Source organism: Cricetulus griseus, chromosome 6, assembly GCF_003668045.3.
Source record: "Cricetulus griseus strain 17A/GY chromosome 6, alternate assembly CriGri-PICRH-1.0, whole genome shotgun sequence".
Lineage (NCBI taxonomy): Eukaryota > Metazoa > Chordata > Mammalia > Rodentia > Cricetidae > Cricetulus > Cricetulus griseus.
The window spans coordinates 34,734,738-34,806,172 of record NC_048599.1 but is presented as its reverse complement, the minus strand read 5'-3'; the positions used below and the strand labels follow the sequence as shown (position 1 = coordinate 34,806,172).

The 71,435-nt window shown below is 43.9% G+C and overlaps 2 protein-coding genes and 1 non-coding gene across 5 annotated transcripts; 1 reads left to right on the top strand and 2 right to left on the bottom strand.

Moving 5' to 3' along the window:
- Positions 1 to 32,958: 32,958 nt before the first annotated feature.
- Positions 32,959 to 50,072, bottom strand: Snx5 (sorting nexin 5). Its single transcript, XM_027421628.2, has 14 exons — positions 49,931 to 50,072; positions 49,614 to 49,696; positions 42,470 to 42,574; positions 41,626 to 41,736; positions 40,452 to 40,573; positions 39,649 to 39,772; positions 38,891 to 38,986; positions 37,513 to 37,618; positions 37,353 to 37,428; positions 36,358 to 36,397; positions 36,177 to 36,263; positions 35,089 to 35,248; positions 34,077 to 34,162; positions 32,959 to 33,147 (listed from the first exon to the last, which is right to left on the bottom strand). Exons 2-14 carry the CDS (start codon positions 49,662 to 49,664, stop codon positions 33,097 to 33,099), a joined length of 1,215 nt encoding a protein of 404 aa, XP_027277429.1. The 5' UTR covers positions 49,665 to 49,696; positions 49,931 to 50,072; the 3' UTR covers positions 32,959 to 33,096.
- On the bottom strand, positions 46,115 to 46,352 carry LOC113836437. The gene has a single exon (XR_003486642.1). It is a non-coding gene; the product is annotated as a small nucleolar RNA SNORD17 (small nucleolar RNA).
- Positions 50,038 to 59,918, top strand: Mgme1 (mitochondrial genome maintenance exonuclease 1). 3 transcript variants are annotated; one of them, XM_027421630.2, is made up of 5 exons: positions 50,038 to 50,167; positions 50,982 to 51,547; positions 56,261 to 56,477; positions 58,577 to 58,709; positions 59,036 to 59,918. In XM_027421630.2, the coding sequence occupies exons 2-5, from the start codon at positions 51,043 to 51,045 to the stop codon at positions 59,195 to 59,197; spliced, it is 1,017 nt and encodes a 338-aa protein (XP_027277431.1). In that variant the 5' UTR covers positions 50,038 to 50,167; positions 50,982 to 51,042; the 3' UTR covers positions 59,198 to 59,918. The 3 variants fall into 3 exon arrangements, with proteins under 3 accessions (XP_027277431.1, XP_027277430.1, XP_027277432.1); XM_027421629.2 differs by having other exon boundaries at positions 50,163 to 50,300; XM_027421631.2 differs by lacking the exon at positions 50,038 to 50,167 and adding an exon at positions 50,319 to 50,579.
- The last annotated feature ends 11,517 nt before the right edge of the window (positions 59,919 to 71,435 follow it).

Below are 71,435 nucleotides of genomic sequence, written 5' to 3'. Positions count from 1 at the left end.
ATAAGAAATAGGGATTTATTTAAGTTGTAAGAGCTAGTTAGTAACAAGCCTAAGCTATTAGCTGGCCATTTATAATCAATAATCAGTCTCTGAGTGGTCGTTTGGGAATCGGCTTGCAGAACAGCTCATCGAGGTCTCAACAAAAAACTCTGCCTATATCCGCCTCTTTGATGAGCTTGCACTGGGTTCCTGCCTTGGGCCTAACCATGTGCAAGATTCTGGGAGGAGAGCGGCCATAAGCTTCAGGGAGGGGTAGATTCATAGAGAGCCCTTTCCACTCTCATCACACTCCGCATAAACCTGAGCCCCTTCTTAACTCCTTGGATAGTGAGATGCTATTTCACCAACGCCTTCATTAAAAGGTCTCAGATGCACAATAGGAAAAAGGTAACGAATTAAATGGGCACTTAGCACAAAGGCCAACAAGTTTATGAAAAGATGGTTACAGCCAGATGCAAACAATGCAAAGTGTCTAGTTTGACCAGATACGGCTAAAATTAAACCTCTGCAAACACTTGGACCCATGGGCATGTGGAGCAAGCAACTCATAAGCTGCCGTGGGAACAGACATTGGAGTAAGGATGCTGAAGAACCTTTTGGCAGATGCTTCTAAAATTAATCATGTGTTGACCACGTGACTAGGTGGTTCTACTCCTGGGTATATACTGAACGGACCAGCTTCCCTTTCGGCAGCCATAACAGCCGAACACGTGCTTGCCATAAACCTGCCTTGGTCACTTAGAGGTCAGATGCCTGTCTCGTGACAAGGAACCAATCGGAAGTTAGCTGGTGGCGCTATGCTTTACGACCCTGGGTGTGCTTTACGGACAAGCGCACAGCAATGACTTAGAGAGCATAGCAACCACCCTGGGAGGCCTATGGGCCATAACAACCAGTTGACCAATCAACACAGGGCAAGCCCTCCAAGCCTGGAGGCACACCAATCGTGAGCCTGTGCGTACCCCTAGACACTCCCCTTATGCTGCCCTATAAAGATCTGTGCGCAGTGGCTTCAAACTGTCTTTTCTAGCCATCCGCCATGGCGGGTGGGTGAAAGACCCGAGCTAACATGGGGTTAGCTCATTAAATTACAATAAAACCTCGTGCAGTTTGCAGCAAGCTCTCGAACCCTCCTGGTGATTGGGGTGACCGAGAACGTGGCCTGGGACCCCGGATACTTGAGTTTTCCGGGGGTCTAACAATACCTTAGAAGAAACGAGTGCTTGTGTGTGTCAAAATACATGTGCAAAGACTACATCTCAGCCACGTGTATAATAGCCAAAACTCAGTAGAAGTCAAACAGTAGTTCATAGAGGAATGTAGAAGTGTATTCTGGTTTGCAGCACAATAAAAAATCAATGAACTTATATGATGCTTGATAGTATAAATAAACCTATTTATTTGTTTGTTTGGTTTCTTGGTTTCTCTGGGTTTCTCTGTCTGATAGTCCTGGCTGTCCTGGAACAAACTTTGTAGACCCAGCTGGCCTCAAATTCACTGAGATCTGCCTGCCTCTGAAAGAATAAATCTTAAAAACACAATGTTAAGCAAAAGAAATGAGACACAGAGAGAAGGGGCTTGGCTTAGAGATAAAGTACTTACCTAGAATGCCTGTGAGCCTGAATTTGACACTCAGCAGTGCAAACAAAACTAAAAGGAAAGAGGAGGGAGGGAGACAAAGGCAGGGGGTACAAAAGAACATTTATCCAGGGCTAATTTATCTTAGGTTCAAGAACAGGCAAGCTGGGTGTGGTACTACCTTCAATCCTAGTACTTTAGAGGCAAAGGCAGGCAGATCTCTGTGAGTTCAAGGCCAGCCAGAGCTACATAGTAAAACCATGTCTTAAAAAAGTTGTCTTAATTTAAAAATATAGAAAGATGAGGGAAGACAAGCACCTGGTAGGAAGTGGGTTTGATTAGGGAAGGGTCTGAGACCAGAAGAAGAGTAACGTTCTGTACCTGATCCTGGGAGTGACGTGGGTGTAAGAATAGGTAAGTCGGGGCTGGAGAGATGGCTCAGAGGTTAAGAGCACTGACTGCTCTTCCAGAGGTCCTGAGTTCAATTCCCAGCAACCACATGGTGGCTCACAACCATCCGTTATGAGATCTGGTGCCCTCTTCTGGTGTGCAGATATACATGGAAGCAGAATGTTGTATACATAACAAATAAATAAAATCTTAAAAAAAAAAGAATAGGTAAGTCATTGAGCTAATGTTATGACTTTTTGTTGTTTGTTTTTGTTTGGGTTTTTTTTGGGGGGGGGGGTTCAAGACAGGGATTCTCTGTATTGTTTTGGAGCCTGTCCTGGAACTCGATCTGTAGACCAGGCCTCGAACTCACAGAGATCTGCCTGCCTAAGCCTCCTGAGTGCTGGGATTAAAGGTGTGCGCCACCAACATCCAGCTTTTTAAAAAGCCTGCTCCACAGAAGGGAATCTATGCCTGATACTGTAACCCTGGTAGAAAAACAAAAACAACAACCTCATGCTTCAGCAAGTTATATGCTCTGGAGAAGGGAACCTACTGCTGTTCTGCTAAATGGGCACATTGTCACTCTGCCTTCTAAATGTGTATGCTTATACCCATAGCACTGCTCTCAACCTTGGCAGTTAAACAGAGACTCATAACTGGTCAAGTGCTGAGAACAAGTGACTGTCGAGTGCTCAGCCCTAAATGGAACATCTGTACAGATCCCTCCTTCTAGGGCTCAGAAACATGGAGGAAGAGAAGACAGAAACAGTGTAAGAGCTGGAGGATGGGAGGAGTGCTGTGAAATCCTGTCTTCATACATGACATGGTCATTGCACTTATGAACTCACTGCACAAGACCTATGCAAGATCAAGCCAACAAGATCAGTCAGCATTCCAGAAGGCAGCACTGATGGGACTCAGTGAGTTAGAGAGGGGCGGGGCATGAAGGTTGGAGGAAAATGTGTAGGAGGCATGCCCGGGGGCATTAGAAGAGCATCTGGGGGTGAGCATGATCGAGATATACTGTATATGGGGGCTGGTGGGGAGTGGGGGAGGAGGGGAGGGAGAGGGAGAAGGGATTGACATGTGAAGCAGGCTTGTTTCTAATTTGAACTAATAAAAGATAATTTCTTGGGAAAAAAGATATACTGTATATATGTTCAAAATCGTTAAAAAAAAACTAAATAAAAGATATTTTTTGAGAGCAAAACTAATCAATGCTTCATGTTGTAGCCTGTAAGTACAGTCACCTGGGAATTACAGCATCATTTTGTTATAGCTTCTTGCTCACATTCCCAAGGCTCTCAACAGCAGCTTTGTGAGCCTGGCCCACGGAGGCCTTAGTGCTTCACTCCCCTGAGGGGGTCTTTTTTTAAAAGATTTTATTTATTTATTATGTATATTATGTATTATATTATATTATTATATATATTATATATTATTATGCAACATTCTGCTTCCATGTATATCTGCACACCAGAAGAGGACACCAGATCTCATAACGGATGGTTGTGAGCCACCATGTGGTTGCTGGGAATTGAAGTCAGGACCTCTGGAAGAGCAGCCGGTGCTCTTAACCTCTGAGCCATCTCTCCAGCCCCCTGAGGAGTCTTCTTAAGAGGCTAAACAGATGAGCTGCCTTCTGTGCCCCACATTCTGGGAGGTCACACTGTACTGACGCTTGGGGGGATCCTGCAGGTCCTTAGAGTAAATAGAGGAGCCCCAAGTACACCTGCCACACTGGGTTGGTTTGTTGTGGCCAAAGGCTAGAATGTAGGGAGAGGGCTTCGAGGAAGGCTTTGTATTTATAAGACGTCTTTCCACTGAAGACAGGAGGTTGGGAACACGGACTTGCTGTGTAGCCTAGGCTAGCCTCACATTTGCTTTTTTGGGTTTTGTTTTTTTAACTTTAGGAAGATATGAATTCCTTACTGTTCAAAAACACTAGCTGCCCAGTGTGTTCTAGTCAAATTAGGGAGTGTTTCCCCTGTTTAAGGGAAGGTTCTTTTCGACTCATTAGAGAAGAGCTCATGGGTTTCACTCCCCAGGGAGGAGCAGAGGGTTTTATAAAAATCTCACTGCAGCAGTTTCTACCTGGGGAGGTTATGAAGCAGGTTATGAAGGTTATCAAATGCCTCTGCCCACGTGGCTTGGAGGTGTATGGGTGCCAGCATGCCAGCTGTCAGCCTTAGACTCTTGTCTCGGCATTCCTCTCCAACCTCCAGGAAAATAAAGGAGACCGTGAGAGTGGTGGGTAGGTTGGTGGGGTGGGGTGAGCCATGCCCAAGATGTGTTAACCACTGGAAAACTTACCTCCTCAAGGAGAGGCTGGGGTTATGATTGGGACTTTGCCTATGGTGGAAGCCTCTGACAAATGCCCGTGACTTCTTCTAAAAGTCCCAACTCTTGCCCACAAAATAATGAAAGTGTCTGGGATGTGTTTCAGTGTTGGAGCACTTGCTTGGCATGCTTAAGGCCATAGGTTTGATCCTCAGAACCGAAAAATAAATAATTTTTAAAAAGTGTTCTCTAGCCCAGAGAGGAAACTCCTCTGACTAGAACATTCCTGTAGAGAAGTTGGAAGTTCACTGAAAGTTCTCTGCTGGAGTTGGTGAGCAGGCCTCAGGTGTCTTGGACCTTGAAGATGCATCCCAGAGAAAGAAAGAAGCTGGTTTCCCCGGCACATCACTTTGGGGAGACAGCCTGCTCTTTCCTTCAGTGCATCCAAACTAGGTTTTGGAATCCAGGGCTCTCAGTGTCTGTCACCCCCATTCCAACTACAACATGATTCTTCAGGGAAGCAGCATGGGATCTTCACGCCCCAGGTGATCACTAACATGCTGCTGCTGCTTCCTCCTCTTCCTCCTTTTGGTTTTTCCAGACAGGGTTTCTCTGTGCAGCGGTGGTTATCCTGGAACTCACTCTGTAGACCAGGCTGACCTCAGACTCATAGAGATCCACCTGCCTCTGCCTCCCAAATGCTGGAATCAAAGGTGTGAGCCACCACCCAGCTACTAACAGACTTCTCATGCTTGTCACTTCATTTAGCCTTTTCATAGCACTTATTACTTACTGATGTTTGTTTGAGAAAAGGTCTTTATGTGGTGTTGGCTGGCCTGAAACTCACTATGTAATTGGCTGACCTCAAACTCATAGAAATCCACCTGCCTCTGCCTCCCCAAGTGCTGGGATTAAAGGTGTGCACCACTACACTCCGTTTTTTGTTTTTTTTTTAACAGTGCTGAGAATGGCCAGGTGTTGGTGGTGCACACCTTTAATCCCAGTACTCAAGAGGCAGAGGCAGGCGGATCTCTCTGAGTTCGAGGCCAGCCTGGTCTCCAGAGTGAGTGCCAGGATAGGCTCCAAAGCTACACAGAGAAACCCTCTGTCTTGAAAAACCCAAAAAAGAAAAAAAGAAAAAAACAGTAGTGCTGGGAATACAACTGAGGGCCAGAGGCATGCTAGGCATGTGCCCTGCCCCTAGCAGATCCTCCTCTCATGAACTCAGTCACATTCTCAGAACTGGAATATGCTCCCATGTCACTTCCAAAGCTTCGATGCCTTTTTTTCTTATAATCCTACTACAGTGGTTCTCAACCTGTGGGTCATGACCCCCTGGGCAAACCTTTATCTCCAAAAACTATGTACATTATGATTCATAACAGTAGCAAAATTACAGTTATGAAGTAGCAATGAAAATAATTTTATGGTTGGGATCACCGCAACATGAACTGTATCAAAGGGTTGCAGCGTTGGGAAGACTGAGAACAGCTGCCCTAGAACATTTACCAAGTATATCACAGTTGTTCAGTCCATCTTTGTTCAGTTAGCCAGGTGTGGTGGTGGTACCGACCCTGATCCCAGCACTTGGAAAGCTTATCTATGAGCAGAGGGTTACTAACAGAGCTGTCAGACAGTCAAGTGCAGGAGAGCTCCAAGCTGAAGGTACACAGATGCTCATCACTAGAACAAATTCAGTCTTTAAATCCATAGAAACTGATTAAATCTCCTAAGGGGGCAAGGTGCAGAAATAAAGAATGAGGGAGCAGAAGTCTTCAATGCCCAGCACTTGGGAGGCAGAGGCAAGCTGATCCCTGTGAGTTCAAAACCAACCTGGTCTATATAGTGAGTTACAGGTCAGCTAGGGCTACACCGTGAGTCCCTGGCTGACCTGAAATGCACAATTCTTCCTGCCCCTACCTCCCAAGAAACAGGACAAAAGACATGCACCACCACACCTGGCTTTTTCAATTTTTATTATTTGTGTGTGTGTATGTGTGCATGCGTGCATGTGTGTGTGTGTAAGAGCTCTTCCATTCTGTGGGTCCCTGAGATTAAACTCAAGTTGTCAGGCTTGACAGCAAGTACCTTTAACTACCAAGCCGCCTCACCAGCCCCAGCAGTGAGGATCTCAAGTAGGGCAGTTTGGAGGTGTTGTCAGGACAAAGAGAATGAACAGCTTATTGTGGGCCTTTGGAAACCACTTTGAGCCAGAAGGTGGTGGCACACCTTTAAGCAAAACCAGGGAGAGAGAGAGAGAGAGAGAGAGAGAGAGAGAGAGCAAGAGACCACTTTGGTTAAAATTCACGGACTCAACACTTGAGCCAAAATGCTGAAGGCTTGAAGATAAGAATCTTTGTCCTAGGCCTGTAATCAGCCTGGATTCCAGGAACAGGTGCAACTTCTCAAGGAGCAGACCCTCCAGAGAGAATAATCACCTATGCAGGTGACTACAGTCAAGAGTGAGAGGACCCAATGCTGGGCAGGACCACACCTTGACCAGGATGATTTAATTACATACCTTTTGTCCCCTGCCCAAACTTAAAGCTCCAGTCAGAACCCTGAAGACAAAACAAACCCTTTATTTCTTTCTCCTTTTAATCCATTCATTAAGTATTCTGTCATGAGGTGGAGGTAGCCACTCTGGTCACCCCTGGAATCCAAAACCTTCCTGGGACATTCCTTGAGGTACAAGAACAGGCAGAAGTGACACAGCCATTCTGATCCAAGGTCTCAGGAGCTTGTGGTTTTCTGCTGTGTTGCTGAGCCCTGCCAGGACCTCCAGGGAAGGTTAGAGGAAGGGACCTGCTAAGGGCCAGTCAGGTCCTATTGGCTGAGGCCAGGTGGCCACAGCTGACCACCAACTTTGTACACAAAAAAGAACCCAGGGACCAGCACATGCCTTTAATCCCAGCACTCAGGAGGCAGGGGCAGGCAGATCTCTGTGAGTTCAAAGTCAGCCTGGTCTACAGAGCGAGTGCCAGGATAGGCTCCAAAGCTACACAGAGAAACCCTGTCTTGAAAAACCAAAGAAGAAAGAAAGAAAGAAAGAAAGAAAGAAAGAAAGAAAGAAAGAACTCAGGGAAGCAACAGAACCTAAGCAGAGACCATACTGACTGGCAGGCTTGAGAGACGGAGGGAGGGAGGGAGGGAGAGAGAGAGAGAGAGAGAGAGAGAGAGAGAGAGAGAGAGAGAGAGAGAGAGACAGAGACAGAGAGACAGAGAGACAGAGAGAGAGAGAGAGACAGAGAGAGAGAGCACACGTGTGTATACATGCGAGCTTGGGTGATGGGACACAGGGCTTCAAACATTTGAGGCAAGTGGTTACCACTGAACCACTTCCTCCCCCACAGCTGTTTACTAAGTAGCACCTCTGTGCCAACGGGTAACCAATAACATAAAACAGGACAAGGAACTAACAGTTTCCAATCCAGCTTCTGAGGAGTGTGATCATCATCACTCCGTCTTACTAAGTATGAACAAAGTGAACACGAACAATTCTTCTCAAATCTGTCACAGAGCTGAGGTTACAAGGCAAACTACCCTACACATAGGACAGTCAAGGCTGGGAACATAGCTCAGTGGAGTAGTGCTTGCCTAACATTTTTCCCAGCATCAAGGGAAAACGGCAAAACAAAACAAAACAAAATTAGTAAAATGAAGACAGAGTAAACTCTCAGTGTGACCAGCTGCTGTGAGACCCACCAGCGGAACCTTCCACAGCAGCCAGCATGAGTGCAGGGCAACCTGGATGTAGTGGACATTGTGCTGGGGGCATAGTGTGAAGAGGTCTGAAGGAAGGCTCCCGGGGACGAGTATGGAAGGGGCACTCCCATGCTACCATGTCCTCACAGTACCAACTGGAGGAAAGTGTTCATGAGCCTGTGTGTGGGTGGAGGTGTAGGATGGGAAGCTCAGTCACTCTGAAACATACCAGAGCATTCTGTCCTTTTGAACCAAGTCCGCCTCCAAGAGAAACTATTCTACCACAGCCTAATCTACTGAAGCCCAATCAGAAGCCAGGTTGAACTGACCCAGGGGAAGGAAAAAGGCCAAACCAGCCTCCTGCAGACATCCTGTTCCACTAAATTAGAGGAGAAAGCTGAAGCTGGCTTGTGAATTTGCAGCCTGGGGCACAGACCCACTAAAGGCCAGAGACCAATCATGGGAATTCAGAATGCCACCTCCATCCCCACCCCCAACCCCTACCCCAAACACTTAAGCACTGTGCTATTAGAGGCCTTCTGCCACAGTTCCTTTTACCTGGTACATCATGCCTGGTTTCCAGAAAACCCTACAAGGCTGAAAAGGCTCAAGAGATGAGAGCAAGCGTTAGAATCTGATATGGCAGGAATGTTGCAATGACCAGACCAGGGCTTAAAAAACAAGTTGTGGAGCTGGGCATGGTGGTGCACATCTGTGATCTCAGCACTCAGGAAGCTGAGAGAATAGAAAATTAGAGACCAACCTAGGCCACACTGAGAGACCCTATCTCAAAAAAAATGAACACACACACACGCACACACACACACACACACACACACACACACACACACACACACACACCTACATGTACACAAGCATGCATACATGATTAATATATTTCACAAATGTGATTAATGTGATAAAGACTTTAGTGGAAAAGGTAGACAGATGTTAGACAAGTGCTCTAAACAGACATGGATATTAAGAAAGATAATAAGCCAGGTATGCTAGACACGTTTTTTAAAAAAAACACTGTAAGGGCTGGAGAGGAGGCTCAGAGGTTAGGAGCACTGGCTGGTCTTCCAGAGGTCCTGATTTCCATTCCCAGCAACCACATGGTGGCTCACAACCATCTGTGTAATGAGATCTGGTGCCCTCTTCTGGCCTGCAGGGATACATGCAGGCAGAGCATTGTATACATAATAAATAAATAAATCTTTACTTTAAAAAAAAAAGAAAGAAAGAAATACTCTATCAGAGGCTGGAGAGATGGCTCAGTGGTTTAAGAGTACATATTGCTCTTGCAGAGGACCCAGGTTCAGTCCCAAGCACCCATATTAGACCTGAAGCCTCTGCCTTGCACTGGTGCCTGTACTCACATGCCCATAGCACACACATACAAATGGGCTTGAGCGCGCGTGCACGCACACACACACACACACTTAAAAATAATAAAAATAAATCTTAAAAATAACCCACTGTAGCCGGGTGTTGGTGGCGCACACCTTTAATCCCAGCACTCAGGAGGCAGATGTAGGCGGATCTCTGTGAGTTCGAGGCCAGCCTGGTCTCCAGAGCGAGTGCCAGGCTAGACTCCAAAGCTACACAGAGAAACCCTGTCTCGAAAAACAAACAAATAAATAAATAAACAACCCACTGTAACAGAAATGGAGAATGTCTTTAATGTCACATTAGCAGACTGGACATGGCTGAGGAAAGAGCCTCTTAGACAGCCAGGCATGGTGGTGCATGCCTATAATCCCAGAGGAGGAGATTGGAGGACCAAGAGTTCAAAGTCATCTTCAGCTCCACACGGAGTTCAAGACCAGCCTGAGCTAAATGAGACTATAGAAACCACCAAAACTTGAAAGAGACGGGGAAATAAGACTGGGAGTGATGAGAGCACAAATGAAACAAAGTATAGAACTTTGGGTCAACCAAACAAGCTGTGGCGTGTGGTGTGTGTGTGTGTGTGTGTGTGTGTGTGTGTGTGTGTGTGTGTGTATCAGGAGAAGAAAGAACAGACTGTCTTAAATAGTATCAAGTACGAATGGGGAAGTACGAATGCTGAATAGAAAAAATGTCTTAAAAAAAAAAAAGAAAAGAAAAAGAAATATTACCAGGCTGTGTGGCACATACCACCACTCGGGAGACCGAGACAGGCAGATCTCTGTGAGTTCGAGACCAGCCTGGTCTATAAAGTAAGTCCCATGACAGCCAGGACTGCTACACAGAGAAATCCTGTCTCAAAGAACCAATAAATAAAAAAATATCAAAAACCTCAACAATAATAAAAGAAATAATTGAATTTTAAAAAAAGAGCCTAATGCCTTCACAGGATAATCACCAACTCAGATAGACAGCAAATAAGCAGGTGTGCCGCTGTGCAGACCGGGAGAGCCAGTCAGAGCAAGAAAGTGCCGCCTGGGTCAGATGGCAAAAGTGTGGTTAGCATTGTGAGAAACTGCCTGTGCCCTTTCCCAGCATGCTCCATGTGTCCTCACAGCCTCTCACGTTCCTCAACATTTAACGACAGCATCAAGATTAAATATGAAAGAAGCCAGTTGACAGAAAAAGACTAGAAGGCCTACACCACCTCATACTATAAACAGAGCTTGCGCAAGAAAAACCTCACACACACACACCACACCAAAGAGGCCGGCACTACATAGATGACCTGGGTTTAAGGGGGCATGGAGCTCGTGGGACATCCCTTTTTGAACTTTTCTTCAGCTCACTGACCCACTTTCATTCTTGGAGGTGTTGTCCCTCCCTCTCTTCCTGTCTCTCGTTTTTCCTTTTGCAAATTTATTGTTATTCTTTTTAATTGTGTGTACGTATGTATGTCTGTGTGGGGGTCTGTAATGTGTGAGTTCAGGTGCCCATGGAGGTCAGAAGTGTTGAAACACCTGACCTGGAGTTACAGTAAACTGTGAAATGTTCAGTGTTGGTGCTGGGAATCAAACTCCAGTCCTCGGCAAGAGCAGTCTGCACTCTTAACTACTAAGCTATCTCTCCAGCTCTCTTTTTTTCTTTTTGAAGAAATACTTATTTTTACCAGGTCGATGATGGTGCATGCCTTTAGTCCCAACCCTTGGGAGGCAGAGGCAGGTGAGTCTCTGAGTTCAAGGCCAGCATGGTCTACAGAGCAAGTTCCAGAACAGTCATGGCTGCACAGAGAAATTCTATCTCGAGAAGCAAAAACAAAACAAAACAAAACAAAACATTTTTTAAATTGTGTATGTGTCTCTGGGATTATTGTGTGCATTGCTGATGGGAACATGTCATTAAACATTGCTCAAAATCCAGAGAATGTATACCAGGGTGATGGCTATTCTTGGTTGTCAACTTGACTACATCTGGAATTAACTAAAATCCAAAAATGGAGGGCACACCTGTGAGGAGTGTTTTGCCTAATTTGAAGTCTGTAGATGCACTTCATATCCAGACCTTTGAGGTAGGAAGACACAAACCTTTAATCCAGTTCTTGAGGTGGGAAGACTCACCTTTATCCTGGGTACACCTTCTGCCAGACGCCTGTATAAGGACATGGAAGGAGGAAGCTTTTGCACTTTGCCTGGTTGCTCTCACCTTGCTAGCAAGTTCATTCCTTCACTGGCATTAGAGCCTACTTCCTCTGGATTCCAGAGTCTATGGAAGACCAGCTGAGACATCTAGCCTCATTAACCGAGCAACTACTAGATTATTGGACTTTCACAGCCGGCCCTTGTTGAATTAGCTGGACTAAAGGCAGTAAGTCATTCTAATAAATCCCCTTTCTATATATAGCAAGATTCATTCTATAAATTCTGTTCCTCTGGAGAATCCTGACTAATATACCAAATATGAATGCTAATGCAGACTATAGACTGCAGATGCTTCTCTTATAACAGATGAACCATTCTGCTGCAGGGGGTTGACAGTATACAAATCTATGCGGGAGGTAGGAGGAGCTATACAACAACTCTGTATTTTCCTCTCAGTTTTGCTGAAATTACCCTAAAACTTTAAAGTCTATTTAAACAGGGTGTAAAAAAAAAAAAAGACTACAAAAGAAACAAATCAATGGAGAGGGCAAGAAAATTTCCCTAACACACTGTGGTGGTTTGAATGAGAACGGCCTCCACGGATTCGTATATTGAGTGTTTAGTTCCCAGTTAGTGGAACTGTTTGGGAAGAATTTGTAGTTGTGACCTTGTTGAAGTAGGTATATCACTGGAATCAGACTTTGAGGTGTCAAAAGCCCATACCAAGCCCAGACTCTCTCTTTGCTTGCAACTTTGGATCAGATTTAAACCCTCAGCTACTGCTCCAGTGCCATGCCAGCCTGCCTGCTGCCATGATACTATGGACTCTTAACCCTCTGAGTCTGTGTAAGCAAGCCTCCTGTCTCCCACCCCCTCACCCCCCCACCCCCGTTAAATGCTTTCTTCTCTAAATCACCTTGGTCATAGTGTCTCTTCACAGCAATAGAGCAGTAAGACACACTCTTAACTGTGGTTTCAGCACCAGGAAGAGAGGAGAGTACACACTGTATCCTGGGACAAAGCAGAGCTCCAGGAAACTGACAGGTAGAAAGCAAGAGCCAGGTAAGGAGACACACACCTGTCAGCCTAGCGCTGCGGAGGTAGAGACAGGAGGATGGCAAGCTAGGTCAACTGGGATTACATAGAAAACAACAAGGAAAAGAACAAATACAAAAGTCTCAGAGACCTATGAGACTGTGACCAAAGAGCTGACATCCACACCACCGAAGTCCCGAGAAAGGGTGAAAGCTTGAAACTGAAAAGCAGCTGAAAAAATATGGCTATATTTTTCCCAGTTTAGTTAAAAGGAAAAAAAAAAAAGAGCTAAAAGCATACTGTTTACAGCTATGTGTGTTGGAGAGATGGCTCAGCAGTTAAGAGCATGTAACTGCTCTTGAAGACTGAGTTTACCTCCTAGCATCCACGCCCAGCTGCACCAATTGCCTGGGCGGTGGTGGCACACACCTTTAATCCCACCACTTGAGAGGCAGAGGCAGGTGGATCACTGTAAGTTCAAGGCCAGCATGCTCTACATAGCCAGTTCCAGGGCAACCTCCAAAGTTACAGAGAAATTCTGCCTCAAAAAACAAAAACAAACAAACAAACAAACAAAAACCTTCTAAAAGCTAAGGACCAAAATACTAATAACAGTGATGATAATAAGGTTGAAATCAGCAAAGCAAGGGTGCGTTGCCTTCAGATGAACAGTCTGGAAGATGGCACATTTCTTACCAGGAACTCGGAATGCCAGAAGAAAGTAGCCTTATTTATCAAGCATTTAAAATAACTACCAACCTAGAGTCCCATGTTCGTGACAATATTCAGAACTGAAGTCGGAGCATTCTCAGACACAGGAAACAGCAATTTGTTCCTGGCAGGCCTGGGCTGGAAGAACAGTTAAGTTTCTGAAGGAAAGAAATTGGTCAAAGAAGGCATCTTGGAGCATCAGGAAGAGGAAAAAACACCTCGAGCAGAATGCATCTGAGGAAACACAATGGATCCTATTTCCTCTCCTAAATTATATCTGACACTTGAGTAGACATTCAGAGTTTCCTGGTAAAAGACTACACTTCCCGCATAGATGCCAGAGGTCGTTTCCGCCCCTGTTAAATTGTTTCATCCCATCTTCTGTAGGCATTTTTGGCATCCACACACGTAGGGCACAAAAGTGCACCCTCGCAATGAATGAATAGGTCCCGCCTAAGGTCAGCCCAAGCCTCTTTCCACCTTGTCTCTCTACAGCAGCTTGTGAGTCATCTAATCTAGGTAAGCCCGGCTCCTGTGGTGTGAAGAGTGTGCGAAGGCCAGTGCAGAAACCGCTGAAATGGCCATTCCGTGGGTGGAAAAAAAGGTTTATTTCATATTGCAAAGCTGTCTCTCAAAAGAAAAGCAGAGAGAAGCAGGACAGGGGTAAATTTTGAGGGTTATAAAGAGAACAGGTATCTGGGAGGAGGGCAGGTTAGTGGAACAGCCTGGGAACTAGGGTGGGCTCTGATCTATCAGAGGCATGTTAGAGTTGACAGAATTAGATGGCTTCTCCGGAGGTTGGGGCTGTCGGAGCAGATAAGAAAGTAATGGCTTTCCTGACAAACAGAAAACCATTTTACAAGGTCTCTGAAGAATGCTAAGTGTTTGCTGGGTCTAGCCTGAGCGGAGCCCACATTGTCATTAGGGGTGGAGGACCTGACAGTAAGTATTTAATACAACCATGTTACAGAGAAAGGGTTAGGGAACTAATTAGCCTTTAATAACGAACATATCTGATGCAACTAGAGCCACCATGGGAAAAGGCATGCAAAGAGATGCATTCAAAACCAGAAACCAGATCTCTTTAGATAAACAGGTAATACCAAGAAAATATCATACATGACTGAACATGTATGAGTCTGATAACTTCGATGAAATGTGTGGCGTTGTTATTCAGGCTTCCATTCCTATAACAGCCTCTCAGGTGCTTTTCCTCAGCATTTCAGAGCTTCCAGTCATGGTCAGCTGGACTGACTGATTTGAGTATGAGGCTAGGCTGAAGATCACACCAACAGGATTGTAGGGCAAGAAAAATGCTCACTTCATGGCTGCCAGGAAACAGAATGCACTTCTGCTCAATGTCTTCCCCCTTCCTCTTTAATTCCAGCAGGGCCTCGGATTATTGGATGTGCTACTTATATTCATGGTGGTTGACTCAGGAAATTACCTCACAGATACTCCCTCGGGTGTGATGTATTCATCTCCTAGGTTTCTCTCCATCCTGTCAAGAGGACCACCAAGATCAGCTATCACTGAGGGGGCGTGGATCTTCAGAGCCAGCATTTGGGAGGTGGAGGCAAGAAAGTTGGGAGTTCAAGGCTAGTCTGACCTACGTAGTGAAATTAGGTCTCAAAATAAAATGTAATAAAAAGAATTGCAGACAGTGGTGGTAGCACACACTTTTAATCCCAGCAGCATTCTTCAGGCAGAGGCAGGTGAAACTCTGTGCATCGAGGCCAGCCTGCCTGGTTTACAAAGCCAGCCAGGGCTACATAACGAGAGCCTGTTTAAAATGTTTTTCTTTTGATACAGAGTCTCATGCGTAGCCTCAGGTTAGCCTAAATCTCATAACCCTCTTGCCTCAAACTTCAGAGTAATGGGATTATAGCTGCTAATCACAAGCCTGACTTTTACATTTAAATTAAAAATAGCACCCATCATAGACGGAGTCCTCAAAAATAATATATCACACTCCATTTATGATGGTTAATCTTCATAGTCAAGATAAATGGACTTAGAATTATGACACAGGGCTCAAGCACTTGCTGTGAAATCGTAAGGACTAGTTTGGAGAGACCCTGCCTCAAAGGAAAAGGAAAACAATAGAAGTGGACACCTAACATCCTCTCTGGTTTCAGCACATGAATAAGCACGAATACCCCCACACACACACACACACACATACACACACAATTAAGTCTTGTTTAAACATTATATTAAATGGCTACCTACTGAGTGTTCCCCCATAACATCATGATAAAGGCAGAACTCCATACTCATATTCAACCCTGTGCTAGAAGCTTTGTCTAAGTGAAATAAGGCAAAAACAAAATAAAGAGTTATGAGAGACAAAGAACATACAAAATGTAGCAGCTATGTGTGGTGGTGAATGCCTTTAATTCCAGCACTTGGAAGGCAGAGACAGACAGATCTCTCTGGGTTACAGGCCAGCCTGATCTACATAGTGAGTTCCCAGACAACCAGGGCTATGTAGAAAGACCCTGTCAAAACAAAATAAAATAAAAATTTAAAAAAGAAAGAAATACAGAATGTAAAGGAGAAATAGTACTGCCCTGGGCTGTGGGTATAGCTCTGTGATGGAATGCTTCTATAATAATAGCTATAAGATCCTGGATTCCATCTCCAGTGAGTGAAAGAGAAATGGGTCTCAATTTGCAGATGATATAATTGCCTGTGTAGAAAATCCAAAGGAATCTGAAAAAATAAAATAAAATTAATACTATAACTAGTAAGTAAAGACCCAAGTTTGATCTCTGGGCCCCACATGGTACAAAAGGAGAACTGACTCTCCAGGTTGTCCTCTGACCTCCACATGTGTGCTGTAGTACACATGTGTGCACGCAAAAATTTTCAAAGAAGTGAAGAGGCAGAATATGTTTGTGAATTAGACAACCTCACAAATGGTCAGTTCTTCACAAACTGGCAGGTTTAAAACTATTGCTGTCAGAATTCCAGCCAGGATTTTATTGATATGAAGGAATGATTATTTTAAATTTTATATGTAATAACAAATGTAGTCATTTGAAAGAAAATGGCCCCCAAAGAGGCTGGCACTAGCAGGAGGTGTGGCCTTGTTGAAGGAAGTGTGTCACTGTGGCGGCAGGCTTTGAGGTCTCTTTTGCTCAAGCTCCCTTCAGTGTGACAGTCAGTCAACTTCCTGATGCCTGTGAGATGTAGCACCCTCAGCTCCAGCACCATGTCTTCCTGCATGCCACCATGCTCCCTGTCATGATGATAATGGACTGAACCTCTGACACTATAAGCAAGCCACCCCAATTAAATGTTTTCTTTATAAGAGTTGCAATGGTCATGGTGTCTCTTCACAGCAATAGTAACCCTAACTAAGACAACAAAGGAAGCTGAATAAATAATTCCAAGAAAGACAAAGTTGGAAGAACTGACACAATTGAGTAGTTTGAAGGTCTACAACCGTGTTGGAGGGGGGGATAGACAGACAGATCAGTGGAGCACAGCAGAGAACCAAATGCTCATGATCCAGCCAGCTGCCTGTTCAGAGTGGTACAGAAACCACAGGGAAGTGACACTGGAGCAAACAGGCACACACAGGTCAAACAGGATACAAAACTCCCCACAGACTAGTGAGCTAGAGTGGCAGAACACAACAGTAATCATACTTGGGAGGCTTTGGAGGAGGATCCTGAAGTTCAAGGCTAGGCTGGCCTACATAGTAAGACCCCTATATAAGAAATAAATTAAAAAGGGGATACTGACTTATGTGCAAAATGTAAGTCATTACCCTTCAGAGATAGCCCAGAACAGCTCTGGGATTCAGCACCTGAGCTTTATATGAAGGTCACTCACTATTCAGTGATCAAACTGGATCTCACTGACACTAACAACATCTTCCCTGTGAAAGACCTTATTAAAGGGATGGGAAGCCAAGCCACAGGGTGTGAGATAATGTTTCAAACTACTTAGCCAAAAAAGAACAGAACGCACAGAGCTCCATAGAAGGAAAACAAGCAGTTCAATTAGAAAATAGATTTAAAAAAAGAAAAACCAGACATTTCTCTGAAGAGGATATCCAGACAGAAAACAGGTACATCAAAACATGTTCTGCACTATCAGCCACCAGGGAAATGCAAATTGAAACCACAGAGACACCAGCAAACGCTGCTCCTCTGTATGACTGTAAAATGAACAGCCACCCTGGAGAACAGGTGGTAATCTCTAAAGAATTTGAACGTCCCCACTCAACAAGAAGAAAATCATGTCTAGCACTGGAAACCAGCTACCCAGGGCTAGGGAAGTCTTGGAGGAGACCCTCCCATTGACACCTGACACTTTATTAAACCAGCATAATCCCTAACTACATTCTAAACATGTGTCCATGTACCCACAGACAAGTGTAGTACTCACCCCTCATCAAGGAAACTTCTCTTTGCAACAGAGACCATTGCAGAAAACGACCACCAATCAAAATGCAGCTCAGTCCCAATGGACAAATCTACAAAACACTATCACTCCTAAGGCTCAGGGAACATTGCAGAAGGGGAGAGAGGCAGAAAGCTTGAATGAGCCAGAGGAGCTGGGAGTTTGCTGTGAGATTGTGTTTCCTAGGAATGTCAGAAACTACACCCATGAAGCCTCACCAACATGGCTGCCTAAGCTTACCTTAACAAGGATGACAACAATAGACATCTCATATGGATAAAGTTCATGAGGCCTCAATCTACACAAAGAACTGCTGGCAACTAAGGAATGCTGAGTGGGATCAAGAGTCTTTTCCAGGACAGAGCACACAATTGTTATCCAGTACCAAGTGTCAGCCCTGAATATATAGAGAGAAGTAACATTATACAGACTGAGCAGCTTGTATTCATGTATTTAGGAATTTATATGTACATGGGTCTTTAATCTCAGCACTTGGGAGGAAGAGGCAGGTGAATCTCTGTGAGTTCAAGGCCAGCTTGGTCTACATAGTGAGTTCTAGGACAACAAGAGCTATGTAGAGACCCTGTCTCAAAAAAAAATGACTAAAAAAAAATAATACATATATTTAAAAAAATAATTCAAGTTCCAGTTATAATATACACTCCTCTAATCTCAGCACTTTGGAGGCAGAGACAGGAGAACTGCAAGCTGAAAGCCAGCCTGGACTACATAGTGAGACATTGCAAAAACCAAAAAAAAAAATGTAAACATGTAATTTACATTTGACCCAGTGATTGCAATTGTACTTTTGTGATTACTCCAGAGAATAAAAAAAAAATTATGTTCAGGCATAAATTATACAGTAATAGCAATTCAAAAAGTCTTATTTGGAAGAGCCAAAATTAGAAACAAGCCTATCTCCTTTAAGAGGCAAGCTCTTAGAGGAACAATGGAACACCATGCCATGAGATACTACTCTGCAATAAGAAGAATGAATTCTTGGTAACCTGATACACTTTCCAGAGAATTACACTAAGAGAAAAAAAATGGGGGCTGGAGAGATAACTCAGTGGTTAAGAGCTAATGGTGAGGAGCTAGAGAGATGGCTCAGCAGTTAAGAGCACTGACTGTTCTTCCAGAGGTCCTGAGTTCAATTCCCAGCAACCACATGGTGGCTCACAACCATCTTGAATGAGATCTGGTGCTCTCTGCTGGCATGCAGGCAGACGACTGTATACATAATAAATAAAATCTTAAAAAAAGAAAGAAAGAAAGAAAGAAAGAAAGAAAGAAAGAAAGAAAGAAAGAAAGAAAGAAAAAGAGCTAATGGTGATTTAGCAGAGCAATAGAAACCCTAATTAGGACAGAAATTGGTACCAGGAGATGGGTCATTTCTGTGACAGACCTGACCATGGTGTTTTGGGGAGGGCTGTGGAAGAAGTCTAGAAAAGCCACTGAATATTCAAAGCTTGGTGAACTATTCTGTGGGAGCTTGGGAGATAAAAATGATGAGAGCAATGCAGATGATGGAGGCCTCACTTAGAAGTTTCAGAGGGCAATCTGAGAGTCCCTTAAAGACTCTTATCAGGGCAGGGGCCATTGAATATTTTGAGTTAAGAATCTGTGGCTCTGGTTCGCTGGGGCTGAAGAATCAGCTGTGGGTAACAAGAGCCCAGCACCACTGAAGCAAACCTTTGCTTTACTGGGGCATTTGATGCTATTAAGCAGGAGCTGAAAGACTAATAGTGTTTAAAAAGAGACCAGCAGCAGGGCAGAGGTGGTGCTCACCCTTAATTCCAGCACTTGTGAGGCAGAGGCAGGTGGATCTCTATTAATTCGAGGCCAGACTGGTCTACAGAGTTCCAGGACAGCCAGGCTACACAGTGAAACCCAGCCTCAAAAAAACAATAAATGATGGATGGATGGATAGATAGATAGATAGATAGATAGATAGATAGATAGATAGATAGATAAAACTAATAATAAAAGAGAGTGAGAGAGCTGCATTATTGAGGCAAAATCTTATAGGAAGTGTTTCCTCAGAGTCACCACACAGAAGCTATGTTCCAGAGGTGGCCAAGATTGTACCTGGTGATGGCAGCCAAATTTAGCCATTTGTCAGAGTCTCCCAGGGGTACTGGTTTTGAAGGCATGAAGGGGTTATAGAGAGCAACTGAGGCTTGACACTGAGAAAGGCCAAGAGAGGCCATTAGTGAAAGTGCAGCCTCCATGGCAGTGGAAGGCCCAAGGCCGAAGGGGTCACAGAGAGAGTTGAGGCTTGGCACTATGAAGAGCCTAGGAGAGGCTATTGGTGCCGATGAAGCCCAGCTGCAGCAGGAGACCCCAGAGTTTTTGAGAAGCCAGTACTATGGTAGGAACACCAAGGATCACAGTAAACATTGAGCCTAAGCTTAGGAGACAAGACAAGCTAGGTAGGCCTCAGAGGATGGAGCCAGATAAGTGACTCAGGCCCTTTGGAGGAGCCCAGATGATTATGAGTGGGTCCCAGACATTGGACACTGAGTTATGCTACTGGACTTTCATTTTGCTTTGTTCAGGTTGTGACTGTGCACTGCTTCTTCCTTCTTGAAGTAAGAAAGTATTTTTTATTTTATAGGAGTCCACAGTTGAAAGACTTTGATTTTTTATTTTTATTTTTACTTATTTTTTGGCTTTTTGAGATAGGGTTTCTCTGTGTAGCCCTGGCTGTCCTGGAACTCACCCTGTAGATCAGGCTGGTCTCAAACTTACAGAGCTCTGCCTGTGTCTGCCTCCTGAGTGCTGGGATTAAAGATGTATGCCACTACTGCCTGACATCACTTTTCTTAAAATGAAAAGGACAGTGTTACGACTTTGGAAAGACTACATAGGACTACTGTGTACTGTTATAGGCAGAGTTTTTCATAAGGATCACAATCAGCTCTGTTCTGCCAGCTGCTTCCCAAAAAAACCATTCAGAGACTTGCTAATAATTGTAAATGCTGGGCCAATAGCACAGGCTTATTACTAACTAGCTGTTACAACTTAAATTAACCCATTTCTATCCATCTATGTGCTGCCCCGAGGCTCATAGTTTTATTAGTAACTCTCATGCATGTCCTGCTTCCTTTTCATCTAGCTGGTAACTCCTCTGACTCTGCCCTCCTTCTTCCCAGCATTCTCTCTGCCCCCAAAATCCTGCCCAGCCATTGGCCAATCAGCTTTTATTAACAAGAGCAATACATATTTACAGTGCACAAATATTGTCCCTCAGCATATAGTTTCTTAGAACTATATGCAAATCCAGTTTATCTATGTCAAAAATAAAAATGTCAATTGAGAAAAAATCAAATGGAAGCATTAGAAGCTAAAGACAATATTTTTCAAAAGTATATTTTCACAGGACTGGAGAACTGGCTCAGTGATTAAGCACACATCCAGCTCTTACAGAGGACCTGAGCTTGGTTCTCAGCACCCACTTGGGGAAGCTCACAGTTGCCTGGAACTCCAACTCCAGGGAGATCTCATATCTCTGGCTTCCATGGGCACTGCACTCTTATACACAATAATTAAAAATAAAGTAAGTCTTTTTTAAAAAGTTACTAATAAAACAAATTTTTTTAAAGTAGAACATCTACCAAAAAAAAAAACTATTTTTAAACAGATCAGAAAGAAAATACAAGCTGCTGGGAGGGGTGCGTGACTTTAATCCTGGCACTCAGGAGGCAGAGGCAGGTAGATCTCTGAGTTTAAGGCCAGCCTGATGTAAAGTTTCAAGATAGCCAGGGCTACTCAGAGAGACCCTGTCTCAAAATATCCTCTCCCCCGAAAAAAGCAAGATCCAGCATTAACCTAGATGGTCTGACCTTCCGAGAGCTCTCATTACACATCAGTCTCACTTGAGCTGTGAGCTGCCCAGACAGCTGCTGGCAGAACGTAATTTCTTGGTGTTTCCATAAGTGATTGGCATTTACAAGTGGACTGAGTAAAGAGGTCACCTTCATCGATGCAGGCAGATGGACGAGGGATAAATTCGCTGTCTATGTGTAAGTCAAGACATTCATGATCTGACCTTGGACTCAAGAGAGGGACCAGGAGAAATAAAGGGTACAAAGGAGAATATATTATAAATAAAGTACTATTTCAGAACTTGGCAGAGATCAAGAGTCATCTAACCCAATTTTGACCCAAATCTGTAGGTTTAAGACCAGCTCTGTCCTATTTCCAGACCCTGGGAGAAGTCCTTCAGCTTCTCAGCACTTTGCTTTCTTGGTTTGCACAATGGGAGTCTGTCTGTAGTGCCTCCCCAGCATGCTGCAGACCCTTTGCAGGCCAAGCACATTTTTGCCTTATGCACACAGGAAGGGAAGATGCAGCCCACTCCAGAGCAGCCCCAGCCCCAACCAGGGACCAAGAGGAGCTATAACAGACTCCTGGACTCCCCAGGGCAGGCAGGTCAGAAAAACTGTCCACATGTCTGCCAGTGCCTGAGCTCTCGTTGCTCCTAGTGATGATGTGTTTGATAGCTTTCTCATCAGCTGCCCTCTGTCTTGTTTCAGTTCCCCATGAACCCCACCCCTCCCATATAAAATGCTTGCCCTTGAATTCTTGTCACAGGGTCAATTTCTGGGACGTCCCAAACCAAGAGACTTCCCTGTGTACTCACTGTTTGGTTGAAATCTTGGCACTGTTCTGTAGGGAGGCAGAAAGAGCCACAGTTCTATTTGAGTGGGTATTTGGGAGTTTTTCCTTCCATGATGCAATGTAGAGACTTTAAAAGAGATATATGCAATAGAACATGGAGACTGGGCATGTAACTCAGAGCCCTGCCTGGCTCCCACCTAGTTTAATGGCTCCCAACAGACCCATAACTTCAGTCTCTGACTTTCGAAGACCCAGATCAACACACCAAGAAGCTAACGGATGTGCTGAGCAGCTCTGAGGCAGCATCACATTGGCTGTCGAGTGAGTGATATGATCTGTCGCCTGGAGAGAATTATCTAAAGCCAATCCTGGAGCATCACGTGAAATCAGGAAGAGATAGAGTTTGTTGAAAGGAAGCAGAAGCTCCAGGGGAAGGTTCCCAATGCCTGGGGCTGAAGGAATAGGAACAAGAAAATAAATGACAGCATGACACTATGACCCATAGGATAAAATACATACCTCAGATACATTAAGATTTGGTTAAATAAATTGCTAGAGAACTGACAGCTCTTCTTCGGGATGGAAATACAACCAGACAACGTGAAAGGATGGAGGGGAGGGGAAAATTGACATGAGGCAAATCACAGTGACTGGAGACAAGAAGGTTTGAGAAGAAAAGTGATTTGCAAAGCTTCGCGTTGTCTCTCTTCCAGGAGACTGCTGGCAACAGCAGGGGAGGTAGAAACACAGCACAGAAGAAGCCCCTAGGAGACCCCTTGACCAGGAAACAAGGCTACCATCACAAAAGTGTGACCCCCAATGCCACGTGACACAGTGCACATCTTCAATGCATGACCAAGATGCGAGTACCTAATGAGAGAGACCGAAGCAGAGGGTGTTCAGCAAAGCAACCAATATCTTCTCTCCAGGGGTGTTAGGTCCTAAAGGTACCAAATGACAAAGGAAAGGCTGCAAGTGGCAGGACACCAAAGACACACACACACACACACACACACACACACACACACACACACACACACAAGGTAACTACATTGCAAAGGTAGACTCTTGCATGTGTCTGGCAAAAGAAAGGAATGGTAGTAAGAAAACTGGTCCAAGATTTGACTAAGGGTGCTGGCCAAGGATCATTTCCTGGATCTGACTGTATTCCTGTGGTTTGTTAGGTTAGGGGCTAAAGGAGGAATGTGATGAAACACTATACTGTTCTTGCAACTTTTATTTTTTTTGGGGGGGGGTTCAAAACAGGGTTTCTCTGTGTTAACTGTCCTGGATGTCTTGGAACTCGATTTGTAAACTAGGCTAGCCTCTGCCTCCGAAGTGCTGGGATTAAAGGTGAGCGCCACCACACCTGACTATTTTCTTTTTTTAAAAAAAGATTTTTATTTGTTTTTGTGTGTGTGTACGATTTGTGTTCAAGTGCCATGGAGTCCAGAAGAAGGCATCCAATCCCCTACGTTAGAATTACAGGCAGTTGTGAACCACCATGTGGGCGCTGGAAATAGACCCCAGGTTCCTGCAAAGACAGCAAGCAATCCCAATCTCTGAACCATTTCTCCAGTCCCCAGATTCTTGCAGCTTTCCGCATCTTGTTTTGTTTCCTATGTACCAGGGATAGAACCTAGGGTATTGTGCGTGTAGGCAAAGGGATCAACAGTTAAGTTACATCCACAGCCTTCCAGTTACTTTTGTTTTTTTGTTTTTTTTTTGTTTTGTTTTGTTTTTCGAGACAGAGCTCTGTGTAGCTTTGGAGCCTATCCTGGCACTCGCTCTGGAGACCAGGCTGGCCTCAATTCACAGTGATCCGCCTGCCTCTGCCTCCCAAGTGCTGGGATTAAAGGTGTGCGCCACCAACGCCTGGCTCTCTGTTACTTCTTTTACTACTATTTTTTTTTCCGAATTACAAATTTAATAGACATGAAGAGGGAGAAAACCCAGCAGCGGTGGCCCAGTTTTCCAGCAGTGTCTCACTGTTTGTGTTGAATGGCGTTTGACACCAGGGCAACAGAGCTCAAAATATTTTGAATGTGGGAGAGAAGAGGTCAGGACTCAAGCATTTTCTCTTAAAATCACTCTCTGAGCTTGGGAAGAGGCAAACTCACAAAACCCCAGCTGACTAGATGGGGTAGAAAAGATCCTGGGGTTTGGTCTGGGACCTGTCACTCACTTTTCACATCCTGGCATCAGCCAAGGCCAGGTTCTGACTCCCCAGAAGGTGATTTGCACAGCTTCTGTAAACTGTGTGTCCCTGGCCATAGCCTTGTTGCAGTTTGTTCAAATTTGGATCCAGAGCCTGTGCTGCAGCCAGCAGTGTCTCTGGGGCTGTAGGCATATCTGACAACCTCTATCTAGGCCATGTGGCTAGAGCTCAGCTTCTCAAGCTTTTTCCACTCACAATCCCTTTAACCTGGAAAAAAATTTTTTTGGCCTGAGAAATTTTTCTATGATCCTGGGTATATAAATATATATTTTTATATGTTTATTAATAGGTATAAGTGGAGGTAAGGGGAGTACTGCTTTTCCAGAGGACCCAAGTTTAGTTCCCAGCACCAACATCAGGTGGCTCACAACCACCTGTGACTCCAGCTCCAGAGGATCTGACATCCTCTTTTGGCCTCTACGGAGAATGCATGCATGCACACAAATCCATGTACCAACACACACATACACATAAACTTTAAAAATAAAAATGTCCAAAATAGGTATACAAATCAAACATTTGCTGATAATAAATCATAGACAATTTTTTTAAGATTCTATTTATTATGTATACAACATTCTGCTTCCATGTGTATCTGCACACCAGAAGAGGGTACCAGATCTCATAATGGATGGTTGTGAGCCACCATGTAGTTGCTGGAAATTGAACTCAGGACCTCTGGAAGAGCAGTCGGTGCTCTTAACCTCTGAGCCACCTCTCCAGTCCCCAATCATAGACAAATTTATTTTAGGCCAAGTATGGTGGCTCACGCCTTTATTCCCAGCACTTGGGAGGCAGAGGTAGGCAGATCTCTGTGAGCTCGAGACCATTCTGGTCTATACACAGAAACCCTGTTGGGGGGGTGGGGGAGAACTGGAGAGCTGGCTCAGCACTTAAGACCCTTTTTGTGACCTCCAGAACTCCTGCATGCATATCACACAGACATATACTCACACACACACACACACACACAAAAAAAAAAAAACCTAAATATTTTAAAAATAATTTTATTTTAAGAATTTTATTTTAAAAAACAATCCAGGGGCTGGAGAGATGGGTCAGAGGTTAAAAAAACAACAACAATCCAGTAGCAGGTAGATCTCTGTGAGTTCAAGATTAGTCTAGTTCCAGTTAAGGCTACACTTTGAGACCCTGAATTTAAAAAAAAAAAAAAAAAGCTCTCCAGTCCTCCTGACTGGAAAGACAGGCCTGCTTTGAAGCCTCCCTGCAGAGAGTAGATGATTCCTGCCTCACACTAAAATACCCAGCAGGAAGCAGTTGCAAGACAAGAAGGAAGGGCAGCCATGCCTGCCCCTGCCCTTTACACAAACATCGAACTGTTTGAGGCCAGAAGAGAAATAAATATTGACAAAAGGAGAAATAGCCAATAGAAGGGACCGGATCCTATAACCCAGGAGACACTTGAGGCCTGAGCTGCCCTCCCCAGGGCCTTTTTTTACTGGGGCCTTCAGTGCCTTTGGACAGCACTAGTCCCTGAGGATTTGGAGTCAGGCCTCCAGGTGCTCAGCTGCTATTGCTGGGCAAGGGTGTGGGATCCAGAATCTCGGGGGGATGCCGTAGTGAGAAGGCCCTGGGATAAGCCTGTCCTGCCCCTCCAACCACAGACCCTGCTCCTTGATGCCTGAGCTTGGGGCTGGCTCTCTCTCATCAGAGGCTCTGGGTTGATGGGTTAGGAGGTACATTCCTGAGTGTCTCCACCCAATCTCTACACTCAATCTCAGGATGCACCCCAGAAGCAGTTTCCCAAAAGCCTTCTCTAATAGGCTTCTGGACCATTAGCAGAAGGCCTAGAAGAGGAGGCCAGGGTGCAGAGAGGGGACAGAATGGGGACAGAACTTTCTGTAGTTCCCTAAGCTGTGAGGGCCTCCATGTGGCTTCACACAGCCAGGACAACAGGAAGCATGCGTATACCATTCACTTCAGAGAAGCCTCCTTCCAGAGCAGGGAATGTGTTTTATCCATCCAGAGGGTTCGAAGACCCAGCTTCCTGTTCACCTAAGTGTGACTACCCACCAAGTCTGCCCCACCCCGGCACAGTGGCCACCACAGGACATAGAAGGTTGAGGGAGCCTCCGGAGTCTCTCTGGGATGTCAGCCCTGCCTTCCCCACTCTGGCCCCTGCAGCACCACACTGACCCACCCTGCTCTGCAGCTCTGACATAACAGGACCATATATATCCCATGCCCACAGGCCCAGCACAGGCTGCCTCTTCACGGTGTGATGAGTGACATACATACCTTTCCAGGGAAGAACACTTTGGGCCAGGCCAAGCGCTCTGACCTCATCTGTGTGTCGGGGGTGGGGGGGTGTAAAGTCAAGACCACCAGAAGGGCAGGGACTGGAAATACAGGAGAGATATCCTGAGGAAGATCAGGTGTGTGTGTGTGTGTGTGGGGTTATCCTCAAACAGGACAGCACCTGAGTCAGCTAATCCAGCCTTGGCCCACTTAGGTCTCACACCTCTGCCCACCTCATAAGTCGGCCACTCTCATAACCAGAAGCTCTCTGGAACCCAGGCAAAACTCACCCTCTAGCCCATCTGCAGTGTTGTAATGCTACCTCATTGTTCACCAGACAGCTCTGAACGTTTGCTGACTGCTCTCACAACCCCCATCAGTTAAGTCAAACCCCACCTACCTTCTATTGGTGCGGAACTGGGTCCTGCACTCTCATTTCTTCATATATATTTCCATCATAGATTCCACAGAAACTCACACCCCATGCCAGCTGCCTACCCAGCTGCAGGCACCCAGCCTTCCCCACAAACAGAACATTCTCTACTCAACCCCCCAAACACATCCCCATTAGCTACCATTCAAAACAATAGGCTGGGTGTAGTGGTGCAGGCCTTTAATCCCAGCACTCAGGAGGCAATGCAAGTGGATCTTTGTGAATTTGGAGTCAGCCTGTTCTATATAGCAAGATCCAGTACACCCAGGGCTGCAGAGAGAACACCACAGCAAATTAAAGAAACTGTAATACACCTCCCCAAGCATGGAAGAGCTGAAGGCAGGTCAGGTGTCTGTCTTCCTCCATGACCTTCGAGGGAGGGAAGGTTTATTTGGGCACTGGCTTTTGGAGGGTTCAACCCCACCTCCTATTCTCTCCCCTTCCCAATCTATATAGACAGGCATTTTACTGGGCCTCTTACTTACAGTGCCTTTCCAACTCCCTAAGAGGGGGAGTTGAGGCCCAGCATGTCCCTAAGGTGGGGACACCAAGTCCTCACCAGAATCAGAAGGCTCAGACAACCCCAGCTCCTGAGCACACTGGATATTGTTTTATGTAGAGCAGCCATGAGGAAAGAAAAGAAAGGACAGGGGCCTTGGGCCTTAGCCTCAGGCTGCCTCAGTGAAACCAAGGATAAGGTGCAAGGAAAAGGGTCTGGATGTGAGGAACACCAGAAATAAGCTAATCTCACTCCCTTGTAGTGACCCTCTCATCAGAGTGTCAGAGGTTGCCTGGCTTTGCAGGATATGCCATCTGCTATGACTACTGATACAACCTCAGAGGTATAGTCACCCTGGAAACCATTACTTCCATTTTTATCTAGAATTTGGAGCTAGCCTTGTATAGCCAGAGTGGTTGAAACCACCTACCTTTGGGGGTGTGCAAAAGTCCAGCAAGTGAGATTTTGACCTCAGAGGCTCCAAACTCCACCCCAAAAGACTTCTCTAATCCCTTATTTTCTGAACACATACCTTATGAAGTCATAAAGCCTGCCTTTATACACATGCACAGCCCCTATTACTTGCCTTTTCCTTGCCTTCAGACTGTTGTGCCCTAATTCTAAACCCCAAAATCACCAAGAGACCCATTTCGATGCAAAAGCAAAGAGTCTTTTAATTGCAGTTGTTTAACGAGGTAACCCCATTGGCTCGGGCCTTTCACGTATCCACCATGGCACATGGTTGGAGAAAAGGCCCCAAGAAACCATGAGACAGGGATCTTACAGGGCAGCGTCTAGGGGTACGCACAGGCTCAGGATTGGTGTGCCTCCAGGCTTGGAGGACCTGCCCTGTGTTGATTGGTCAACTGGTTGTTATGGCCCATAGGACTTCACAGGTTGGTGGTTGCTATGCTCTGCACATCACTGTTGTGTGCTTGTCTGTAAAGCACACCCAGAACCATAAAGCATAGCCCTGCTAGCTAACTTCTAATTGATTCCTTGCCACAAAGAGGGCATCTGACCTCCTAGTGAGCAGGGCAGGCCCAGCAAGGTCAGGCAAGCATGTGTTATCCTGTCATGGTTGCCAAAATGGGGGGGGGGGATTGGTCCCTTCACAGACCACCATACTTTGTGTTTGTCACTGGAGGCTGAGCCTAGGCCTCATGCATGCTAAGCAAGCACTCTACCACTTCACCCTCCACCACTAACAATCAACATATACTACAAAGATACTGGATTTCAATGCATTATGTGATTTTCATACATACAAGAAAAACATACTTTGACCAAACTCTGCCCTCATCACCTTTCCTTGAGAGAAAACATGTAGGATCTGTCTGAGTCTGGTTTATTTTACTTAAGGCAAATGATCAGTTCTTGGCTTATTTACATGGGTTCTGGGGATTGAACTGGGGTCAAGTTTGCAAGGCACTCTACCAACTGAAGCATCTTCCCAGTAACCCATTTTAACCTTTTTAAAATTATGCTTTAACCTTGAAAATCTCTCTCTCTCTCTCTCTCACACACACACACACACAGAGAGGTTAAGGTGTCAGCTTGCCTGAAAATGATTTTGCTATCCGTCCTTCTGAAATTGAACATGCTCATAAATGGGCCCAACTTCACATGACTATATGCAGGCTCCCAGAAGAGAAGTACCACTTCCTGTTAGAAAGCACTAAATTGGACAGATATCTTGCCCGACTTTCACATCTTGGCTGCATATGTCTGGTTTTGTCCTCGCCAAGATGCAGTCCAGTGTACTCAGTGACAGTCTAACACTAACATCATCATTTAGTGCTGCTGGGGTGGCAGCCACAGCCTTTTACTTGTGTACTAGGGTTTTGCCTGCATGTGTGTCTGTGCTCCACATGAGTGCTTGGTAGGCCAGAAAAGATGCTGGATCTGTAAGTGCTGGGAATCTAAACCCAGGTCCTCTGGAAGAACAGACAAGTGTTCTTAATGGCTGAGCCATCTCTTTAGCCCCTGCTGGGGCTTCTTATGGATTACTTCCCTTCGAGTTCACAGCTCCTTCAATGAGACAGATACCTATACTCTCACCTGAGATAGCACCAATATCCCAAGAGCATCTCACCAAGTAGGGGTCAGACCCTTCATACCCTGACACTCATTTTGTACTTAGAACTGGAAAGGGACAAATTCCACACGGCTCACTGAAGTCAGGGAGAGAAGCAGTGATAGGACCAAAGGAAATCTAGATGGTATGAACACTGAGTTCCTCATGGGATCCTAATCTGAAGAAGCCATCACACAGGCACAGGGAACACCTTGAGGACAAGTAAATGTTAGACCACAATGTGAAAGCAGCAAGGGTAAAATCTAGGGCCAGCAATTCCACACACAGTCATGGAGGCCAATATCTTCTGCTGCCTTCTAGAAATGCCCTACCACCCACTCCCTTTATGTCCTGTAGCTCAAGTTTCTAAAAAAAAAAAAAAAAAAAAAAAAAAACGTACTGAAAGGGGTTGGAGAGATGGCTCGGTGGTAGAGTACTTGCCTAGCATGTGTAGGGCTTGGGTTTCATGCCCAACATGGGGTGGAGGTACTTAGAACAGCATTTGGTGGGTAGAGACAGTTGTCTCCTGCTCTTACCAATCCTACTCTTTTGGGCTTTATAAATGAGTCTCTCCTTTGGGCAGCCAGCAGCAAGGAAAGCTGACCCTTCCAAGCCAGAGAGCAGCTTCTAGGGGGTAAGAGACAGCTGAGAAGGCAATGAAATTAGAGACCAGCGCTGTGAGTACATTACAGAAGTAAAGCTGCAGGCCAGGGAGTCTTTCATTAACTCGATTGAAAGAGGGAAGAAGCTAAGGAAAAGGTTGTTATATACCTGGGATAGAGGGGTGGCGACGGGAGTCCCTCCAAAACCTAGAGGTCCCTAACTGTCTGGTTAGATCCCGTTCCTTCACTGTTGGGACCCCAAGGGAGTTCCAGATGCACCTGGGATCTTGGGCACCTGGCCTAGTCTCCACACATCATCTTTCTCAGCTGTAAAATGGAGCTGACAAATCCCAACACATAACAGATGACACTGAAGGAGCCAAGTGGTCCCAGCCCTGGCCTTGCCTCACAAGTGCATGCATATCAACCCACCTGACATACTGGTACCTGTCTGTAATCCCAGGATTTGGGAGAGGAGCTGAAAACCTGTGTGGGCTACAAAGTGAAACTGTCTCAAAAACACCAAATTATAAGCAACAAATAACCAATACCTAGGCCTCTACCACTGACTGAAATCTAGATCTTGAAGGGTGGGAGTGGAGGCCCTGATGCATGAGGGGTCTTAGGAACCTGAGATTGGCTAAAATGGAGCATGGGTAGGGCTAACAGAAAGGAGAGGATTGAGGATTTTCCAATTACATTTGCTAAGAAGCCACTGAGCACCAGGTGCACAAAACCGGCACTGTTTCATTATGACAAGACCATGTGGATGGAGGCCACACAGGGCTGAGTGGAAAGGTTTGTCCTTATCACTCACTGTTGGGGGCTTCAGTTAGGAAAATATGAACATCACAGGATTTAAGTGTGCCTGGATTGGGCGCTGAGAATCTATCTCAATGGTTGGGCACAGATTCAACAAGCATGAGGTCCTAGGTTCTAATCCCTAGTACATGTGAACATACATATGTATGCCTGCTCATGAAATGTGCACATGCCCCCAAATTAAAACATAAATTAAAAGTGAAATTTAAACTTTTGCTCAACTGCACTAGCTACATTTCAAGTCTTCAGTACAGAATTGCCACTCAAATAAAAAAAAAACTACATATATAGAAGTAAAAATTTAAATCTCAGATAAAAGTCAAACATTACATGGGTTATTACACTAAAGAAATACTTGGGTCGAGCAGTGGTAGTGGTGGTGCATGCTTTTGATCCCAGCACTAGGGAGGCAGAGGCAGAGGAATCTATGTGAGTTTGAGGCCAGACTGATCTACAGAGTTCAGCCAAGATTATACAGAGAAACTTTTGGGAAAACAAAACAAAAAACCTCTATCGCCAGAAATGTGAACCTGCCAGGGTGTTCTGGATTTTACTAAACCCCAGCATTCCCTCTCATAAGGGATTCTGCTATGGAGATCTCATCACTCACTTACCCAGGACGCACTGAAGTCTGGACTCCACAGTAAACAGGCCTTACCCACATGTGACCAGCTCCTCAGTGGGTTCTAAGAGGAAATAACCCCAAACAAGGTTTTCTCTTCTCTGTTCTTGGAGTTGCCCCCCAGCATCTCTTCAAGGCTTGCATTCTTGTCCCCAGAACAGAGCCAGATTCTAAGAAATGAGGTCTGGAAGATTACTTAGATCAAGGCCAGCCATAGGTTGGCCGAAGTAAGACTACAGCCAAGTTGTTGGTAATGGAGAAGTTGGTTTGAACCCACTTCTCTTTCTAGCTCACTCCAACAGGACCCTTCCAAGTACAAGTACCCTCAGCAGCTCCATTTCTCCTGAAAGGAATCACAAAGCCTTGCAAACACCATGCAGACTTGGGACAAAGTCCTTCTGGCTTTCATTGCAAGCTTGCAGTCTTCTCCAGTGGTCAAGAACAGGCCAAAACCCACTTCACCAGACCATGTGGTCCCTTCATCAGCCCGTGTGCATTCTCATTGGTTCCGCCGTTTCTATGGTGGAGACATTCTATTCTCGACAGATCTTCTGCCCAGTCGCCCACCTCCCACTACAGATCTTGATAATATCTACAAATCCAAGGAGCCTAGAGGCCCTGTGGTAGATTTTCTGTAAAAACTCTACTCCATATATAACATGAATTATTTTATTATATACTTTATATAAAAACATCCAAAGCACAAACACACATGCCCCACCATCAGGGAGTGTCAGAACCCTAGATTTTCCTTTCCCCTCAAGCAATTATATCCCAGTCACAAAAATGGAACTGTAAAGGGTGCATAAAGACAAATGAGATCTTGCTTTTTACTGTACAAGCATCTGAAGTTATCTTGACAAGAGGGAGTAAAATCCACCTAACAGTGTCTGCCACCTGCCCACAAGCAGTTACCATTTGTTGTAATTGGCACCTGACATGTTTGGAGGGGCACAGGAAATGTTGAGACAGACATGGCCAGGCTATTGCTTTCTCTTTTCCAGAAGGCACACATCTCCATACCATTTATTAGTAATTCCTGACAGTCTATAGGAGAATCTGTTAGATTCTACCTACTTTGAGGTATTAAATGCTTAAGAAAAAGGATTAGTTTATGTCCAAGTAACATGCAATGAAAATATTTTTAAACCAACATGGTTAAATGTTAAGATTTTTAGAAATCAAAATATTTATTCACATGATTTTTAAACTAGTCAAAGCTATTTCTTTTGCAATAGTGATTTATGTGCAAGTGATGCTGGCTTTCACATTGGTATTCTTCAGAGTAAAGACACATCAGTTGTTCTTGAATAAGTCAATGCAGCTCTGCAAGAGGGAGACATTGTTCTAGGGGGGAAAAAAAGGTACATGTGTATAAATGAATGAAATAAACACATGGTTTTCCCTCCTGAATTCTGAAGCAGCCACCGGGCTGACTCCTTCCCCCAGCACCATCCACCACATCCCATCTACCCACCCCTACCTTCCAACATTCTCACACCCCAACCACAAACTTGTTCTAACACTGAAAGAAAGGCCTGGACAGGTTGCCCGAGACTAACCACAGTGCACTGAAAAGCCCAGTAAGGAGACCCTTCCATAGATTGTTGCAGTTAGCGGGACCAAATCGATGCCCATTATTGCTAGGGCAGTGATCTACCACTGAGCCCAACCTAAACCTAATTGGGGACAATGAATTTTTAGTTTTTACTTTTAGAGCAAACACCTAAGAGGCCTAAGAGTAGGTGAACCTCTGAGTTTCACAACAGCTGCCAAGGCTATTGAGCAAGTTTCAAGCCATAGCTATATAGTTCAGATGTCTTAAAACGCAAAGAAACTAAAGATACTAAAATGCCCTTTTGGTATGTGTGACTGCATAGCAGTATCTCACTATGTAATAAAAGTTGCCCTTAAATTCTCTTGCTGCAGGCTGGAGAGATGGCTCAGAGGTTAAGAGCACCAGCTCCTCTTCCAGAGGTCCTGAATTCAATTCCCAGCAACCACATGGTGGCTCACAACCATCCATTATGAGATCTGGTGCCCTCTTCTGGTGTGCAGATATACATGGAAGCAGAATGTTGTATACATAACAAATAAAATCTTTTAAAAAAATTCTCTTGCTGCTGAAGAGATACTAAGGTTTGGACTAACACATGTGGTTCTAAAGGGCTTACCAATAAAAACCACAGCAACATTGACCCCGATAAACATTGGGACAACCAACTGGCAAGCAAACAAGTCCCTTAAACGTCTGGTTAATTAATATAGGAACTCACTCTGGCATGCTTTATTTCCAGTTCAGACATTTCAATTAGGTTCTTTCTAAATGCTGCCACTCTCTTCCGCTTGAAGTTTACCAGTTCTGTGGGAATAAAGAGTTAAAATTTATCAAACTATAAAAAAGACTAATTTCCCACTCATTAGAGCTCCCACATAACCCCTTTCACAAATGACCTCCAGCACCTTCTTCTTTTGCTTTTCAAGACAGGGTTTTCCTGTGGCTTTGGAGGCTGTCTTGGAACTTGCTTTGTAGACCAGGGTGGTCTAGAACTCAGAGATCCACCTGCCTCTACCTCCCGAGTGCTGGGATTAAAGGAGTGTGCCACCACGGCCTGGTTTTTTTTTTTTTTTTTTAATTTTTTTTTCAGCACCTTCTTACAAAGCCAATCAGGATACACTACATATACTGCCTGTATATGGGTCATTACTTCATCACTAAGCATGCCTCGGCTATCCAAATTTGGGATAATCCTTCCCCCTCCTCCTGCATATATTATACTTGGTAGGAATCCAGACACGGATCACCTTACTTATGAAAACTTATGTTTACCTTACTTATGAAAACTTAAGGGATAAGGATGAATAAGTCCACTGTCCTATCATAATTCTATTTATGCATCTGAGGACATACATTCTAGTATTTACACAAGCTTTGTTTCATGTCCACCAAGGCAGGATACATGAGTCTCCCAGGAAAAGACCATACCTTGTATCCAAGCCTTTCTCAAGACATTGCCAATGAGCTCCAGGCAAATACACAGCAACTGCTCTTAACTACTGAGCCAAACCTTCAGCCCCTACAACCTAACAGGAACAGTTGAGTTTTCTTTTGTATTAAAATTCATCTTTCTTGGGGGAGGGGGGGAATAAATAAATTAATTCATCCTTCTTGTGTTACTGGGGACAAGTCCATAGTCCCACAAGAACTGCACACCAGCCCTGGGGGAAGGGGAGTTACTTCTCCATGATATATATTATTTGTTTCCAAATATAAAAGAAATGCCCAACCTTCTTTAGCAGATTCAGAAAGCTGCTCAAACTTCTGGCAGCATTCCTGCTGGTGAGTCTCAGCCAACTTGACATCTTTGCTTTTTAACCGGGCCTTGTCCAAAGCTTTGTTTGAATTCTCATAGTCAATTAGGGCTTTTGTGCGTCTGTAAAGGAGATCCTAGGAAGAAAATTAACAGCCATGCCGTAATCTCCAGAGAACAAAAGTATCACTTACTGAAAATGAATGTCTAGACATGCAAACCAAGTCTAAAACATACCCACAGTGGCAACACTTTGAAATGGCAAAAAGCAAGACTGCAGCCCATTTCTCTAGCATTAAGACTGACTTTTTTTGTGGTGATGTGTGTCTATCTGCATACTTGACTTGGAGGCACCAGATCCTTAGAGAAATCACCTGACATGGGTTGGTTGTTGAGCCACCCTCTCTAGCTCTTTATTCGGCATAATCTTCACAAGGGACTGGAGACGTAGCTTAATGGTATAGTACTTGCCTAGCATGCTCTAGATTTGATAATCCTCAGTAGAACCAGAAGGGAAGGGGTGGTGTTGACAAAACAAACCCCACCTATAAAATGAGGGCCCAATCCAACAGTTTTGAAGATGTTCATAATCCTTATACAGAAGAAAATCCCTGATGAAAACCTCCTTCAAGTTCAAACAATAACTGAAGTTATACCAGAAAATTAAGCACAGCATACCAAACAAGCTTATTTGCTGCTAAGTAAAGCACTGAGCCACGACCTGGGGGAACATCTTGCCCCTCAAATCCCAGTTCTGGAAATCAGCACCAGGGACCCACATAACTTGAAATAAAAGCATGTGTCTAATATCCATGAAACCAGACCAGTAAGAGGCCTGTTTAAAAGAGGGTAAAATAAAGAGCTAAAATGCATGGCACCAAAGGAAAAAAATCCACAAGTTTATTCTCAGGATTTCTTCACAAACACAAAAAGGATATCTCAAACAAGTGTACCCCAGTATAAAACATCATCCCTTCCTAGCCTGAAGGGACTACCTTAAGCATTAAATTTCTGTTGGGCAAGGTAAACTAGGGCTACTAATGGATTAAATAATCCCTGCCTTACCTTTGCAGCCTCTATGTTGAGCATGTAGTATCGGAGGAGCTCTGTGAGTTTTAAATCTTCATCTGATGAGACTCGACCTTCCACTTTCTAGTTTAAACAAGTAAAGGTCACTAGTCACCACCTAGGCAGAAATCTAGAAACCTTAACTAAATATTACCAAGATTAACACAAAACTTCTTACCCTCAGTTTTTCAAATAGCTCTGCAACCTTCAATAGGTACCTGGAAGTATACAGAAGATCACAGTTCTCTATGAAAGTTATCAATAAATATTAAGACCACCACAGTAAAGAATCATACATAAGGTTAGCTAAGTGGTGGTGGTGCACACCTTTATACATTTGAGGCAGACAGAACTGTTGCACTGTTTGAGAGCCAGCCTGGTCTAGTGCTGAGTTCCAAGACAGTCAGGGATAAAGAGACAATGTCCCAAGCTCAAGGAGAGAGAACAAAGTCAATTTATCAAAGTAGCTCTTTATTCCAAACAAAGAGAATGATTGTAAAACTGAGTATAACAATGACTTAGTTATCAGTCTCAATCCCCTTTAGTCATCCTGTCTTGAGATGATCCAAATACGTTACCAAGATGAGTGTATTGAGTCACCATCAGAGGTGCCAAAAGATAATAAATGCACTTCAAGTGAGAGGAAATATCTATTCTAAAAATCAGGTATGTAAGGAAAAACACTATCTCATACCCAAAAAGCTCAGGACAGATAAAAGTCCAAGTGACCAGGGTTATTATTCTCATAATTAAGTCTGCTGAAGAAGTCCAGGACAAAACCCAACAAAAAGGTCAAAAAGTAACACCTACAATAAACAAGGGAGGGCATTTAAGACACAGATGCTAAACAGGACAGAACTAAAAAACCAGCATAAATACTTGAGCTTTTATATGTCAAGACAAGGTCTCATATATCTAGGACTTGCCTCAAGATCACTAACCAAGGGGCACTTTGAATATCTGATGCCCCTGCCTCCTGATAGAAGTATAGGCATGTGCCACCAACCAGGGCTTTCTTTGTGAATGCTAGCCAGCCCTGGTGCCCTTTTCATTGTACTTCACTGTAACATTTAATGAGAAGATTGGGTTAGAGTTAAGGTCTATGGATTAAATAATGGCCTTAAATAAGCTAGGGAAGCACTTTGAACTACAACTCCAGTCACCCAAACTTACTTTTTAATGACTGTGGGTTCTTCTAAAGCCAGGCTATGCAAGCAGGCTGCAGTGTGGATGTAGTCATCAGCAACACCTAAAGAAACAAGCACAGATCTTGATATCTGAGAACACATTACACAGCAGAGCTGTAAGTGTCCAAATAGACAAAGATATTTACTTTTGTGAGATCTGGTCATTTTGTCAGCTTTAGCACAGGAATCCTTGATCCTGTTGTAATAGTTAATAAGGAAGTTCTTTTCTTGTTCAAAAAAGTCATCCACCTCCTAAAAAGGAGGAAAATGGAATTTAAGCAAAAATGTCAAGAACAGTATATATTATAGCAGAGAAAATGAGCAATTCAGCACATTCATGGCTGAGACACACCACTGAATCAGTCTAGTTGGGGCTGCAGTGAGAACCCGCCCACAAACCAAACAAAATGGCTACTAATAATCACAAGGTTACTCTGTATATACCACACTGTCATGTGACTTACATATTTATAATTCCCAGGGACTGGTAAAAATAATCAAGTACTAACAGGATACATTACATTAGGAGAATCACTTTGAAGAGCACCCTGAATGGCCAGTAAATGCTGATATCCTCCACAACCCAGTAATCCTTGTGTAGTTGTCAGGCGGGATCCTGCCACTTAGCCTTGAATACCACTTGTATTTGTGTGGGTTTGTGTCCAGTCTTTGTTTTATTTTGAATATAGCTGATTTCAGACTGACAATTTGGGTATGCCTGCTACCCTTGCCAGGAATGTCAACAGACCCTCACTGCATACAAACGTAACCCACACCATATTGCCTAAGAAACTCAATTTCCAATCTTCCCTTTTTCTCAGCACCTATGTTCTATGCTCCCTTACCAAGTCCTGGAGAAGCAAGCCAGACATCAGGTAACTGTTAAAATAATAATTTACAATGAACAGGAAGGCACTAAGTGTGAAGAAATAAGGTACTCATAAATAAGAATGGAACTTTTGTCATTATCTTTGCTAGCATGTCTGCCCATTCCTCAAACAAAAAGCTAAGCAGACAATGTTAACTTAAATCTTGACAAAAATCTAAAAATAGTAATTTCAATATATAGCAACATTAGCAAACACTTTCATCAGTATGACTTAAAAATCTAGTTCCCACATGTCTGGTGGCAAATAGCTTTGATACCATGTTCTGCTATAGCTTATTTTCTTTTGACAACTGAGTAACCTACATCCTTCCCCAAAGATTCAAGGATAGAAAAGTTCATGTTCTAGAAAACAGTATTCTGAGGAAGTAAATGAAATTTAAGTTCCGGGGCATGGTGACCCACACTCAGGGGGCACAGAGGCAAGCAGGCCAGTCCCTGGGTTTGAGGCCAGGCTGGTTCAGGGCAACCAGGTTACACAGAGAAACCCAGTCTTAAAAAAAAAACAAAAAAGTAAAAAAAAAAAAATACTAAAATGTTTAACGCCTGTTTTTTTTTATAAATACTCCCCTTTTCCAAAGAAAATCCATACATTCCCATGAAACCACGAATTTTCTGAAACAGCCCAAGCTTCTTACCTTCACTCCAGAAAAAAGGACTTCATCAGCACTCTTCACCACACTCTTAAAAAAGCCACCAAACATCTCTTTGGTATTTTTCCGCCTAACACTTAGCTAAAAAGGAAGGAAATTCCAAAACAGCTTATGATATGGCAAGTTTCTGTTAGCATCTCTTAGTAATCACACAAGTAACATGTTTTAGTATCATAGACACACCCAAGGCACTTTAATCCTTCCTCAAACCACTAAATCTAAAATATTAAATGGCTGATAATACAGATTATCATACTCTTAAAAAGCTAACCAGACATTTCTCAATTATGGAGGCACCAAGTCCTAGAGGCTTTTCTTTTCAATTCTTGGTAGAACTGCTGGTAGTTTATTGATACTAGACCTCAATAATTTAAAAATATTTCCACCTTTCAAGACAATGCCTCACTATGCAGTTCCAGCCCTTCTATATAGACTCACTGGTTTCCAACTCACAGAAATCTGCTGGGATTAAAGGCTGTACAAACCAGGACGAGCTTAATATGAGTGAAGAAACATGCTTAAAGAAATAAAATAAAGGTACACCAATTCCAATTCTTCCAATATTAAATAGAATATGGGGGGGGGGTGTTTTCTTTCAGTAGCTTTTAAAAGTGACCTTTAAATGGATTTAAGCAGGAAGGGAAAGCATTGCTTCTCCACCTTTTTCTCTGTATTGATAAATTCAAACTCAAGAAGCTCATTTTAGAAGTATTTCAACTATGAAAATGGAAAAATTGCCTTACATCCTGATCATATTCCAGGAAAACATGAAAGTTTCGGTCTTTACTGAGAACAGGGTGAGAAGAAAGCCGCTGAAGAAAGACTTCATGGGAAGACACAGTCTTCTTAAAGACAGCGAGATACTCACTGAAAAAACATGTGCACAAAGCATTCAGTTGGCTCAATTCCTGCCCAATACAGCTCGATCCTTACTTAACTCCACTCTTCTGTTCATGATCAATCACTAAGGCAAACAATGCAACTAGACTCGAAGCAAACACTATGATTCAACTGATAGCTAGTTAAATAATAAGGCAGTTGCCATTGTGGAACAAAGATAAAAAGTGCTGCTAGTAGTCACTGAATTTGCTGAATCCAGTCTAAGACCCCAAGCTTACATGCAATAAAGGAACCTCTCTTTCATTCTATAGGAATATGAGCACCAATGTTAGTACAGGCCTGATAAAAGTTGCTGATGATTGAAGGGAAGAGTGCTTGTGAACCAAGATAAGGAAATCTAATGGGCAACCCCCGCCCAGGGAAAAAAGCACAAGGCACTTCTCTCCTAACCAACTGGTTTGTGTACAAACTATATGAAGCCTCCTCTTTCAAGGTATCTATGTGGCCTGAAGAATACTGCAACAGCCTTTGCTACAACCTAGCAAAGTTTCAGGAACACATCATGTAACATGCCACATTATCTACAAAACGTAGTTTTAGAAAATGGCACTAGGCAATAAATGGTTCTATTTTTAACATCAGGTCTTTCATTCTGCTGGAGTGCAATTTTTTTTTTTTACAAGACAGAGCAAGAAAATTCACTTACGCTTCCAGTTCTTGCTTCATCTTAGCAAACTCTTCTTTTGTCATAGATCCTTCACCTTCTCCCAGTTTCTGCATCTTCTCTCGAGGGCCATCGAAGTCTGGCTTTGTAGGAGCAGGAGGGATCTGTAGCAGAGGCAGGTAACCTTATTCCAATGGCCATATATATGGTAGCTGTCACTTCAACAGTTCTGCCAATATACATGGCTACCCCAATGGAGCTAAAAACCAAAACTCCTCACAGTAGCACACTCACAGCTTCACTGTCAGCTTAAAACAGGCACAATTAGTGCTAATGATGACCAATTATTCAGAAATAGGCTTCCATATATCCATAGGAATTTTCCACCCCATTTCCAAAGAGTCTCCTTCTGATGCTGGAGATTTAACTCAGTAGTAAAGTGTTCCTACCTAATTCTCCATATCACAAAACTAAGTTTAATTATTTCTTAATTAGCAGAACATTCCTGAGCAAACAAATTATCAATATAAGAAATTACAGACAGCTATGCTGTACAGCACGTGGGAGCAAATAGGACTCACTCAAAGAATTCCAGGTTTTCTTGGGCTATGAGATCCTGTGTCAAATAACCAGAGAGAAATCACTACTGGGCAGATTCATTCTGCCCAGCAGACAGGATGCACATTTCAATTCATTTAAAAATGAGCCAAGAGCTCTGCCAACTGTCTCCAGTACCAGTAAGGAATTTCACTGGATGTTAATACTGATATTTCCTATAAATCAATTCTACTGGTAGTGCCTGGGGTGGTTGTGGAGGGAAGATACAGAGGGCCAGAGAAATGGCTCAGTTGTTAATTAAGTTCACTTCACAGCATCCATGTGCTTGCTTACACCTGTGAACTCCAGTTGCTGACCTATGGACATCCACACTCATATTCACACAGACACATAGACACACAACTTAAATCGTTAAAACACATAAGAGAAAAAAACAAAAATAAAGTTAGGTAAGACTTTGTCTTATGCATAAGCACAGACCTCTTATCTCACTATCCTGTACACACACATTTTAAATGTTGCCAATGACAGTTTATGAACAAAAACAGGCAGAAGAAATGAGATTTTACAAACCACTGTAAAATACATAGTCTCTAAATAAAAAGCAAGGTACGAGGAAATAGCTTAATTATCTGATTTTTCTCTGAAATGAACTCACAATAAGCCCGGCATAATCTGTTGTTTCTGTAAGAGTGTCATGCAGCCACACAAAGTCTTCATGCTGCCTTGTAACAGAAAATTCTGGGCTCTGGAATGTGGGCAGTGTGGTCTGTAAGGAGAGAAAATAAGTGGTGACCCAATATCTGATAAACAAATGGCTTTAGATTTCCTAGGCTACACTATGGGACCATCACAATCAATACCACAAACCTAGGTAGCTTAAACAATCTCATTTCTAGGAAATTCTTTTTAAGACCTTTTGAAACTTGTTGTGTATGAAACAGCAAAGATTAGTAAAAGTTAAGTTCTAGGAAGTTAACAGCTTTTACACTGAACGTTCCCCCAGTCATAAAAATAGAACAGCGGGCTGGAGAGATGGCCCAGAGTTTAAGAGCACTGGCTGCCCTTCCAGAGGTCCTGAGTTCAATTCTTAGCAACCACATGGCAGCTCACAACCATCTGTAATTCGACCTGGTGCCCTCTTCTGGCCTGGGCAGAACATATAATTAAAAAAGAACAGCAAGAGTATCAATGTTAAAATGGCTTCCTTTTCATGTCAGTGATTTAATGCATATGCAAATGAAAACCAAAAGGGAGAGAGTTAAAGCTGTGGAAGTAGCTGTGGCTACATATTTGCTTTTTAAGGGCTCCACCCCAGCAGAAAGGAAGGAACTAACAGCACATGACATGGAGCCCTTAACAGGCAAGACAGAAGCTGAAGTTCTTGCCACACTGTTCCTAAAAACAATAACCATTTCAGCTCAAGAAGTCTCTTTCCACACTCCTCTGAAAATGCAATCTAGTTAATACTAGTAGTTATTACCAAGGTTACTGTCACTTACCTTGGTGTGTACTGTAAACTTGACCTTATCTCTTTCACTGAGTGCATCGGGTATGTCGATCTGAAGCGAAGGGTCAACATTCAGGTCCACAGACACAGATCTCAGCTGAAATACATTTGAATTATTAGTCACATGTTTAGCTCAGAGAGTATTTCCCACTGGAGAGGGAGAGCTAGCAAGCGTTCTTTATTTAATGTGACCCACAGGCCAGACCATCCAAAGATCTAAAAGGTCTATTTGAGCAGGACATGGTGGTGCATGCCTTTTTATCCCAGCACTCACAGATTTGTGAGTTCAAGGCCTGTCTGGTCTATATAGTTTATGTTCCAGGACAGCCAGAGCTACATGGTTGGTGAGACCCTGTCCCCACTCTCTATTACCCAGTAAAAAAGCTCTTCATACTACCTCAGAATGGCAGTCTTGAGATGTCCCTCTCAGGTGTGAGGATCCTGGGCAGAAAGGTAACTAGGTCTCTCTATTTAAATCTGGGAATTGAACCTCCAGTACCACCAAAACAAATGACCCTAATAAAACAAACTCTTTTCAAAATAGATTGATTAAAATCTAGTTGTTTCTCTTCTTTGCATCTCAGAACCTGAGTTTGGCAGGCCCCACTCCCAAGATCAGCTAGCCAGGCAACACAAACTAGACTTGATGCAGGGAGAAAAAACACCTCAAAGTTGGGTTTAGTTATGGTAAGGGAGGTGGTTATAGAAGGAGCCGGTGTGTATGAATGTTCAAAATATACCATATGATAATAGTTTTAAAGGCATTTTCCAAAAGCCAGGTATTTAGAAATACATTTAACTACCCAACAGTGATGGAACATGTCTTTAATCCCAGCACTCAGGGTCTCAACAGCAGGTAGGTCTCTGTTGAATTCAAGGCACCCTGGCCTACAGTGAGTTCTAGGACAGCCAGGGCTACAACAGAGAAACCTGCCTTGATAAAAAACAAAACCTTATACAAATGCTACCATACTACCAAACCTAAACAGTCCTCACATTTTAGCATAAGCACTTTTGTTTTCCCAAGTGCACGCTGTTCAGTTTCCTACATGCCCACAAGATCCCTGAAGACAGTCGGTAGCTAAGCAACATGCATACAAATGTTAAGTTTACTTATAGAACAAGTTTTCTTCTATAACCAGAATATGTCAAGAGACTGGATACATTTGAAAGCCTGAAGGCCAAGGGATTCTTAAAATCACAATTTTGCTTAGTTCTGACATTCCTGATAAAGCAACCTTCCTTCTATAAATTACTATAGGGTAGACACAGCCCCCAAAAATTAACATATAAACTGCAAAGACAAACTGTCATCCCATCTTTCTTGACTGTTATGGTCAATTGGGCTCCTGGACTTCCCCTGTTCCTGTTAATATGTTCGGGCAAGTCATGTTGGTGAGGCTTCATAGGTGTAGCTTCTAACATTCCAAGGAAACACAATCCCAGAGTAAACTCATTGTTGCCCAGGCTCTTATTAGAATCTTCTTGTCCTCTCTTCTGCAATGATCCCTGAGCCTTACAGATATAGCACTTGGGACTGGCCTCCATAACTCTACATTTTGATTGGCTGTGATTGTCCTATAATGGCTTGTCTATTGCAAAAATTAGTTTCCTTAATGAGGGGTGAGAGCTACCCACACATACCTGTGGTTACAAGGACAAATATTCAGAATATAATTAGGAATTACGCTGGTTTAGTAGTTTAACTGTCACTTGCAGGCATTCCTCCAAATTCATTACTTCACCTGCCCTGGTTAGGGTGCTAGGTTTCCAGTATCAGGTAACTGATATTAGGATCCCTCTTGAGGGGGATCCTAAATTTAAACTACAGAGCTGTTGGTGAGATAAGCAAACCAATATATGCACTCTTAGGATCATGGTTGCTTGTAGTTCATAGGTGCCACAGCTAGGTAGGAATGTTGATTGTTTCCCTCCTTTGGAAACTTGCACAACACCTGCCACTACCATGAAAGTTAGGCCTCAAAGAGGTCTTTCTTATCAGGTCATTTCCAGCTCATGGGGCCTCTGATCCTGTGTCTGAAGTACATGGTGTCTTCAGCAGTATGGACTTACCTTCCATCCCTGGAACAACCAAGGGCAACACCAATAGCCGGTATTTTGGGAGTCTCTTTGATAACGCTGACTAACCTCTCAAAGATGGTAAGCATGCTTCAGAAAACAAGCTTCTCATGCCTGGTGCTGCATGGAGACTCTTGGGGGGTATAACCAGACCAGACCCCATGAATGTTCTAAAGAAGTTAATTTTAGTGTGTGTCTGTCCATCCTCTTGTTGCTAAGGCCAGATCAGATCCCCTGGAGCTAGTGTCACAGTCATGAGCTGTTGACACGGATGCTGGAAACTTAACTGCTAGACTCTGAAAGTAAGCCCTATTCCGAGCTGAGTTAGCCCCTTCCCTGAATCTTGAAGCATGAAGGCACTGGATATTACTTCACATTATTGGCCAACTATGGGCCTAATTTGGACCAAATGCCTTGGGGATAGGAGGAAATTTATTTAAATCAGAAGATGGTAAGCATGCTTCAGAGCTTGGGCAAGTCAGACTTTCATCATAGTTAGAATGAAAGTTGAGACCCCTTAAAATATCTGTAAAAATATCTTAAATTATTTTAAAATATTTAATATCTTAAAAATATCTGTAAAAAATATCTGGTGAGAGTGAAATACCCACTCTCACACAAACTTCTTATTTCCCTACCACACCTATCTCTCAGCAAGTGTAATATTCACCCACTTAACCAGGGCAAAGAAACATTATTTTTGAGGACAGCCTGGTACTTGCTATTTAGTCCAGGCTGGCCTTGAACTCAGAAAGACCTGCCTGCCTTCTCCTGGGGTTAAGGATTAAAGCACCGCTAAGTATTACTTCTTGATTTTAAGTAAAAGGCACATATATGTCTAGTCTCAGCACTTAGAAGGCTGTGGCAGAAGGTTGTTACAATACTTGCAAGCTCCCCATTAGAACAGTGCCACACACTCAAAATGCTTTGTTAATAGAAGTCACACAGAGCCAGGCAGTGCATGTGGATGTGTTAGAAGCCAGCTTGGCCTGAGCATGTTCCAGCACAGCCAGGGCTACACAAAGTAACCCTGGGGGAGAGGGGGCTATATACAATGCCATTCCCTATTACCATTTTTATTTAGCTACAAAGAAGTTTACTATAAAAGAAAAAAAACCTACCCGTTTATATTTAAATTATTTTTCTATTTCCCATGTCATTATTTTTGTTTGGTTTTTTTTTTTTCCCTCCTGAGGCAGGGTTTCTCTGTAAACAGTCCTGGCTGCCCTGGAACTCACCGAGATCCTACTGCCTCTACTTCCCATTTCTAATGCAGAAAAATATACATATCCATATAGGAAGAACAGTCCTAAATTTAAATGTTGGTATTAAGTGAGTCAAATTATCAGTCCTACTGTTCACTCGTATCCTGAAGATAACTAAATTCATGAAATTTATAATGTCAATACATATGGTACTAGTGCACAAAAAGCAACACTCCATTTAAATGGCCAAGCCAGTTAGGCCACTATCTTCTTACCTCCACAGTAGGAAATGCATACTCACAGAATAAATATAAAAAAAAATTATGAACATGAACTAGAAGGGCTGCAATTAAGTGATCAGATTTGCACCACTCATCTTGGTGAGATGGAACCCAGAGAGACCCATCCCTGCTGACACCAGCCATTCTTACCAGTAATAGTCTACCAACACACAAGCAATCACAGTAGAACACTGCAGACAGCAGGGCATTGGAGGCTACTCAGCCCCAAGTTCCCAGAACAGGAACTGAGGCTGGGAAGAAGGTCGGTGCAGCGCACTCAGCGAATGGATAAACAAAATCATCATTTCACAAGGCTGCAAGCCCAGGCCCTAGTCAGATCTTAGCTATCTGGACTATTCTCAAATAATCACAAAGTTTCCATTTCCCTCTCTTAGAAGGATCTTCAATAGCTCAACAGAAAATAGGTGCTAGGGCCAGCAAAAATGCACTTGTGGCCAAGCCTGATCACCCGAGCTAGATAGATGCCCTCAGGGCCCACACTGGGGGAGAACAAACTCCCCAAAGTGTCCTGAGTTCCACATGTCCACACAAACTTAATAATTAAAAAGGGGGAAGAAAAAAAGGGGGGTACGTGTTGCCAATAGTCACTTTTGGAAAGTTAGATTATACAGAAAAAATTCTCAATTTAGGTATTACTAAGTTTGCCACAAGATGTCTGCCCTGTATGTAGTTCCCTTCTCACTGACTACAAATAAAAACTGCCTTCTCAAAAAACTGAGATATTGGGCTGGAGAGAGATGGCTCAGCCGTTAAAGGCTAGGCTCACAACCAAAAATATAAAAAACTGAGATATCCCAACACCCCAGAAACAGAAGCAGGTGGATCTCTTCAAGTATACGTAGTTCCAGGACAGCCAGGCTTGAAATAGAAACCCTTTCTTGACAAACAAAATTGAGATATCAAGATTGTTAACTACATTTTTGAACACCTGAAGGCATTCGGTTTCTACTTACGAAACTGTTCTCACTTAACTGCTCAAGCAATAGGTTGATAACACAATGTCCAAACAGCATACATATATACTTGGTTTTTCAAGACAGGGTTTCTCTGTATTGCTTTGGAGCCTGTCCTGTAACTCGCTCTGTAGACCAGGATGGCCTCGAACTCCACCTGCCTCTGCCTACAGAGTGCTGGGATTAAAGGTGGGCGCTACCAACGCCTGGCCAGTCAGTATGTGTGCCTGCTACTATTCTACTAGGCAGCCTATGCTGGCCTATATCCTGATCCTCCAGCTTAAACTTCCTGAGTAGTATGCTAGAGTTGCAGGTTTAGTCAGCCACATTCAGCAACAGCAAGACTTTATACACCCAATCAGCAATCCATTTCCAGGTGAATTGCAATTCTAACCCACAACAGTTTGAGTTCTGTAGTAAAACAACCTCAGCTTGCCCAAATCCAAATCTAGCTGATTACTAACAAAGATAGTAAACACAGCTGTAATGTTAAATAAAATGCAAATAACTTGAAGCCCACCCTTTATCACCCTTGATAAAGTTCCTTATAATATCTGGAAAAGGCCTCAAATGCTCAACAATCCAAGTTTAAAGTAGCCTGTTATTTCCTTTCTCAACCCATCAACCAGATTTAAATCCCTGCAATAAGCCAGCAACCTTCATCCCACCCATCATACCATTTTAGAAAACTGCTTTAACCTCATGATTTTCAACTAAGGGTAAATTTGCTCAGTACCAAAGGACATCTGACAATGTTTACAGACAGGAGAGGTAGCTACTACCATCTCCAGTGGAACTATTAGCAGTCTACTAAGGAAAAGACAGGCCCCAAAATGGGTTTGACAGAAAGCCTGACTTAAAATTAAGGCTCTATATTAAATGTCAGTCACTCACAAAATCTCAACAAGCACTTAGATCATAGTAAACCAAACCCAGAAAATCCCAAAAGCTGGCAGGCTACTTTCTGCAGCCAAAATCTGAATACAACATAACAGGCTGAAGTGTTCACAAATGGGACGGACACTAAGACACCATGTGCAAGTTGCTGATCCAGAACTAAGGCGTGGGCTGCTTGGAGAAGCCACACTTCCTGAGTCATATGACTACACTGCAAAACTCCACTCCACAAAACTGATATTTAGACTCCCTACAGTACTGATCAAAGTTCAAGGCTGTCTATACTAACAATCACAGTTAACAGGTATTTATAGAGAAACAATAGTGAATATTTTTTGTCACTAGGTCTCAGCACAGATGTCCTTTTTATTAAGTTCATGTAACCAACCCTCCAGTCAAATTATTATAGGCACTGAGGATTGGATCAGGGCATTGCTCATGTTAGACAAACAAGCTACCACTGCTACATCCCCAGCCTCTTAATAAGGAGAATCCCCAGTTTTAAGTGGCTGTAGAATGGTAAGGGTCATCATTTAGCTCTTGCAGGCACTAAAATAGGCTCAATTTTCAATCTCATTTCAATGCTTTCTTTTCTGGAGACAGGGTCTCTATACAGCCCCACCAGGCTGGTCTCTAGAGATCCTGTCTCTGCCTCCCAAATGCTGGGATTAAAAGACACGAGATGCCATACTCCTACAGTTTTCTTAGGAGACAATGTGTCACTATCTAGTCCAGGCGGGCCTTGAAGTGAGCCTATGGATTCAGAAAGCTGGGATTACAGGTATCCAACACCCCTCTCATTTAGAAAAAAAAAAAAAAAAAAAACCCTCAAACTTTTCAAAATCCATGGACAATACCGTTGTTGGAACAACCCAACTGGAGCTCCAGACTGGCATTTACTTACAAGATGAAAATTTATCTATTCAAAGATACTTTTTAAAAATCTAATTCAGCTCTTCTTAAAACGTAAGAGCTCCTAATGTATTTTTGGATTCCTTTTAAACTCGTTTGTTGGAAAAACTATATTGACGATTCTGCACAAAATTGTGACTCATAACCTTCTTGTGCAATGGAAAACCCAAGTTTAAAGGACCAATAAAAGTGGGATCTTTAATTGTCTACATAGTAATCTCCGTTTATTGCATCAGACCTCAAGATATTTGCAGCTCGGGGCTTACATCAACACACAGGATCTACTAAAAATTACAACTCCCACAAGGACATGAATAGCTTTAAGTTGCAAGAAACAAGCTACAGATTCTTGATGGAATTTTCCCACTTGCTTCAACGAAATGGCCGTTTTCTTAAAAAGGAGGGTAGGGGTGGCCAGCGAGCCTCCGACTCACTTCCCCAATTACAAAGGAGTCAAGTTTTAGGAGCCTTTAAATACTCTAAGGTCTCCGAGATTAACCGCACTCAAAATGACTGGCAGGGCGTCTGTCGGCCCCGCAGCAACAAGAACTAAAGAACCGGGGTCCCGCCTGCCAGGTTCTCCTTGGTCAGAGGACGAGGGTGCAGAGACCCCCACAGGAAAAGCATTTGTACAGGGCGGTTGGGAATGGGGTGGAGGGGGGGGGGCTCCTGGTCTTGCAGGTGCTTCCCGAACCCCGAACCGCCCGAACCCCGGGGAAGGAAAAGCCAGCCCAGGGAGGCCGGCGAGGGGCCGCCGACTCGAGGAAGCGAAGCAGGGAGGACCTCACCTTGCTGCGGTCCTCATCCTGCTGCTCCAGCAACTCGGGAACCGCGGCCATGGCGACGCGGGCCTCGAGCAGAGGCTGTCTGGCTGTGCGAGGAAAGAAGAGGCTGGGCCGCCGCCGGGGCGCCTTTCAGGGGCGGCCGCGGCCCCGCCTCCGCCGGCCTCCCTGCCGGACGGCGGCTGGAGGCCGCTGGACTCCGCCACCATCCCAGCAGCCCCGGGCGCAGGCCAGCGGCACGCCACGTGCTCCCCCAGAGCGGCCTCCCCCGTCCCCGCTGCCGTCCATCTTGGAGCCGGGCAAAGAAGCAACGCGGGGCCTACCCTCGCTCCGCGCCACGCGGACACCAGCACCGCAAGGGGACGGGGACGCGGGATCCGAGCCCTCTCCCAACGAGGCGTGCCTTGAGAAAGGGCGCGCACCGCGGCAGGCGGGATTTATTGCTCAGCCAGAGCCCAAGATGGCGACAGACGGTGACGTACGCAGATCTCGTGACGGCGGAAACGCGAGACCAGGAGGCGCCCACGCTGCAGCTTCAGAGAAGGAGGAACGCCTCTCGGGTGAGGCGTGGGCCCCGCAGTGCATGCTGGGCCCGCCTCTCTTTGGGGAAAGCGCGGGAGCCAGGGAAGTACGGGTCCCGAGAGGCGAGGTTGATCGCGCTCTGGGCTCAAAACCGTGCTGGTGGTGCCTCAGGTACAGACAGAACTCTGCAGTAGGCTGGGAGTCAATTCAGATAGTCTCTTCGCTGTGTTCGAGGGGCCACAGTTGCCGCGTCTCCCCCCATGGGAGACAGCTGCAGAGGTCACTTTCTGTAATTGCGTTGTTGGGCCCTGCAGACCTACCTGAGACAAGCTAGCTACCTTGCCGGGGTTCCTGTCGTGGTCTGTACCACAGGGTCATAATAGCACCCATTTTAAAAGGGTGTGAGGAATAGATGAGAAATGTCCATGCTGAATGTCTAGTGGAGAGTTGGTATGTAGGTGTCGGCGTTTAATTGTTGATTAGGATTTCTGAGCTTGGTTTTGGAGTGTGTGCGGTGGTCGGGTTGTTTGTTTTCAGAGAGAAAGGCAAGCCAACCTCAACCTCTCATCCTTTCTCAGCCTCAGGAGGACTGAGTTTCCTGGCCTGTGCCACCAGACCTTGTACGTTACTTCAGACTAAAAGTTTAGTGTGTCTTGCCCCAAACGGCCGGCACAGTGACATTTAACGAATGCTGTATAATTTTGATGAGTTTTTCTTGGGAACGATTTTTCTCCCAAACATCAGAAGTTTGGTGTATGCACGTTTGATGTTTGTTCTTGTGTGGCTTTTCACTTTGATGGTTTGAATATATAAAACATCTTAAATCTAACACCACTTTCTTTTTTTTTAAAGACAATACAGTATGTTTGTATGCTGTACAGACTAGAGAAAGTAAAGGGGAAAACGTCTAAACATGAAGCCGTTTCTGACCATCTGCAGGCTGCTTAGAAGTTTAAACAGATTTTCCACAAAACCAAGCCCTCTTGCGAGTTTCTCCACTTCCCCTTGTTTGTGTGGCCAGAAGAAAAAAAACTCTTACGAAGCAATAGACCAAAAAAAGTATGCTCGTTTAGTACGGTCTGTGTTGTCCAGAGGCCCGGTCCAGACCCCAGAGTCATTGTTCCAGGAAGATAATATACTCTATGGCCCTGTGAGCAAGCATAGGGCCCCGGAGCAACAGCAGCAGGGAAGAGTCCCACAGAACTGGTTTCCTATCTTCAATGAGGAGAGAAATGTGAAACCACACACAAGTGCTTCTTCAGGCCCTTTGAAGATCCCTTTGCAAAAAAATGTGGCACCCAGTGTGACTCGCATCCTTCAACAGACCATGACACCAGAACAGTGTTTCTTTTTGGAGAGGTGGAAACAACGGATGGTTCTGGAGCTGGGAGAAGATGGATTTGCAGAATATACTAAAAGTAATAATTCTCTTGTTTCTGGTTATGTGTGGTCACTGGTTTTTAAGGTATAGAGCATTCCAGTCAAAAGAATGAGGCTTAAAAAACAACTTACTGAAGAACTACTTTCAAATAGCATTTCATATCTGAAAGGCCAAGTTCTCAGCACAAAGGAGACTTATTTGCCCCACGGGGCAGAAAATAAAAGATAAACACAGGAGAAGGGAAAGGGAACAAGGAAGAGGGGGCAAGGATATGTGTCCAGGAGAGACGAGAGGACTGCCTCTGCATAGAGGAGAGACAGATGTGACATAGGAAAATGACAGGGAAGTAGACACCAAGCAATCTGACAAACATGCATAAAATGCATTGACTATTAATTCTTTTTGTTTTGTTTGGTTTTTGAGACAGGGTTTCTCTGTGGACAGTCCTGGCTGTCCTGGAACTCACTCTGTAGAACAGGCTGGGCTTGAACTCACAGAGATCCACCTGCCTATGCCTCCCGAGTGCTGGGACTAAAGGCATGCGCCATCACCATCTGGCAAATTATCAATTCTTTTCCATCTCTTGACAAAAGTCTAGTTTTTTTAATAATCTGTTTCTCAGAATCTAATTATTACCATTGTTCTGCTTATCAGTGTCAATTGAGCAGTAAGCTTAAAAACTGGCCACAACCCAGAACATATAATCCCTTCTTATGTTTTGACTAATTGGACTGATCAAACATTCTTGATTAGAAACTGGTTAAACTTATGCCTTTAACTTTCTTTTTTTTTTTAAGATTTATTTTTTTATTATGTGTACAGTGTTCTGTCTGCATGCCAGACGAGGGCATCAGATCTCATTACAGACGGTTTTGAGCCGCCATGTGGGTGCTGGGATTTGAACCTGGGTCCTCTGGAAGAGCAGCCAGTGCTCTTAACTGCTGAGTCATCTCTCCAGCCTTACCTTTAACTTTCATATTTTTAAAGTTTTTACTAGTTCTTAGAGACTTTCTCACAATGTGTTTTGATCATATTGAACAGCCTTTGACATAATGAGGGTAGCTTCCTTAATTAAAGCAGGTCCTTTTAAGCCAGGAATAGTGGCACATACCTTTAATCCCAGCACTGGGGTGGTAGAGGCAGGCAGATAGACCTCTGTGAGTCAGCCAGGTCTACAGAGTGAGTTCCAGAGCTGCATAGTGAGACCCTCTCTCAAAATAAAGCAAATTCTTTTTAAAAATAGACTTGAGCCAGACGTGGTAGTGCATGCCTATAGTCTCTTTCCTCAGGAGACTGAGGGATAATCACATGTTTGGGCCAGTCTGGACTACATAAGGAGATTGGCCATGGTGGTGGTAAAGCTGGGAGTTGGGAGCAAACCATTGGCATAAGAGAATGAGCTGTTCTCTTAAGGATTATATAGATGTTTTTGGTTAAAACTGGGGCTTGCATAGACATTCCTTAGCCTTTGTTTCCCCAAGAATATTATATGTACCCCTAGTAACATGAACACTTTTATTTTAAGATTATTGTTCTTATTTTTATATATCTTAGGAAGAAAATACCAAAATAATGTAAGCATGTAATTACGTAGGTGGTACCTGGATATGCAAAAGTGACTAAGGCTTTGCTTTATAACATTCTTCAGCTGTGAGGGGGCAATGATTATATGCCAGGTGTGCCTTCTAATGATTGATGATAACCACTAAACTGTTTTAGTTGTCAGAAATCCTAAAACTATTGATAAGAAATGTAAAGGCCTCAGCAAGATGACTCCACAGGAGAGACAGCCCTTGCTGCTGTCCCCACCTAAGGACTTGAATTGCATATCCAGAATTCTCACTGTAGAGAGAACCATTTCTGGCAAGTTAGCCTCTGACCTCCACACACGAGTGCATACATACACACTTAGAAAACTCTAACTAGTTAGTGTTTTTACAAATGAAAGACAGAAGCTGCTGGGTCATATAGGTAAGATTTGACCTAGAGTAAAGAAATGCACTGGTGACCTGCTTGATAATGGGAAGAGGCTTCTGTTTGGAGCTGAGTGAGCTCGATGTCCAGACAGTCAGTTTCCTAGTCAGCTTTAGGCTAAAACTCTGCTGTGTTTCTCTTTTAATATGAACTTTAAACAATGAGCAGATTCACTTTCAAGTAAAGGGGTAGTCATATGTGGGTTCATGCAATGGAAGGAGAAAGGAAGCAGACCTTACTTGTGGGATCCTCCTGCCTCCTCCCAAGTGCAGGGATCACAGGCATACACCGTGCCCAGTTAACCTGTTTTTAAATTTTTTATAAGTTGAATCATGTTTAATGTTTTCTGAGCCTAAAATTCATGGGATCCTCAGATCTAGATGTTCATGGTTACATATATATGAAGAATCTAGCCAGGGTAGGTCTGTAGCTGGGAATTACCTATTTGCATGGCAATGGATGAAGTAATTTTATTTTTATTATTATTTGGTATCGCTGGTAGTTAAACTCATGGCCTTGTGTATGCTAGGCAAGTGCTCTGCTACTCAACTCCCCCCTCCTATTTTTAATAAGTTTGTCTTCTGACTCATTTAGTGTGTAGGCTAACACTACATCTCTTCAAATTTTAGTTTCATCAGGGTTCAATTTCTTGTAAGCCTTTCACATGCAGATAATTTCAACAGGGCCAAGAATGTGCGGAGTAAAATGTTTTACCTCCAAAATTGAATTCCATTTAATTCTCCAACTAATTTCCCAGAAGCAGTTTCAATTTTTGTTTATGTAGAACTGACCTTTCAAAGTCTTTGTGAACTTGACAAACAGTATGGTTTAACTATGACCCCGTGTGGATGAGGTTTTTTTTTTTTTTTTTGAGACAGGGTTTCTCTGTGTAGCTTTGGAGCCTGTCCTGGCACTCTGTAGACCAGGCTGGCCTCGAACTCACAGAGATCCGCCTGCTTCTGCCTCCCGAGTGCTGGGGTTAAAGGCGTTCACCACCACCGCCCAGTTGTTTTCCTTTCTGTGCATCTGTTTGCAAGTATATGCCTCTGTGTGTTTCTAAATCATGCTCCCTGGACTTAGCTCCTGCTTTGCTAGGAAGAGACTTGTGTCAGGGTACTCTTGTTTTGGGAAAACTAACAGAACAGCCTAGGCTAGTGGAGAAGCCACATTCATTGTCTTGCTGAAAATTAAGTAATGCTTGAAACACCAAGCCACTACTGAGCCTAACAGTGCACCCTCTTTCTCTTTCTCCTTTACCAATGATAAGTAACAATACAGCATTTCTTGTGTTTATTAAAGGTTTGTGTTTCCTTTTCTTAACCTAAAAGAATATAAGGAGGGCTAGGGAGATGACTTAGCTGTGCCTGCTAGGCAAACACTGTCACTGTATCCTTAATCAGGGCTCCATTAAGGCCTACTAAGAGAAAGCTATTTCCTTCTGCTCAAGGGTATGAAATCTCCCTCCAGCCTGGGTGGAGACCTAATATGTTACAGCCTACCCAAAGGGAAAAATTTATCCAGTTGGACTGGTCAGTCAGTCTGACTAATGATCCACTCCTCAGGAAGGTATATTCACCTAATACTATGCTAAGAGATGGAAGGAATAATTATCCCCTTAATGAAGCCATGGTCTCCATGCAGTTGCCACTGAGCTGCTTTAGATTTGCCTGCCTGACTCAAAATTATAAATTTTCCTTTTTTTTCCTTTGTGCGTGCCTGCCCTGCCTGCCTGCTTGCCCTGCCTGCCTGCCTGCCTGCCTGCCTGCCTGCCCGCCTGGCCTGCCTGCCTGCCTGCCTTTTGGGCACTGACCAGAGCCTATGTGTGCATTTTTCACTCTTTCCACATGACTGCTTGCCAAACTTCCATGGCTATCTCAGAAAGGAATAGCTGTCTCCCGCCTCTGGGCAGCTGCCAAGATTTACAATTTGTAAATGGAGAGATGCTCCATATTTTAGAGGACTTGTTGCTCTTCCAGAGGACCCAGGTTAGATTCTCAACACCCATGTGGTGGCTCATAACCACCTGTAACTCCAGTCCCAGGAGTCCCAATGCCCTTTTCTAGCCTCCATGGGCACACATGTGTGGTACACAGATATACATTTAGGCAAAACACTCTTGCACATTAAAGAGAGAAAGAAATTACTGTTTGCCTGCCATGTGGTTTTCTTTTTTTTTTTTTTTTTTAGATAAGCCAGACGTGGTGTCACATTCCTTTAATCCCAGCACTTAGGAGGCAGAGGCAGGCAAATCTCTATAAAGCCACAACCAGACTGTTGTACATAGTAAGTTCCAGGACAACCAGAGCTACATAGTGAGACCCTGTGTGGTGGGGGAGGGGAGTATGAAAGTGCATTCTTAGGTTTCATAGGAAACTGAATTTTGCTGGGTGTAGTTATATATTCTAGTACATGCATGATGCGTAAGTAAGAGAATCGTGTGAAGACCAGCCTATAATGCAAACAAGACCCTGCCTACAAAAACAAAAAAGGATGAGAATTTGTGTCTAGGGGTTGGTATTTAAAGATAACTTGTGGGACTGGAGAGATGACTCAGATGTTAAGAGCACTGACTGTTCTTCCAGAGGTCCTGAGTTCAATTCCCAGCAACCACATGGTGGCTTACAACCATCTATAATGAGATCTGGTAACACTATACATAGTAAATAAATAAATCTTTAAAGAAATTTTAAGATAACTTGTGTTATATATAGTTTAAATCTTGCTTTGGTTTGGTTTTGGTTGGTTCAGTTTTCATTTTCCTTGATTTTCCTTTTAGGTATCTTCTTACAAGGCCAACAGTTTCATGATGCCTTGGAAAGCATACTTTCACTCCAGGAGAACTTAAAAGGGACAGAAGAGCACCTCCAATGTGGCTATATCAAAAGTGTCCAGCATATTTTGAAAGAAATCAGTGGTGTGCAAGCTCTGGAAAGTGCTGTCCAGCACGAGGCCTTGAAGTACGTAGGACTGCTGGACTGTGTGGCTGAATACCAGTAAGTACAAGAGTGTTTCCATCACAGTGGGCAGTGCAGTGATGTCCACAGGCAGGCAGGCATCTCTTAACCGTCTTTAAGATGTGTCCGAGGAATTGTAGCCTCCACCTTTATAAAGTAAACAAGAAGTGAGACTAGGGCAGGAGGTGGGAGAGAGGGCAGGGAAGGCTGTGCCAATATGAAAATCCAAGTGGGGAAAGGTGTGCTTTTCAGTCGCCTTGGCATGGCTTATTCTCCAGTCTGTCCCTTCTCCCTTCTCTCCAAGAAAGATGCCAGTTGCTGGACCCAGTCGACTCTTGCCTGCTTTTTTGTTTTCCTTGTTAATCAGCGTTGTTTTCTTTTAGTTTCCACCCCCACCCTTTTTTTTTCCTGTTTTGCCTAAGATTATACTGTGATCTGTTGGCCCTGAACATCAACTCTCTTCCTGGCTTCCAGGCAGTGGCTGATATGATAAGGGCTCTGAACCTGCCCTTACCAGGTTCTGAGTTGCTACTGTTACTGTTTTCCCCAGTCATCCCAGATTCCAAGGGTGGCTGGCTTCTGCAGATACCCCTTCCCAAATGAAGCCTATGAGTAACAACAGGATGTAGGGGAAGAGTGTGGAATCTGTGTGCGTGACATCTGAACCTCTGACTACATAGGTTTTTGAGACAAGGATCTCACTTTGTAGCCTGGCTCTCCTGGAACTCACTCTGTAGACCAAGCTGGCCTTGAACTCAGAGACCAACCTACCTCTGCCTCCTAAGTACTGGGACTAAAGGCCAGCTTCTGAACTTAACTTTTTAGAGGCCAAATGTAACTGACACCATTTCTGTCCCTGACTTATTTCACTTAGCATACTGTCCTTTATCCATCCATGGTGTCCCAAGTGACAGAATTGCCCTCTTTGTTTCTTTCTTTCTTTCCTTTTTTTTTTTTTTTTTTTGTTATTTGTTTGTTTTTTGTTTGTTGAGGCAGGGTCTCACCACATAGCCTTCACTGACCTAGAACTCACTATGTAGATCAGGCTGGCTTCGAACTTATGGAGATATGCCAGCCTCTGCCTCCTAAGTGCTGTGATTAAAGATGTCTGCCACCAAGTCTGGCCCTACACTCTGATCTTCTGAATGTCTACAGTTAGTGGACATAGTATACCAGAATGGGTGGAGTAAGGAAGTGTTTGTCTGCATATAAACCTTTAGGTAAGGATCCATATCTCCTTACTTATGTTTACATATCCTAGGTTCCTACTGACTGAACCTCAGCTTTGTTTTGAAATGCCATAATGTGTAATCATTACAAGTTCATTATTACTGAATATAGTGTGCTTCAAAAAAAAGTAACCAAGACCATGATGGGTATAATTTCAGTTACTGTCAGCTGTTAAAGTAAAGGAATCCCAAGGAATAAAGAGAATTATTTGAACTTCAAAGTGTGCTTCTACTCCTGACATAGTTCCCCACTGCTGAGCCTATCCAGCCCCACCCATCACGGCTTTTCCCCCTAAGGCAAGAACTCACTCTGTAGCCCAGGCTGAACTCAGGCTATCCTCCTGCCTCCACATCATAGTTGCTACAATTCTAGGCATGAAGACTATACCTGTCATGCTTTTCTAACCCTAAGAAACAAAGCCTGTTTTGGAAAGTGAAGGATAGAAGCAACAGTCATTAAAGAACCACAATTAAAGTACAATAAGAGACAAAAGAGAAGAGTTAACTTAGTTTTTTCTTACTTCAGATTTCCATTTCATTCTATTTTCTTTGCTTTTTTCCTGAGATAGGGTTTCTCTGTGTATTCCTGGCTGTCGTGGGGTTCATTCTATGGACCAGGCTGGCCTTGAACTCACGGAAATCTACCTGCCTCTGCCTCTGAAGTTCTGGGATTAAAGGTATATACCACCAATATGTGGCTTCAGGGGATTCTTAAATTATATTTTATTACATTACATTTATATCGGAGAACAACCTTGGAAGTTTGCCCACCTACCTTGCTCTCCCGGGCATTGAACTTGGGTTGTCAGGCTTGGCAGCAGGCACCTTTACCCCCTAAGCCATCTTGCTGGCCTGAGTTTTTTCAGTTTGAACTGTTACTTACAAAGACGTCCTCTGGATTCTCCTTAGAGGCAAGCTGTGTGTGATTGATTGGAAGACATCAGAAAAACCAAAGCCTTTTATTGGAGATACATATGACAACCCACTACAGGTTGTGGCGTACATGGGTGCTGTAAACCACGATGCCCACTACAGTTTTCAGGTCAGAACCTCAAGCTCCTCCTTAGTATGATTTTGTGTGTGTGTGTTGGGTTTTACTCTCTATTTATAACACTGCTGATTGTTCCTTAGGATTCTCTCACCTACAGAGCACTTCTTCCCTTCCTGGGCTGTTCCCCCACCCCCATTCTCGCTTAATAAGCACAGTCCATTTTTCAGTGTTTTTTCTGCCATCTTGTGTGTCCTAGTGAAATCTTAAACAGCTCATCTTAGAAACTGATTTGGAGATACTACTGTGGAGTGCTTAGCACCGGCTAGTTTGGCCTGGAACAAGAGGAAATACTGGAGCTGTGCTGTGTTCCTTTCTAGGTTCAGTGTGGCTTAATTGTGGTGGCCTATAAAGATGGGTCCCCTGCCCACCCTCATTTCATGGACGAAGAACTCTGTTCCAAGTATTGGGCCAAGTGGCTTCTTCGACTAGAAGAATATACAGAAAAACAAAAAAATCAGAGTGTTCCAAAGCCGGACTAGAGGCTAGGATGTTACTTGGGAAGGTTCATCGAACCTGAGAGAGATGTTAACACAAACTGAAGATGTAATGTATTGCTACTGAGAAGCCAAGAAGTTCAGAAGTCAGCACTGGACCAGCTATACTACTTGTTACCTACCTGAGAACAGGGCACACAGGATTGGCAGTCACCTTGGTGAAATCTGAACTCTCTTGCAAATCTTTTTTGTGTCCCTGGCAGGATGCCCAGTCTTTGAATTGAGATCAGAAGGCAGTGAAACTTCATGTGCCAAGCATGTCCCTAGGGTTCTCAGGGAGGGGAGGGGCCAAGCACCACCCGGGAGAATAGAAGGAGAGCACATCAGCCATCACCACTGTATAGATTCCTGAAAGGTGCTTTAGACAGTAGGGAAACTTCTTAACATTGAATTCATTCATATGTGAGCATTTGCTCAGAGTAACCCTGGCTGCTTGGAAAGCTGGAACACTCACACATCATTGGCTGGATTCTTTTCCATACCAACTAAGCCCCAGCAGTAGTCACCATTGTTAGGGTTTTAGTATCTGTTTTTGGTGTCAGTCAGCAGGCCATCTACTAGAGAAAAAATACTGTTATGGGCTTTTTCAACTAAGAACACCACTGATGTAATCCTTTTTTTTTTTTTAATCTGTGTTTGATAGGTAATCATTGGTTGTCCTTGGATTTGAGGAAGTTAAATAAATGCCATTATTTCTTTGGGGAAAGGTTTTTCTTTGTTTGTTTTTTTCAAGACAGGGTTTCTTTATGATACAGTCCTGGCTATCCTGGAACTCACTTTGTAGACCAGGCTAGTCTTGAGTAAGGAGCTTTTTTGTAAAGAAAATAATGTAATAAAGTGTTTTGTTTGTTCTTATTTATTTTTTATTTATTTTAATTTTTTTTCCTGTAATAAAAACATTCAATTGAGATGACTGGCTTGGCTTACAGTTTCAGGGTTTCAGTCCATTATCATCATGGCAGGGAGCATGGTGGTGTGCAGTCAGACGTGGTGCTGGAGGAAGAGCTGAAAGTCCTATATCTTGCAGACAACAGGAAGTTGACTGAGATACTGGGTAGTATCCTGAGCATAGGAAACCCCAAATCCCACCTCCACAGTGACACACTTCCTCCAACAAGGCCATACCCACTCCAACAAACCCATACCTCCTAATAGTGCCACTCCCCATGAGATTATGGGTGCCAATTACGTTCAAACTACCACATTCCACTCCCTGACCCCCTTAAACTTGTAACAGTATCATAATGCAAAATTCATTTAATCCAACTTCAAAACTCGCCATGTTCTATCGCAGTCTCAAGAATGTTTTAAAGTCTAAAGTTCAAAGTCTCTTTGGAGATTCATGCAATCTCTTAAATAAAATTTTTAAAAAATCACATATTTCCAACATATAATGACACAGGATATACATTACCATTCCAAAACACAGGGATGGAACACAGTGAGGAAATACTGGACTTGTAAGACCCCCGGAGGCTCAGGCCCCCAGGATCTCGGTCCAGGACCACAACGATCCCAATCACCAGGCAGAGTCGAAAGCTTGATGCATACAGCACGGGGTTTATTGTAGTTGTTTAACAAACTAACCCCTTGTTAGCTCGGACCTTTCATCCATCCACCATGGCAGATGGCTAGGAAAGACGCAGCGAGGCCCCGGCATAGAGATCTTATAAGGGGCAGTGTAAGGGGAGTGTCTAGGGGTATGCACAGGCTCAGGATTGGTGTGACTCCAGGCTTGAAGGGCCTGCCCTATGTTGATTGGTCAACTGGTTGTTATGGCCCATAGGCCTTCCCAGGGCAATTGCTATGCTCTGAGCGCCATTGCTGTGCACTTGTCCGTAAAGCACACCTAGAGCGGTAAAGCATAGCACCACCAGCTAACTTCTGATTGGTTCCTTGCCACGAGGCAGGCATCTGACCTCCTACTGACCAAGGCAAGGTCAGGCAAGCACATGTTAGGTTGTTAAGGCTGCCGAAATGGGGAACTGGTCCCTTCAGACTAAAGCAAGACTGAAAACCAGCCAGGTAAACTCCAAACTGCAGCTCCATGTCTGATGTCAAAACACTCTTCAGCTCTCCAATTCCTTTAAGCTTTGTTGACTGCAACACTTCTTTCTCTTGGACTGGTTCCACTCCCTGTTAGCAGTTCTCCTCAGCAGGTATCCCATGACTCTGTCATCTTGGGTTCTCCAAAGCAATCCAGGCTCCAACTTGGTAGCTTCACACAATGGCCTCTCTACTAGGCCTCCATTCAGGGACACCCCTGAAACATGCCTGGCCTCCATGGCTTTCTTTAGGTGTGGAGGAAAATTCCATAACCCATTTCTTCTATCCTAAACTCCAAAGCCAGAACCACATGGCCAAAGCTGCCAAGTTCTGTTTACTGGGGCTGGAACATGGCCTCATTGTTCAGTTACCTCTTCACCAGCTTTCTGTCCTTCACTGCCTAAGCTTGGCTGTTCTGAAACTGGATCTCTAGACCAGGCTGGCCTCAAAACTCAGAGGTCTGCCAGCCTCTGCCTCCCCAGTACCACACCCAGCTCTTAAGCTTTTCTTTAATTCCTTCTCACAAGCTGGAAATTTATCTGGGTGGGATATTGCCCTGAGGTCACCACTCCCTTTATTCCATTTTTTAATCCATTTATCTCCTTAAACACAGGACTTAGCTCCATTCCACTTCCTGGTGCTCTTTCGTGTCAAAAAATTTACATTTTGTAATTTACCCTGCTCAGCTTGCTCCTTTTCATTATAAGTCTGCATTAGAGTCACCACTAATAGCCACACAACAGTCTACTAGCCTGTTTTGAGATTTCCTCTGCCAGTGGAATTAATCCAAAATTCTTCACTTTAGCCTCAGGCAGACTCTTCAGACAAGGACAAAAAGCTGTCATTTCCTTCACCAAAATATTGCAAACACAGTCTCTAGGCCACAAAGGAGCATTCTTCTCTTCTGAATTGTCTCGATCCCCACAGTGCATCAAATCATATTCAGCACCACTGTCTTCCAGGCTCCTCCTGGTAGGACCCATTAAGTATGGCTTAAAGCATCCACTGCTTTCCCAACCCAAAACTCCCAAAGTCCAAATTCCTCCAAACAAAAACATAGTCAGGCCTATCACAGCAATACACCAGTCCCTGGTACCAGCCTCTGTCTCAGTTACAGTTTCCATTGCTGTAAAGAGACACCATGACCACAGCAAGTTTTATAAGGAAAACATTTAATTGAGAAGGCTTGGTTATAGTTCCAGAAGTTCAGTCCATTATCGTCATGACAGGAGCATGGAGGTGTGCAGGCAGACGTGGTGCTGGAGCTGAGAGTGCTACATCTTGACCAGAAGGCAGCAGGAAGTAGACTCCGTTTGTTCATATTTAAATGTGTATTTATGGAGTAATTTCATGGGCCTGAAAATTGTTTTAACTTTATTTTCATTTATATATGTTTTGTGGTGGAATCAAACTCGTGGTGTGTGCTGGGCATTTTTTTGGTTTTTCGAGACAGCATTTCTCTGTGGCTTTGGAGGCTGTCCTGGAACTAGCTCTTGTAGACCAGGCTGGTCTTGAACTCACAGAGATCCGCCTGCCTCTGCTTCCCGAGTGCTGGGATTAAAGGCATGCGCCACCAACGCCCAGCCCTTGTACTTTTTTTTAAAGATTTATTTATCATGTATACAATATTCTTCTTGCACCTACACTTTCACGCCAGAATGGGCACCAGATTTTATGATAGATAGTTGTGAGCCACCATGTGGTTGCTGGGAATTGAACTCAGGTCCTCTGGAAGAGCAGCCAGTGGTCTTAACCTCTGAGCCATCTCTCCAGCCTCTTGTACTTTGATTTTAAGTCCACAATTTTGCCACCAGCGCAGTAGCTTCCTGAGTTCTATTTGTGTGATAAAAGAAGGTGTTCTAAGTGAGCTCTCAACCTGTTACCTGACAAAGTCAGTAAGATGCATATAGAGAAAAGTGTTAAGTTCACTAGAGGAAGTGAACCAAAGAAATAAAAAGATTGACTGAGTAGACTTAAACTATAGTCTGGATAGCCGATAGTGATTCATGCCAGAGGGCCAGAAAACACAGGAGCTGCTCACTCAAAAACTGGATGCCTTGTCAGTTCCTGTCAGAGCAGAAGGCCTCAAAGCTCCCAGGAGAGCTACTGTGCTGAGTCCTGTTTTAGGCTGACTTGGAAAATGATAATGATGGTACAAGTACCGTCAAAGCACAGCTCCAGCCAGGTGTCTTTAAGGGCTCACACACAACTTGTCCACAGTATTGATACTCAAATGGCATCTCTTGAAGCCTCAATCTGATGAAAGGGAAATGGACATTTTAAAGATTTCTTCTTTAATGTGTATTTATATGTATGAGTAAATGTTTCTGTGAGTGTGTGCCACAGAGCTGCAGAGGCCAGAAGAGGACATCAGATCCCATGGACCTGGAGCTACAGGCAGCTGTGAGCTGCCAGACATGGGCAATGGGGCCAAACTCTAGTCCTCTGAAAGCAGGAAGCATTTAGCTGCTGTCATCTCTCCAGCTTCCAGATGCACATTTTTTTAAACCGGGAGAGGTGTTGGAGAGAGTGCTTGATAGCTAAGCGCAGTGGCTGCTCTTCAAGAGGACCCAAGCTTGGTTCCTAGCATCCACATGCAGTTCAGGGAATCTGATGCACTCTTTGGGCCTCTGTGGGCATCTGTACTCATAACCCTATACCTACACACGTGGGCATTTCTTTTTTTTAACCTTAAGAAATTGGACATGGTGTCACATGTATACAGTTCTGCTGCTCTGAAGGCTGAGGCAGGAAGACATCTTGAACCCAAAAGATGAGGGCTGGCCTGGAAAAATAGCGAGACTCTCAAGAAGAAATGATCACTATTAATGGCATATAATAATAAAGTCAAACTTGAGTAACAGTATTACTCAATTTTTGGATGTCTCCTTTCCCTCTAAATGGTATATATTAAAATCCAATGAAATAGGTTTGCTGATTATAAAGTGTTTTATATATTAAAGTTTTTATTTTCTTTCGAGGCAGGGTCTGGCCTCACTGTGTAGCCAGCCCAGTCTTGCCTAGAATATTCTGTATTTCACTACCTAATTGAGCCATGGCAATCCTCCTGTTTCATCTTCCTGAGGGCTGGGGTTACAGGTGTGCATTGCCATGTCACACTTTATTAAAGGTTTTAAAAAACATTTTACTCTTTTGAAACATTATGCTGTGTATGTGCAGATGGACATAGAAGTAAAAGGACAACTTTGTGGAGTTGGTTCTCCTACCCTGTAGGTCCTGGGAATTGTTTTCTTTTTGAAAATTTGACTTTATGGGCCTGAAGAGATGGATGGCACAGTAGTTAAGGGCACTTACTGCTCTTCTAGAGACCCAGGTTTTGTTTGCTAGAACCCACATGGTGTTCACAACCATTTGTTACTCCAGTTCCAAGAGATCTGATGCCCTCTTCTGACCTCAAAAGGCACCAGACACACATGTGGTACACATACACACATGCAGGGCAAACACACAAGAATCTAGGGGCTGGAAAGATGGCTCAGCAGTTAAGAGCCCTGGCTGCTCTTCCAGAGGTTCTCAGTTCAATTCCCACATGGTGGCTCACAACCATCTGGAATGAGATCTGCTTCCCTCTTCTGAGCTGCTGGCAGAATGCTGTATACATAATAAATAAATCTTTACAAAAAAGAATCTAATAATTTTTTTTTTTTTTTTTGGTTTTTTGAGACAGGGTTTCTCTGTGTAGCTTTGGAGCCTATCCTGGCACTCGGTCTGTAGTCCAGGCTGTCCTCGAACTCACAGAAATCCGCCTGCCTCTGCCTATGCCTATGCCTCTGCCTCTGCCTCCCAAGTGCTGGGATTAAAAGTGTGCGCCACCAACGCCCAGCTAAAAATATTTTTAAAGATTGTGTGTGTGGGTGTGTGTGTGTGTGTGTGTGTGTGTGTGTGTACGTGTGCGTTGGTTTGCGCATTGAGTCTAGAAGAGGATATCAGTACCCTGGATCTGAAGTTATAGGTGGTTGTAAGCCTGGTGTGGACACTAGAAACTGAACGTGTGGGGCCTCCATAAGAACAGCAAGTACTCTTAACTACCGAGTCATCTCTTCAGCCCCAGTTCTGGGAATCTGACTTAACTCAGGCTGTCTGGCTTGATAGCAAGTGTCTTTGCTCACTGAGCCTTCTCAAGTGTCTTTAAAGAAATATAAGATATGATTTGGTAGTTCCTAGTTTTTGAGACAAAGCTCCCTATATTCTTTTCAAATATAATTCAGGGCTGGTGATATAGCTCCACAGTGGAGGATTTACCCAGCATGTACAAGGGCATGCTTGGTCCCAGTGCTACGGAAACAACCTGATGTAACTCTAATCATTCATTGCTTTAGAATGGGGGAGACATTGACAATACAAAAATAATTTCAATTTAACCCCAAGTTACTCCCCCTCCCCTTCAGATGTGACCTCTTCATTGCAGCCATTAGCCTGTGATGATCTGAGAATATTAACCTCTAAGGACCTATTTTTAAGTTGTAGGGAAACTTGTCAGCATGTGATCCTGTGGTTTTATGTGTTGACCTTGGCAAATACAGGAAGAGGATTGGTTAGTGAGACTGTGTTTCTAGGTAACCAATTTGCCTACCAGCTTTAAGAGGCTCTAGAAGGGAATAATTTGTTCTAATCACTGCAGCTTTCCACCTGAGCAATTAACATTTGATTACAACTTACCCTGCCCTCCCCCAGATGCAGAAAAGTGAAGCAAGGGAATAGCCAAACATCTATTTTTAAAGAAACTCTTAACATGTTTTGAGCCAGTACCTAAAGGAAACCATTCTACAGCAATCAACCCTAAGCATAGGGCAGAACTGACTTCCTTCTGCCCCACCCCCACAAGCCTGATAAATATAAACCCACACTCTGGGTTGGGGTTGAAGGTTCTCCCATTTTGCTTAGGAGCTATAAATACATGAGAAATAGAAAATAAGAATCCACTGTGTTTGTTTCTCTCATTCCCCTCAGTGAGACAAACATCAGTATGTTTGGATCTTCCTAACGTATGCTTTTATAGATTTAGGACGTGGACTGGTCTCCATGAACAAGGAAGTTTTGCTTTCTGTGTTTTTAGTTTTTTAGATTTTTTTTTAAATATTTTTCTCAAAAAAAACAAAAAATCTTATTCTCAGTGCTGGAATTAAACAAGGGCTTTTCATGTTCTGTACAAGTGCTATGCCCTGCCCCTCGGCCATTTGTTTTTGAGATCTAGCCAGGTTGATCACGTGTGAATTGTTCATCATCATCATCATCATTATTTTGAAACAGGGTCTCTACATGGCCCTGCCTGTCCTGGAACTCACTACATAGACAGGCTGGCCTGGAACTCACAGAGCTCTTCCTGCCTCTGCCTCTCAGGTGCTGGGGTTAAAGATGCACATCACATCCAGCACTGGCATTAGTTTTAACTTCTCTGTGGCATTCCCTCATGGTTTCCTGCTGTGCTAATGAATTATTACATTAACTTTTGGCGGTGCCCAGGGTGCTTCGCTGAACACTTCTCTACATGCTGTCCAGTATATGCAAAGCACATGCAGTGCAGTGCAAAGTAGACTTGTGACTGTCCTCTACCAGCTTTGTGACCTTGAACAAGTTACCCAGGAACTTACTTAGGAACATATATAAATAAATATATATGTTATATGTAAATATAACATGTTATATATAACATATTTATATGTTCATGTAACAGTTAATGAAAAAACAGTCCATGAATTTGCAAGAGAGCAAGGAGGGGTATATGGAAGGCTTTGGAGGGAGGAAAGGGAAGGAGGAAATGGTGTAAATATAATCTCAAAAGTAAATAATTAAAATATCTCTCTTCAAAAGGACATTATCACCTGAAACACCCACAAGCAGTGTCTAATTTTCTGACTTTTCCACATCTTCATTAATATAAAAGTTGCAAGACTTTCCCCCAAGCTGATAGGTTGAAACAATCCATTTGAAACACTAGTTATAATTGCTTGCATGAAATCCTCCTTAGAACCGGATTGCCATCTAGTGGTGACAAATGGCACTGCAGGAGCCAGAAACAGGTAGACCTTTGGGTATCTCTGTGTAATTGGGTGGACAATATAGGTCTGGTTTGATTTTATGTACCTTTTTGTTTCATTTTATTTTTGTCTCAGAGTTTTTCAAGCTAGCCTCATACTACTGATCTCCCTGCCTCAAACTCCTGTGTCTACCACAAGGGCCAGTTCTCTGATTGGAATAAGATGGACTAAAAGAGTTTTCCATCATCTATTATCTATTTTGTAAGCAGCTGTGCTTCTCATTTTTCTGTCTTGGTGGCAGGAAAGCCTTTTCTCTAAGTCCCAGATGAGAGAAGTCCTGTGTGCAAGCCCAGTCAGGCCCCTTTCAAATGAATGCATCTGGGTCACAGCTCAGACCAGGGAGGGATAAATTAGGAATGAGGCTATTTACCAGGCCAGCAGGAGACTGCAGTTCCCACCCGGGTGGGCTGGCTGTCACTGAGCACCACTAACCTGCAATCAGGAGATCACCAGGAGGGTACAACTCAGGGCTGACCCAGAGAGCATCACAGAGGCCTGAGCTGTGTGCCTGGAGAATCCTGGTTCACATCCTTCCAAATCAGCCCTAGTCTATCCACTGTGAACACTGTCATAATCTTAGTGCTGAAAATGCTGATAGCAGTCAGAGGCACAGATCCAGTTTATATTTATTCATGCAATCTGTGTATGTATGCCCCTGCATGTCTTGGCACACATGGAGGTCAGAGAACCACTTTCAGGAGTCATTTCTCTCCTTCCACTGTGTGGGTCCTGGAGGTTGAACTCTGGGCTTTCCAGCAAGCACCTTTCTCTACTGAGCACTCTCACCAGCCCATAGATAGGTTTTTTAAAAGAACTGTACAAAAATGCTAATGGAGGGCTGGAGAGATGGCTCAGAGGTTAAGAGCACTGACTGCTCTTCCAGAGGTCCTGAGTTCAATTCCCAGCAACCACATGGTGGCTCACAACCATCTTTAATGAGATATGGTGCCCTCTTCTGGAGTGCAGGCATATATGGAGGCAGAATGTTGTATACATAATAAATAAATAAATTTTTAAAAATGCTCATGGAAAGTAAGGTGTCAAAAGTGATATTGCCAAAATTCATCTAATGTAGCTTTAAATTCTGTGACTAAGTCAGTGGGATGTGAGAAGGCTGAAAGAGGACTAAATAGCGATTTAGAGCAATTTGTAATTAGAAACATCCAATCCGGCCAGTCTGAACATCTCACTGCTGGGCTCATGCACATTTTGAAGCTTTTGTTTGTTCCAAAGCCTTTTCTAAGATTTATTTTTTATTTTCTGATTGTTTGCATGTATTTATGTGCATGTCTGGTACCTTTGGGAGCCAGAAGAAGACATCAGATCTCCACACTGGGGTTATAGAAGTGGTTGTGAGCTGCCATGTGGCTTCTGGGGACCAAACCTGGGTCCTCTGCAAGAACAGCCAGTGCTTTTAACCACTGAGCCATCTCTCCAGCCTCTGGACTGGTGCTCTTAATCTAGAATAACTTTCCTTCTTACCCTTCTTCAGCCACATCTGAACTGTATAAGTGTGGTGTAAGTGGGCCCAAACCCCAGATGGTGGAGAAAAGGAAGCAGGAGCTGCAGAAGCAGAGGCTCGAACCCCAGCCCTGTGATACTGAGTTACTTCACTGCTCAGGGCTCTCACTGACTCTGGCCTCAGCATTGCTGGAAATTGAACATGGGAAGATGAATGACACTGCAAAAATATTTGTCCCACCAGGCGGTGATGGCACATACCTTTAATCTCAGCACTCGGGAGGCAGAGGCAGGAAGATCTCTGTGAGTTCGAGGCCAGCCTGGTCTACAAAGCTACACAGAGAAACCCTGTCTTGAAAAATGGAAAAAAAGAAAGAAAAGAAAAGAAAATATTTGTCCCTTTCTTCTTGTAGCTGCCTCAACCCTTCACTGAACTCCAGTGGTGCCGCTGTTTTTGTGCTCTACCCTCTGTCCCTGTATCATTGCAGGTTGTGTGGCTTCCCAGAGCCTGGGAAATGGCCATAGGACTGAATAAACGCACAGCTTTAGTACATACCTACTATTTGCTATATGAACCATACATTATATATAATCTGCCTCTCTGCCTCTCTCTCTCTCTCTCTCTCTCTCTCTCTCTCTCTCTCTCTCTCTCTCTGTGTGTGTGTGTGTGTGTGTGTGTGTGTGTGTGTAATCTAAAACTTGAATAAGGGAAAAATGAGATGGCTCAGTGGGTGAAGGTGCTTGCCACGAAGCCTAACAGCATGAGTTCACCTCCAGAACCATTCACAAGGTAGAAGGTGAGAACTGAGTCCACAAAATAGTCCTCTGACCTCCACACATGAACTGTGCACCCCCTCTACTAAATAAGTAAGTAAATAAGTGTAAAAAAAATATAAAATGAAACTTGAATAACTACAGAATGTGTTGCAGGAGACAGGTGGTCACAAATTCAAAGCCCTGGGTACATTTTAAGTGCAAAGCCAAGTAAATGATAGACATAGTCAAAGCCACATAGACCAGTGTCTTAAGAGGAAGATAATTGAGTGGTAGTGGCACCTTTAATCCCAGCACTCAGGAGGCAGAGGCAGGTGGATCTCTATGAGTTCGAGGCCAGCCTGGTCTACAAAGTGAGTGTCAGGACAGCCAACGCTGTTACATGAAGAAACTCTGGAGAGGGAGAGGGGAGAGGGAGAGGGAGAGAGAGAGAGAGAGAGAGAGAGAGAGAGAGAGAGAGAGAGAGAGAGAGAGAGAGATACTAAAAGGGGCTAGAGAGGAAGCTCAGAGGATGAGAGTGCTGGCTTCTCTTCCAGAGGACATAGCTTTGATTCCCATCACCCAATGGCAGCCCACAACCACCTGTAACTCCAGTTCCCAGGGATCAGACGCTCTCTTCTGGCCTCTGAGGGCACCAGGCATGTACCTGGTACACAGACATGCATGCAGATAAAACATCCATATGTACAAAGTAAACTATTACAAAAGAAAGACAAGAAAGGGGACAAACAGCACAGGAAACACCCCTGCCGCAGGAAATCAGGGAGAGATCCGTACGCCAGAATGGCTCACTAGAAAGTGTATTTAGTGCTGGCCAGTACTTGGGAGAGGCCGAGAATGAATTCATTGTGAGCTCAGTGATTTAAACGGTATGTGCAGCACTAGAGCCAGCAGACAGCAAATAAGGACGTGATGCTGGAAGTGAGACGTCATATGGGGAATTAGACATGATCTGCCAGAGTGGCAAAAGCAACGGGACATGTAGACAGGTATGAAATCATGTCCCTCACATGATTTTGAAGGTTAGGAAATCTCACAGTATGCCAACTCTGAGCTGGGGAACCAGAGAAACAGAACTGTGACTTAGCCAAGTTCAAAGTCCTGACAGACAGGGAGACTCAGCCTGAGGCTGAGGGTCTGAAACCCAGGGGCTACAGGTATTAATCCATAGTCCCAAGGCCAGAGAGCCTAGAGTACTGATGTAGGACAAAGATTGGTCTTCCAACTCCAGGATAGACAGTGAATTTACCTGACCTCTGCCCTGTGCCCTGTGCTGACCATCCAAACAACTGGACAGTGCTTCCTATATCCAACAGCCCCACTCCACCAAACACACATACACACAATCTGTACCTTGTATACATATATGCCCCACACACATCTATTTAGCACATACACACACACACACACACACACACACACACACACACACACACACACTGGGTAAAGCTCACTGACTCAAATACCACACCCCATGACACTCCTACACAAAGCAATGCTTTACTAGTAACCACCATTCCAAATGTCAGCTTCTTACCAAGAACCCAAGAATTTCCCCCTCAAGGGCTCTTTCTGAGTTCAGGTAAGGCCAAGGTTCCATAGAATTCGTGCACCTGGCCAGATCTTTATGTTAGTGCTTGCTTATTTTGAGACAGCCATGGCTGTCCTAGAGCTTGCTAGGTAGACACAGCTGGCCCCGAATTCACAGAGATCTGCCTGCCTCAGCCTCTGAATTGTTTTTTTTTCTAATCTTTTCTGTTTTATGGGAGCTTTGCCTGCTTACTTCACACATGTCTGCATACAACATGTGTGCCTACTGCCTTCAAAGGGCCAGAAGAGATGTTAGATTCTCTGGCACTGGAGTTACAGTTGTGAGCTGTCAT

Excerpts from the sequence above, each read along its gene's own strand:
- Snx5 (XM_027421628.2), bottom strand. The coding sequence starts at position 49,664 with ATGGCCGCGGTTCCCGAGTTGCTGGAGCAGCAGGATGAGGACCGCAGC. Across the intron at positions 37,619-38,890 it reads TCCTTTTTTCTGGAGTGAAG|GAGGTGGATGACTTTTTTGA; the intron begins GTAAGAAGCTTG and ends CCTCCTTTTTAG. Across the intron at positions 33,148-34,076 it reads TGGAAATAAAGCATGCCAGA|AACAATGTCTCCCTCTTGCA; the intron begins GTGAGTTCCTAT and ends TTTCCCCCCTAG.
- Mgme1 (XM_027421630.2), top strand. The coding sequence starts at position 51,043 with ATGAAGCCGTTTCTGACCATCTGCAGGCTGCTTAGAAGTTTAAACAGA. Across the intron at positions 56,478-58,576 it reads GACTGTGTGGCTGAATACCA|AGGCAAGCTGTGTGTGATTG; the intron begins GTAAGTACAAGA and ends GATTCTCCTTAG. Across the intron at positions 58,710-59,035 it reads ATGCCCACTACAGTTTTCAG|GTTCAGTGTGGCTTAATTGT; the intron begins GTCAGAACCTCA and ends GTTCCTTTCTAG.